We start from the raw sequence: 72089 nt of genomic DNA on the forward strand, positions 1-72089 counted from the left end.
TTAGTGAGGGTTGTCTCGTGCTTGCTGACTGAGCGGTTGCGTTTCGGCGTAGTTCTAACGCTTGCTGGGAACGAGCACAAAAATGGCAACTCTCCCGAAGTGACTTTACAGTGTCCTATGTGATCCTGAACCCGAGAACGAGGCCTTCTCTGTGCGCTGCGCTCAAGCAACGTCGAGGGACCACCGGTTTCGATTATGAGCATCATCGAGCGACATCCCTCTGGACAGCGGATGCAGTCCCCTGACCATCGGGATCTCCTTCTCCCGGCGGGGCGGTCTGTTACGTCTCGCCTACCTACGACGCGCGGTATAGCCGGCGCGGATGCAACGGACGCCGCGGCTTCGTTCATCGCTGCCGCAACGCCTCCCGCCAAGCGCGTCCAGGCATGTTTCAGTGCCACGTGTCGTCGTGCGTGCGTGTGTGTGTGTGCTTGTTTTGCCCACGCTTGTCAAAGCGCGGCAGCCGGGGAGAGGAGCTCCTCAACTGGGAGGCGAGGAGGTCTGACCGGCGCCGGCCTGGCGGACGCGCCCGTCACGCCTGAACATGTTCAAGCGTCGCCGTATCGGATGACTCTTCCCAAGCCGTTCCCTCTTGCCCTCGACTCCGTGGGTATAAAGGGGGCTGCCCCGGACGCCAACGAGAGCCTTCGATTTCTTCCTGCGAGTAACGTGGTCGCCCTGACCGGCTGCTCTTTTGCGATGCCAGAATAAACAAGTTGTTCTGTTGCCAGTCGACTCATCCTTTGCCGGGACCTTCGGATGTTTCCTGCTTTGCCCCAGGCCGCCAGGCCAACGCTACCTTTGGGGCTTGCAACCCAAATGCAACAACACGTAGCAGAGTTCCAGGAATATTGTTCGCTCGAGACGAATACTACGAAACGTCGAATGCTAATCATTCAGATCGAATCGAATACTTTACTATTCGACCGAATATTCGCACATTTGTAAGAAATAAGGCTGTGTGAATAGCATATTTTTTTCTCAAATGGAATACGTATAGCTTAGCTAAAAACCAACTCGAATATTGGAGAGGTTTAGCGTACTGTAGACGTACTAGCTGAGACGTATGCATACGTAAAACCGGTATACGTCTCCGCTAGTAGTCTCCGGTATGCTAAATCTCTCAATTTTTATGAATATTCGCCACTTGTACGAATATTCAGTGAACAATCACGAGAAACAGCGAAGCGCTGCTTTTTCAGTTTTAACTGTATCTGTTAAAAGACAGCCCTGATTTCCATTTGGGGGGTAGCAACACGAAGTCAGAGTCTTCGCTTTATTATTGTCATGTTATGCTCACAGGAAAAGTACCTTTAGCTGTTCATAACGGAAGATGATAAACCAGCGCCCCATCTCGGTGCATGAGACGGGTTCAAGAGAGCTACACATTTGGCATGGCCTCCGAGGTCTGGCTTAAAGGCCAGGTTTACTAAACCGCGGCCGGTCTCGAGGAGAGCGAGCCCCCCCCCCCCCCTCCCCCATCGAGACCGGCCGTGACTGTACCTGCCTGGGCCACGCCGCGTTGTCTAATCTCTGAGGCCATGTATGAGGATTATGAACACCGCCAAGCGAATGGGCCGCCCCGAGGCGACGAATCCCCCACCCTGCGCATACGGATAGCGGCAGCGTGAATGCGGCGTGTATAGTCCCTGTATTTGGGATAGTCTAATTGATTGTAAAACCTTTTATTAACCGGAAAGAGCTTGGTAAGATGTCGCGTTAAGTGGTCGAGAGTACATAGCCCTCTACAAGTTTGTCAGCCCACTCCACAGCCAGAACACACGTTCTGGGGCCAGAGCCAGCCAGCACGGCCTCCCATCGCTCAAGAGAAGGAGCGGTAACTATATAGATCACCCGGAGGTGGCTCTATTTTACAATCCCACAGGATGTGATCGTAGTTGGTTCGTTGGCCGCAGTGTTTACAGTTCGGGTTTTATACATCGGGATAAATGTGCGCGAGGAGTGATGGGTTGCGTATCGAGCTTGTCTGTAGACGACGCCACGCAACCTCCTGTTGTATATTCAGGCTTTTTTCTGGAGGGGGAAAAGTTCACCTATCTAGTTTAAAATTATTCGTGAGATGATATGTGATCATGGAGTCCTTCGCAAAATTAAGGGAGCCAGACTCATCCACTGCCCGGTCGACGAAGCCTCGGGCTTTATTGTGGGCTGCCTGGTTCCCCGGATTCCCCGAACAGGCTGGGACTCATATCAGTTCGGAATAATGTGGTGAGAATTTGGTGGCGTTAAGGATTCTAAGAGAATTGTTTGAAATTTGCCCTTTTTGCGAAATTATTGATAGCCAATTTGGGGTCGCTGAGAATAATGCTCTCTTGGGTATGCGATAGGGAGAGGGCTATGGCCTCCTATCCTGCCGTTTCAGAGGATTTCGTTTTGATTGTTGCCGATACGATGTGGTCATCATTCAAGTTCACAGCCACAATTGCAAAGACATTCGTATATTTGTATTCTGCCCCATCTACATAAATTGTTTCAGCTTACTGTCCGTATTTATTAGGTACGGCTTTGGCTCGTGTTTGTCTTCTACCCTCTTGCTGTATGGGGTGCATGTTTTCGGGAAGTGTTTTGATTAGTAGGACCGTCTTATACTCGCGGAGCAAGTCTACTTTAGCGTCTTTATTCGTAGTCTGAAAGTTAATTCCAAGCCTCGTAAGAATACTCCGGCCAGTTCTTGAATTGGCTAATCTCGCTGTTTGAGCCATTAAATGGGCTTTTTTCCGTTCATTGCAGAGGTTTTGCATTCCTAACCTCATAAGCCTTTCGGTTGAAGCATTTAGTGGGAGTCCTGAGGCAGCTTTGTAGGCCTGCCGGATCATGCTAGCCAATTTGTCCTTTCCTGGTTTCGTAAATTTGAGATAAGGCCAGGGGGGGGGGGGGGGCATAGGGTATCATCCTTAGCGCAAATGGCTGCACTAGTTTGCATAAATCTTTTTTCCTCACCTCTTGTCTTCGATTAGCGATGCGGCGGATTAATCGCGCTGTCGATTGTACCGTGCGTTTTAGCTCAGTGAGCGTGTAATTCTGCTTTCCATTTGTTCGTAAAAACAATCCCAGTATTCTCATGGTTTCTACCTCTTTGACGGATCCTCCATTGACATAGACGTTTATTTGCGGGGAAGTTGTAGTTCTCCTGCCTCTTTTTTTATGACGTGTCACGAAGAGTTCTAATCTTTGCTCTGAACAAGTGAGGCCGGATTCCCATGCGCATGCCTCAGTGATGTCCACTGCTTTTTGAAGTGTGTCTTCTATGTAGCCTTCGCATCCTTTTAGTTACCCAAAGCGTGATGTCATCTGCATAGAATGTGTGATGTAGGTCTGGTAATTGTGCCATTTTGGGGGGAATTTTAATGAGGCAGAGGTTAAAAAAGATAGGGTACAGGACGAGCCGTGTGGTGTTCCTTTGGTTCCTAGTGTGATTGGGGCAGACTCTACTGTTCCGACCGTTATCAGTGCTGCTCTGTCAGTGAGGAAGGATTGGATGTAGTTGCACGTCCTTTCTCCAGGGTTGATTTTTGACAACTTTGTCAAAATGGCTTTGTGGGTCAAGTTGTCGAATGCTTTATTAAGGTCTAAACCCTATATTGCTTTCGTTCCTGTTCCCTCGTCAGCTTCAATTAAGTCCTTGTTAAGCTTTAAGAGTATGTCCTGAGTAGATAGTTACGCCCTGAATCGTAACATTGTTTCATGTAGGAGGTTTATGTCCTCCGCATAGTTTTTTTGCCTGTTGAGTACTACATGCTCCTTTAGTTTGCCTAGTCATGATGCTAATGAAATTGGACGTAGATTCTCAGTGCTGAGTTTCTTACCCGCTTTAGGAATAAAAGTAATTTTCGCGCGTTTCCACTCTTGTGGTATGTTGCCTGCATGTAAGTATTTGTTCATAAGGTGTGTAACGGCCGCGATCGACGTTGTGTCTAAGTTCCTGGAGTCTTATTTGCTACTTTGTCTGGCCCTGCCACAGATGTCCGCAGTTTTCCAATGGCGTATCAGACCTCTGCGTCCGGGATGACTCCGTCTAAATTTGGATTAGGAGTCTCCCGTCAGTCTGGTTGTATGGTACCCTCTTTAGTGTTTAGATAGCGTTCTGTTAGGTCTTTGACTATGTTTTCAGTTGTGCCCTCATATGTATGAGTCTGTGCAGTTGACTTTATTGCACGGGATGTGTTTGTTCTGAGTCAAGCAGGTATCTCAGAAGTCTGAGCTGTTGTTTGAAGCTTTCACATATTTGGTTCCATTGTTGTGTTTGCAGTGTAAGTGTATGTTCCTCGATTCGCCTCTCGATATCGGCGATCTTTTTGCGGAGTCGCTAGTTCTGTTTTTCCTTATTCCAGCGTTTGTGAAGGTCTTATTGTGCCTGCCACAGGTGAAAGAGTTTTGAGTCTGCAATCTGCTCTGCTTTCTCAAATGTCACCAATATGCTGGTAGACCTGATATCATCATTAAGGAAGATAATCCAGTTGCTAAGGTTAGAGATCTCCTTTGGAGCTGTTCTGTTGCGAAGTTTCGTGAACTTGTCCTAGTCCGTGTTTCGTTTTTCTTTAGCTTTGTTTTTGAGTTTTGTCGCGTGGAAGGTGATGCTAAGGATGAAGTGATCACTACCAAGATTTTGCCCGGTGTTGACCCACTTTACGTCCTTGACGTTTTTAGAGAGGGATAAGTCTGGAGATGTGTCTGCACATACACTGTTACCAATGCGTCTGCGGTCGCTCGTGTTGTTTAGCAATATAAGCCCTAGTGATTGGATGGTTTGCCACAGCAGGTTCCTTTTCGGAGTGTCTTTGGTATATCCCCATGCTGGGTGTTGAGAGTTGATGTCCCCCGCAATTATTTTGTTCAGCTCTAGCAGTCAGCTTTATTGTGTTTATCAACAAGTGTGGGAGTCCGTTGCCTTTGTTTCTGGGCGGGTTGTATGCATTAAGAATAAAGAGATTTGTGTCTCGTTTTTGCCTTGGTACTTTCACAAGTAGGGTGTAAACTTCTTCTGATCCGTTTATAAAATATTGAATCGCGGTGGTCTTTCTATGCACGAGCGTGGCTGTGAAGGAGCCGGCTGCGGTACTAGTGTCAAAATCGGGTGGCATATATGTTTTATAGCTGGACAGTGTAGCCCTGCCACTAGCTTCTTGAAATGACCTCACATCTGAAACTAAAAAGGGCAGTTTTTTTTTGAATTCCACCGTGGTGATGTAACGTGACCAGAATCTAAACCTAAACAAGTAAAGTAAGGGAAGCAAATGGTGCACCGTCGAGAATGCTAGTTACATCTCACCCCAACCCCGGCCTGCAGAAAAAAAGTTTTCATTTTTTTCAGCCTGTATCTTTGGGTAGAAAAACTGATCGATGCGGAAGCCCGGGAAGCGCAAGGCGTATCGGGTAACCATGCGACGTCACTCGGTAGTTTCGGATTGCCGTGGGCAGTTCTACGAAACATTTCAATTGAAATAAAATTCTGTGAAATGAAGCGTGAGCTGCCCGTATGTCTGTTTAAAAATATGCTTGAGCACGATTAAAAAAAATTATTTAAAAAGTATGAAAATAAAAATAGGCGACGCAAGCTGGTGGTCTCTCGCGTGCCAACGGATAAAGCACGCGCAGGTGATTCTACCGCTTATTTTCGTTGTTGGACTCACGCTTCGGGATGTTATGTGTAAATTATTAGTTTGTGTATTGAAGGGTTGGTACCGAAAAAGCGAGAGAGGGCGCAGGAAAAACCCGTCCGCGCTTGAATAGGCGTGAGCAAGGTTCCCAGATCCTTCCCACCGAGGCCCCTACGGTCCAAACGCAGCGCAAAAATAACGAATTGTTGTAAAACATTTCACCGAGATGGAATTAGAACACAAACAAAATATTGAGCAGTAGTTTTTGGCAGTATGGTCAGAAAACCTGCATCGCCATAACCCTGCACTTTAACGACGGAACAATTCCGTAAGAATAGGGCGCCCACCTTTCTTACGTGTTTGTACTTTGAAGAGACTCTGAATACCCTACTATGCATTTTCGGGCGCAAACTTGATTGCAAAACAGCTCAGCCTACAAAGATGCATCGTGCTGCCGTGTTCACACGTGATTCAAGTTCGTACGCTCTAACCAGCGCCTCTAACCGGATTTACTGGTTAAATGTCTCTGCTGTTAGTGATCTTTCGACCGAAGTTCATTTCAGAGTATCACTGCAGTCCTTGTCAAGTCTGGATTGTCTTGCTTTGCGAGAGAAAAAAAAACGTGTCTGTGAACAATTATTTGCTGCCATGCACACCTAACTCTCAAACATTCGCATTATATACCAGCAATCATCTCGTGATAAATAGATGCAATTTTAAGTTTAATTAGAAATATCTTGATAATTCTAACTAAACCAACTTTGGTCGAGAAAGATATGCCATTTTACAAATCTCTTTCTTGCGTGTGTGGGTATTTTGACATAACTTTTTGTGCGTGATACGTTCCCGCACTTCTTTCTGCACTCTTTTCACCTCCTTGATTCATTTTCCACTTCTAGAGCCTGAGTTGGCGCATCTTTCCTTCCTTCATAACCTCTACACTAAAGTATCACCCGCCTCAAACACCCCGCGCCTCATAAATCCCTCACCAAACCACAGCAAGTTGCCTTGCGACAACTCCAAACTCAGACTTTCTTACACCCCTGCCTCCTCACTCGCATTTACCACACTCGATACCTTCCCTCAAGCCGGCTATGCCACTACCCGTCGGCCACACTATCCCACATTCATCATTCGTATCCCTCGGAAGCCACCGTATGGCGCTACAGCTCTTTTGATTCCGATGAGTGGCTGTCGGCACTGCTCAGCTCCGACCCGGATATGCAACTCCGCGTCGTGACAAGAGCCCTTGAGTTCGCCGGGCGCCATCAGCTCCCGGCCATCTAGTGCCCCAGGGTCACCCACAACACTTCAACAATTTGTCTACATAAATGTTTTATCCTCCTTCGCCTCCTCCGAGTATAGTTTACCATGGAGCGCCCATCGGCATCCTCCACGACAGCGGTGGCTTAGTGAAAGTTTTATTGAAATTGCTTTCCGTAAAAAGGCCGCCATTGGGAGCGAAGTGAGCGCGATTGGCGCTACACTTTCACAGATTTATCCGCTATTTCTTAGCCACTCGAAAAGCGTGATATTTGTCATTTGCTTGTTCTTCGTCTTCCTGCCGGCTCGTTCCACGAACATGCACCACCTGGGGGCGCCCCACTCGCGGAGGCGCCAGGATAAATGAAGTGAAGAGGAAGCGCACGGGGGCCACATATTCCATTCGGTGCCATTGCCTGGCGAACGTTCGGTCCTGGCCTCTCTGCAACGGCGCAGCTTCTTTGCGATGCTCAGGTCGCCCTCGGAGTCGATGTCCCTCTTCCTCAGCTCTGCGTCGAGTAGCAGCGCAGACGATCTGGCGGACGCCCACTCTCAGCCAGTCAGCCATGAGGCAGCCGATAGGGACAGCGGACACGACAACCTGGCCGAGCGAACGCCACAGGACGACCTCGCCGGAGATGGCGCGGATGGTTCCGTGGAACCTGATCGTGGTAGCGAAGGGTCAGACGACGCTGCCAGTACAAGTGCTCGCAGTAGCAGAAGCACTAGTAGCACCGGAACCAGTGCTTCATCGTCGAGCCACGCGCCGGCCCGCCGCGGCATATGGTGCTGCATCTGCCCGGACGAAGGGTTCGAGGTCCTGGAACAGCTCTACCGCAGTCCCTGCCGCTGCCCGAATGCATTCGCGCACCGATCCTGCTTGCAGGAGGTCCTGTACAGGGAAGCGGAGGACGCCGCGTGTCCGCTGTGCGGCGCGCGCTATCCGATGCAGCGACGCACTAAACCCATGTGGCGCTGGTTCTGGGAGGAGGAGTCTCGGGACGACGCCACTCTGTTTCTGGCTAACTTGGCTTTCAGCGTGGGCAACATGGGAGTGCTGAGCATGGCGTGGATGTACGTCCTGTTCGAGTACCACTCAAGCACATGGCTGTCTGCGGCGTCGCTGGCTTCGGCGCTTCTCATCTTTTCTGTGTTTTGGGTCGCCTTCGACTGCATCCGTTTCCGCCTGCTCTACATGACCTACCAACGCTGGCGTCGCGCAAACACCATACTCAAGCTCATGCTCACGGACAGGAGAGCCGTCCAGGCCTGACCACGCGTCATATCTGCAGGGGTCACGGGACTGCCAAGCTCTTGTGTGGATTTCCGCGAATGGTCCGCTCTTTTGTTTTTTTTATCTTCTGTGTGAAAGTCTTGTTATACCATCTGTGTGAAACTGGTGAAGAGAAAATAAAGGTACAACTTGTTGTGTTTATGGCACCCAAGAAATGTCTTTATGGCAAGAAACGATTCATGTGAATTGTGAATTACAGCACTATGGCCGCGAACGCAAGTGGACAAGGCGCAGTCATGCACGGCATAGGCGGTAGGTACAATCGCACTAGTTTCCAACGCACCGATGCATCAATTGTTTATTCAACATTCGCATCCCAGCGTCAGCGCAGGAGGCTGAAAGGAGAGGCTCGAGCAGTCGCCCGCTATCACTTGGCTACCCTGAAACCTGTACACGCTGTCCGCGCCTTATAATATACGCCCAGTACGCCACTGAAAGCAGCCCAGCGGTCGTGTTCGAAAGTTCGCCCAGGAGGGCAGTGGCTGCTGTTTTCGTCTGCTATGAGCACGATTATGAGGACAGTCGCGTGAGCGGCGCTGCCTTTATTTTTTTTCTTATCGGTTTCCTTTGGTTCTCTCGATTTGGCGTGCAGTAGAAAAGGCGCGACCTTAGGGAAAGCGAGTCCGTTCGTGACGGTGTAGCTATCGGGGAGAACCCAGTTCATGTAGGCGCCAGGTGCACCTCACAGACTAGAGTGAAACATCCAGCTACGATGTGGAGCGCAGATCTACTGAGTTAATTTGAGTGGATGGCTTATTATTCGCAGCCCGAATTCGGTGCTCTTTCGTTTCCTTTCATTCAGCCTCACCTCTGCCTTTTGAACGCCTTTTGATCTGCGCGTAATGTGGCGCTTCGACCCAGCGCGAACTCTTGAATGTTGCAATGGGACTGCTTTCTGATTTATCGATGGAATGCTCTGAACTTTTAATTTTGAATGCGTAGTTTTGACGGAAAACTCCTTTGGCACACGCAAGACGCTCTTTCGATATCGACTTCTTGCCGATGTCGCACATCGTCCGCGCGATGTGATGTGGCCATGAGGAACGCGTTCGAATCGTTCGGGCGCGCCTAACGACCGATGTCGTCCTGAAAGAGATTCAACTAAGCGTGGAGCAAAAGTGGATAAATGCGCGGTATAAAGGGCATTTTAACGAACTCCTACAGTAATATTTAGAAAAAAGAAAAAGTTTTGGTCTGCTTAACGAAATCTTAATGAAGGAGATGCGATAACATTTAGTTTCTAGGTTCTGGTAGTAATAACTTTTTTCTTAAAAAATATATGAGTAGACTCGGTGTAGAGCCACTCTTCACATATTTTCATCTGGTCTTTGGCTCTTGTGGCAGGGTTGGAGCCCCTAGTCCAGGGCCCCACTGAGTCTTGCCGCCAAGTAGGCTTTCCTGACCAGTCTTGCCTGGACCGCCGCATCCTCGCTGGAAAGCATCCTCTCCCACTGCTCCTCACTCAGGATTCTCTTTTTTGCAGCCGCATTTGTTCTCTTTCCATACCACGTTGCGTGTATTAACGTGGCTTTGTCCTCGCACCATGGGCATTTGCTGGTATATAGCACTGGGTGGATCTTGCTTAGAATGTTTAGATTCCGGAAAGTTCCCTTTTTTAGATGTCTCCAATAGGCCGGTGCCTGCTGGTGAAGATTTTTGTGAGGTGGGGGATATCTAATCCGGACCCCCTTATAGTAATTCAGAATTTCTGAGTATCCTAAGGGCACTGATTCCGCGTCAGGCTGCTCGAGACTGGTTTGCTTGGAGGCTCGGTTTGTAAGCTCTCGAGCTCTCCTATCCGCCTCGGCATTCTCCGCGATGCCTGTGTGTCCCGGCTCACACATTATTAGGTGTTGGAATTGTTTTTCCTTCGACGATAATGTAGCTATCTTTCGGATGTGGAGCGCTGCCCCCCCCCCCCCCCCCCCTATTTTGCCATTCATTTAGTTTCTGCAAGATGTTTGTGAGTCTGTTGGAATTATTAGGGACCTTTGAGCACGGTAGCCATCTACTGCCGCTAGGGCAATGGCAGCCTCTTGGGCCTCCTTAATCGTGCTATCCCTGATAGTTGCGCTGGCTATTTTTTTGAGTTCATGATTAATTGCCATTGCAACCGCTCTATTTCTGTTTAGTTGTCTAGTTCTTCCGTATGCAGCCGCATCCGTGTACGTAATGTTTTCTTTGTTGGCTAGGTTTTGTTGCACATACTGTGCCCCAGCCTCCCGTCGCTCTTTGTGCAGGTTCGGATCCATACTTTTGGGAATCAGTGCTACCCTAATTGTTTACAGCAGTTCATCGCGTATTCGTTTTGATCTTTTTTATCTCTGACAGTGCACCCTCGTAGCCGCATCGTTTGAGCAGCTCTGTCCCGGTTTTGGTCTTTTTTAGCCTCTGGAGCTGAGCTACGAGTTGGGCCTCCCTTAGCTCCTCAAAGGTGTTATGCACACCTAGGGCCATTAGCTTCTTCGTCGAGGTTGATTGCGGTAGGTGTAGCGCTGTTTTGTATGCTCTCCTAAGTATCCTGTCCCCTAGCTTTATTTCTGCTTTGTTGCAGTTGAAGTACGGTATGCGGTATGTAATTCGGCTAACCACTAGGCTCTTTACAAGCTTAAGCGTGTCGCTCTCGCGCATGCCGTGTTTTCCTAGAGACCCTGGCTATCTTGCGGGCGACCTGTGTCGCCGAGTTCTGTATTAGTCTGAGCGCCTGCGTGCACCTTTGGTTGGGTTGAATCCACATCCCTAATATTCTGATGGTTGTTCTTTCCGGCATCAGTTGCCCTTCTAGACAAACATTTAGTTTTAGTTCTTTTGTTTACGGTGCGGATCGGTTAAGTTTACCTCGCCAGATGACCCTTAGTAGTTCTGATTTCACCGTTGAACAAGCCAAGCCCCTGTCTCTAACATAATTTTCTACGCACGTTGCGAAGCCTGCAGTTTCGCTTCCTTTTCGCTGAGTGAGCCCTCCGTGACCCACACAGTGGTGTCGACCGCATACATTGCATGCCTTATGCCTTGTATAGTTTCTAGCTGTCTAGCCAGCTTAACCATTTCTATGTTAAATAGTATGGGCGAAATCACTGACCCTTTAGGCGTTTCCTTATTGGGTGTTTTAAAGCTCTTGAACCTGATTTTCCCGAGCCCTATTGTAGCCATTCTATTTGTGAGGAAAGCTCTTACCTATCCGTAGATTCTTTTCCTGCAGTTCAAATCGTCCAGGCCTGTTAGTATGGCTTCGTGCCTAGCGCTATCAAAAGCTCACTTTATGTCTAGGGCCATGATTATGTCTACGTTCTGATTCCAATGTCTTTTTTGGAAAGTACATGGCGTATTTTTCTTTCTGCTTGCGTCTGTGCGTGTTCGCACGATACTTCAGCTACACTCCCGAGCATTCCTCGACCACACGTTCCTTGTAGCTGGTCTAATTATTTTTATGGTGTAGCACAAAGCACATTTTTTTTCAGTTGATACATTCTTTTAATGTTCACAGTGCGCATGCCGTTCAGAAATTTTTATGCAAGTATTTGTTTCATAGCATACATTAGAGTATTGTTCTTGGTCGTCTCTGTCCGCAATATCCCGTTTGGTTTGCTGTAATTCAAGCAGGCCCCTCTCTCCGACCTGCGTTGCTCCGCTTCCGCGATAGTTGGCCTCAGATAAAGATGGCACATACCCACTGCTGGGAAGTAGCCAAGAAACAGGCAGTGAATTTCTGGAAATAGGAACTAGATAAACGCTGACGCTCAACTTCGCCCTGCTTGCCTTGACTTCGTCGTTCGATGCTCACGATCGGCGCCAATTTTGTCTTCTCGGTGTTCCGAGCCTTTCACGTAGTGTCTCCTATTAGTCGATGCATTCGGAGCCGCATCGCGGGCCTCGTCGGACACGCTGCCTCGCGGTGTACCACCGGCGGCGAGTCTTTCGACGGCTTGATGCTTCTTGGATCGGCCACGGCGCTTGGATGGCGGTGGAGTCTATTGTTGTTGCTCAGTAGAAATTCCAGTAAGCCCAGTTGGATTGCTGCCCATTCCAGTAGGCCTCTCTCTCCGCACTGAGCTTTCCCGATGAACCGCTGACGCTCCAACTTTCTCCTCCTAGCCTTGACTTACTCCTTTGGTCGGCAATGGCGCTCCGCACAATAGTTCGGTTTGTAAGCACGGTATAGGCCCGAGTCACCATCTTCTAGATTTTCGAGAACTCTCCAGCGGATTATCATACAGGATTATACTAATCGAAACCACTAGGCCACCTCCATTTTCGGGGTGGGCCGACTTTGAATTTTGGGTGGTGGGCCAACTTGCAAATTCTGACGGTCCTTCGTCGTTTGGTAGGCAGGTGGCGATGCCGTCACAAGTTCACGTGATGTCTATCGACTAAGCTGTGATATCAAATATGGCGGGGCTCTCAGATTGGTCATTTTATATTACGTGATCCTGAAGAGATCTTCAAGGAATTGACCAACCACATAATTCGTTAAGGAGAAGCAGAAAGGTTTTTGTGAGGCGACAGCCTAACACAGTCGCATTATCATGCACACACAATTTTGCTTTGGTGGATGGCAGCAAAAAGCAGCTGTATCCTGACGCAAGGTTTGGACAGATACTGTTAAAAGATGTGCTTGAGATGGGCTCTTGAGAAGTGCTTTCAAGGGGAGGATTTCAGAGGTGATTCTGAATCCTAAGAAACGTGAGTTGATGATATCATAGTCGAAATCAGGAGGAAGAAATGGGCAGAACATGTAATGCGAAGGAAACATATTCAGTGGTCCGTTTCGGTACCGGTATGGATTACAATGGAAAGGTAAACGTAGCAGGGGGCGGCTGGTAATCAGGTAGGCAGATGAGATTAGGAAATTTGGGGGGATAAGGTGACCACCGCTGGCACTGGGCAGGGTTAACGGGAAGAATATGAAAGCGGCCTTACGATGGACGGACGGACCTACGAATTTGTAACTGGGCGACGGCAGCCACCACTAGTTTCAGATTGCTTTGCTATTTATCTTCTCTTTCCAAACCTATTCTTTCCAATCTTAGAGGGACCCGACAACGTTTCAACGCTTCAAATCATCAAGCCCAATGCATAAAGAGGGCCGTTATGATCGTCTGCTAAATATTAAGAGCCATATGCGTCATCCGAAAGGAGGTGAAAATTCGTATCAAAGTCCCTTCAACCCGCCGTGATGGCTCAGAGGATTGGCGTTCGGCTGCTGGCCCTGTGTCGGAGGATCGATCTACGGCAGCGGCGGACGCAATTCGACGGAAGAGAAATACAAAAGTGCCCGTGCTAGCGCCCGTCAAACAATCCCCGGTGGCCTAAATTAATCCGAAGCCCTCCACTATACGGCATCCCTTGTATAGCCCATTAACCTCCGCAGTTTACAACTTACGTTCACAAAGCCCGTTCGCGCTCTTCGATACAGCCGATCTCCTCGTAAACTCCGGTGGCATCCAGGGCGCGCCTGCGACGACACAGCCACAAACAGCTCACTGTTCTAGCGTTCAGATTCACGGGCGAATGGCGGACGACGTGTGATCATCTGCTAACGGCTACCGCTATTACCGCCATAGCGTCAATTGTCCCGTTCAGCAGGAAACCCGGCGTCGTCGTCGGTGGTGGCGGCATGAGCGAAAACTCTCTAGAGAAGCAGGTATCCCACCGGCGACCTAGGTGACGCGACCCTGTGACGTCATCAAAACATGTTCACTGTGGCAGCTGGCAGGCAGCCTGCCCACCGGATTGTGAGCAGAGCGCTCGCCGTAGCAGATCACATTTAAATTAACAGTGGCCGTGAGAGTTCGCTCCGGAAGAGCAACCTATATGCAGGGTGTTTCACCTAAGACTTTACACAATTTTTAAAAGTTGTGTTTATGAGTTAGAAGAACGCTTTTTTTATATAACTAGCAGACCGGTAAACTAGTATTGAATATTTAACTTTTTAACTATTCTGAGGGGCAGCGTATGCAAGTTCATTTCTTTGAGATTACGTAAAAATCATTCTACATAACTGAAATGCGTGCTTGTTCACTATTGTTCTCTTCCCATGTTTTGTTATCTTTCACATGTTAAACGCATGAGCTTATATATAATTGATGTTAATCAGAGAAAATGTTGTACGACATGCCCACTTGCTTGGTCTCGTTGAGACGGCAGTATTTGTAAATAATAATAATAATAATAATAATAATAATAATAATAATAATAATAATAATAATAATAATAATAATAATAATAATAATAATAATAATAATAATAATAATAATAATAATAATAATAATAATAATAATAATAATAATTACCGTTAGGCTCCTTACTAATTGAGAGGAGTATATAGCCCAACGTATGTAATGTCTGTATCAGTTTTTAGAATTCCAAAAATGCGGTTACCCTCGGCGCAGTGGCCAATTATGGCTATTTCGACGAGTCAGTTGCACTGGAGGGGTTGCTTTGCCTGCAAGCTGGTCTATAGCCCATGCATTTTGGCGACATGAAGCGAAGATATGTTGGGCCACAGCTCCGACGGTGAACGCAATTCCGAAAATCTCAAAAGTACTTTAAAATGCAACATAGCATAGTGGGCGAGTTGGTATTGCATCTTAAGGAACGAAACAGCGCAACTAAAACGATGTAACAGAAAAGGGATACACGGACACGCGCTGACTTACAACTGACTCTTAATCGGAAAACCACATATAAATAATCTCTAATCACTGCGTCACATCCACACGCCATCATCAGAAACCTACTAACCGAAAAGGAAAGAAAAATAACAAGTGCTGAACCTTACGCACCTCAAGACTCCCACGTTCTTCCAACAGCCTTATCTCAGGCTTAGACAAGGCCATCGATATGCTGCTTACACGCAAGTCACCTTCTGTGACGATATGTTTTGCCCCTCCTACTTCGCGCACTAGTTGTTGTTTATTACGATACAGCAGAACAGTGTTCTGAAAGTACAGAGTGCACAGGCAAGATTTGCAATGTTCAGCCAACTTTGACGACCAGGAGCCTCCCAAAGAATTAGTGTGTTCCAACAGACGCTCATTCAGGCACCTGCCTGTTTGGCCCACATAGAAATGGCCACACGAGAACGGTATACTGAACACCACTCCAACTCTGCAATGCACAAATTGAGTGCCGTGACTAACGCCGGACCCATCTGTGGCGTTACCATTTTCTTTCTTGCATTTCACTAATGCCGGAATCTTGATCAATTTATTTTGCACAGCAAAGAGAACCCTGCCACAAAACTGCTCCGCTATCTTCTTCTATCTGTGGGATACCCGCTGAACATATGGGACAACCGCCCCTTTGTTCTTACTGCCAGCGCCATCTTCCGCTCCTATTTTTTCTTTTTGTTTTCATTTTCAGGAGTAGCCTACATACATGGTTCCTTTGAACCTTGAAGTTCAAATCCAACAACTGCAAGCGGTCTTCAGAAGGCATCTCATAAGTGAGCCTTAGTTCAAGCGCCGTGCTTGCAAATACTTTCATGATGTCATTCACCACATGAGGGCTGGCTTCCGTCGGTAGTGCCACAAGAAAGCCATCCACATATCTATGGATGATTAAAATACACTCCTTGGGCCCTTTTTCCAGTGCCCTCTCTACTGCGCTTAAATATATACTGCTCAGAACAGGTGCTACGCTTCAGCCGATAAATGTGTAAAAGTTAGATTGCGTAATTGCGTGATGAGATCTTGCTGTGGGAAAATATGGCTGATGAGTTGTAGTTATTTATTAATTAAACATGGAAATTGCACTTAAAAGTCACAGTAGCCATGGTCCAACGCGGAGTTACTCTAGCGCGTAGTTTCTCCAACGCCTAGTTTCTCCAATGCGGAGTTCGATGCATATGCCGGACCGTTGGACGTATGTGCCACCTCCACACGCCACCAACGTAATCTGCCGATACACGCTTAATAGCTTCAGGTCTGATTCTACTGAAATTCCGCAGTCCATCACAAAACGACCCCCGTCGTTGTCTCCTGTGGCACATTCCTTAACATCTTTCATGAAAGTCGAATGTGGTAGCGAGTACTATAGATCTTCTAAGTAGATGCTGAATGTGTATACAACGGGAAGTTCTGTATTCGATAACGTCCTGACAACCTTGACACCATTTTCCATCTGGAACGGGTCCTTTCTGTTCAAAGAAGACCGGCGCCTTTTAAGGAATCCTGATACCAAGTACTGCCATGTTCCGTGTTCATCCACTATTGCTCTGAATGGGACACCCACTTTGTGGCTATTTACAAAAAAAGCACTTCGAGCTGTTGGCCTTTTGTACTATGTACAGCTTTTTAAAGAGCCTCTAAGGCAGTCCTTGAGAAATTTTTTTGTCTCCAGAATTCAGCAGAAACAATTTCGCACATTCGCCTGATCTATCCTGAGGAAGATTTAAGATGTCCGCAGATTGTCTGGATGTCTGTTGGGTGGAGTGAACTTCGAGCATACCAAGACATAGTCCGGGATCTACACATGTAGCTTGCAGGACACCTCTGGCGGATGTGCAAAAGTATTGCTGCTGAACGCTGGAGACAAGCAAGATTTCTCGAGGACGGCCTCTGGGTACATTGCGGCATCAGGTAAGGGAAGAGTAGGCAAGTGCATGTGTACCAAGATTGGAGTGCGATGGTTGAACAGCTTAATGAATGCATTTGATAAAAATTCACATTGCGTAACCTGCCGAAGAAAGAGAAGAAGAGGACGAAAAAAAGGGATGTCCTGCTGCTGGGAGGTGCAAGATTGGGCAAAAGATATGAAAAGTTGCTTAGCCGTGGACCGAAGTTCTCAGTTGATCCAGGACTGAGCATAACAGAAAAAAAGCACTTACGAGAACTATCTCTCGACAAGCGAATGAAGAGATCGGTTCCGGTGGGCTCCGACTGTGTTGATGCAATTGACACATCAAAGGACTATAGGAGATAGACCTACTTCAAAGGTCGTCGAACACCTGCTAGCGAACAACCTTCGAGCAAGCCTGGCAGACAAAGAAAGCAAATTTGTAGTTTTACCCGATAGCTCATTTGGGGAAAAAGCAGAGGCAGCAGTTAACAAACACTTCAAGCGATTGCAAGTTAGCCCGAAGAAGAGCAAAAGACAGGCAGTCGATCTGTTTAAAAGCATAACTTTGAGGGTCATCAAAAAGCTTTACAGAGTACAAAAGGCCTAAGCTCCAAGTGTTTTTCTCCGCCAAAAAGCCACAAAGTGGGTGTCCCATTCTGAGGAATAGTGAATGAACACAACATGGCAGTACTTGGCGTCAGGATTCTTGAAAAGGCGTCTGTTTTCTTTGAACATAAAGACCCGTTCCTGGTGGAAAATTCTGTCAAGGTTGTCAAGACGTTATCGAATACAGAACTGGCCGTTGTATACAAGTTCAGCGTCGACATAGAAGATCTGTATTGCTCGCTACCACATCCGGCTCTCATGAAACATGTCAAGGAATGCGCCACAGGAGACAACGACGAGAGTCGTTTTGTGGTTGAATGCGCAATTTCAGTAGAATCATTCCTGGAACTATGAAGCGTTAATCTGCAGACAACGTTGGTGGCGTGGGGAGGTGGCACATACGTCCAGCAGTCCGGCACATGCATCAGCTCAAGCGTACCACCTGTTCTGAGCAGTATATATTTAAGCGCAGTAGACAGGGAACTGGAAAAAGGACTCAAGGATTGTACTTCAATCATGCTTAGATATGTGAATGACTATCTTGTGGCGCTACCGACGGCAGCTAGCCCTCAAGCGGTGAATGACATCATGAAAGTATTTTCAAGCACGGCGCCTGAACTAAGGTTCACTTATGTGATGCCTTCAGAAGACCGCTTGCAGTTGTTGGATTTGTACTTAAAGGTTCAGAGGAACCATGTATGTAGGCTACTCCTGATAATGAAAGGAAAAAAGAAAAAAATAGGAGCGTATGATGACACTGGCAGTAAAGACAAAGAAGCGGTGGTCTCATATGTTCATCGGCTATGCTACAGATGGGAGAAGATAGCGGAGAAGTTTGGTGGCAGGGTTCTGTTTTCTGCACCAAATAAATTGAGCAAGATTCCGGCGTCAGTGAAATGCAAGAAAGAAACTCGTAACGCCACAGATGGGTGTGGCGTTCGTCACGGCGCTCAATTTTTGCAGTGCAGACTTGGAGTGGTCTAGAGGATTCCGTTTTCGTGTGGCCATTTCTACGTGAGCCAAACAGGCAGGTGCCTCAATGAACGCCTGTTGGAACACGCTTATTCTTTGGGAGGCGCCTTTTCGTCAAAGTTGGTTACACATTGCAAATCTTGCCTGTGCACTCCTTTTTTGACAACACTGGTGTGCTATATCGTAATAAAGAGCAAATAGTACGGGAAGTAGTAGAGGTTTATCATATCTTCACAGAAGGTAACTCATGCGTGAGCAGCACTTCAACGGCCTTGTCTAAGCGTGAGTTCTGGCTGTTGGAACAACGTGGGAGCCTGTAGGTGCTTAAGATTCAGCAGTTGTTGTTATTTCCCTTTCTTTTTAGGTTAGTAAGTTTGTGATGATGACCTGAGGATGTGACGCAGTGATTAGAAATTATTTATATGTGATTTTGCGATGAAAACAGTCAGTTATAATTCAGCACGTGTCCGTGTATCATTTTCTCGTCCTTCGTTTTAGTTGCGGTGTTTCTTTCCTTAAGATAATATTTTAAAAATGACGCGGGTTCAATCCCGGCCGTGGCGGTCGAATTTCGGTGGAGGCGAAATTCTAGAGGCCGCTGTACTCTGCGATGTCAGTGCATGTTATAGAACCCCAGGTGGTCGAAATTTCCGGAGCCCTTCACTACAGCGTCTACCATAGCCTGAGTTGTCTTGGGACGTAAAACCCCCTTAAACCTATATTAAAATGAAATTGTAAAGTTTTTCGCGAAACCCGCTGTATGTGTTCCTGTATATCCCTGCACGATAATATACCTATATCAACACTATAGCAACCTGGGTCTCGCCGGGGCAGTGGCACCATGCTTAAAGAGACCCTGAAATGATTTCAATCGGCACATTCTAACACAATAGATATGTTGAGGTAAAATTTGTGGGCATTCGAGTCAAATTCGAAAGATCTGCATGGACCTTCTAATTTAGATATAATCTTTAAAATCGTTGCTTGCAGCCGCTCGCAACCGATTAGGGCGACACATCTCAACGCCCGTCCCTTGGCCCAATGACGTTAGTGGGGAGATAGGGCGATCTGGAAAGCCGGCCCTTCTGGATAGTGCACTGTACTTCTGCCCACTAACGTCATCGGGCTAGGGGACGCGCGGTGAGGTGCGTTGCCCTGATCGGTTGCGAGCTGCTGCGATCAGTGATTAAACAAATATTTCTAAATTGCAGGGTCCACGCAGAGCTTTCAAATTTGATTCAAATACCCACAAATACCCTCTCTACAGATCTGATGCACTACAATGCGCCCATCGAAGTCATTTCTCTGTCCCTTTGAAATCTGCACCAGTGAGCCAGGAGTGGTATGAAGATCATACCTCGATCTATGAATGTAAAGAAGAAAATGACCAATTCCGCACATATGGGCAATAATACTTTAAATCTATCTCGTCATACCCTTAAGGTGGAACTTAACTCCAGTTTTTTTCCTCCTTACGGCGTTTGTTTGGGGGCAAAAAAAAAGATACTGGCATTTTAGCCCCGATTCTTTCATATCTGTGCGTGGAGTGGGTACTGTGTTGTTTGTTTATTGTTCACCTCATTCCTTTTCTCGTATTTTACCGCGCTCGAGGGAGCACTGTCTTTGCAGAAAACTGGTCGCAAATATTCGTATCCTTCCCGTACAGTTTTCATAATCGAGTTTCACAGATATTACGCGATGCACCGCAATGCATTATTTCGAGGAGACAGGTGTTTGCTGGAAACGCCGCAAACCACAGAAGACCCTGGCAGAACGGGGATGTGACGCAGAATGGCTAATTTCGCCTCCGAAGCCTTGTCATCTGGATTACTGAGAAAAAGAGACTCGTAGATGGCGATGGCAGGGAGAAGCGTGACGAAAATGCTTGATTTTGATGCCTGTAATTTCACTGTTATTGAGCCTTTAAACAACAAAATTTGCTGTCCAGCATTCTTGGGATGGTGCCTGATAACCGCCGGAGTAATGAGAGCTTTCGACTGGAGTGTGGTCTCTAAAAATTTCCGACGAGCGACGGTGTTTTTTCCGGCGTCTGTAGAGTCATGCAGGATACCTGAACGAACATCATTCTGCGCAATTTTATTATGCTAGTACTTTTATTTTGCGATATATCTTCCCTTTTTTTGTTTGGCCTTAAGGTTGTTTACCGCCCCGCCGATAATCCCAGAGCTGTAATGTGTCTTTGCCCCTTGGAGGCGGTGATTCACTTAAAGGGTCCCTGAAAAGAATGTTTGAGGTTGACTATAAAATGTTCGCATTATGTAGAGTAGAGGCCAAAGAGCGTTCATGCCGCGAACAAGACCTCAAAAGCGAGTGGATAAATTACAGCACAATTTTAAAAACTCCAGCATCCACGCCTAGCGGCGACCTGCAGTGCAGAAGCGCTTTCGCCAGAACCCGCGATCGTTACACCAGCATCCGCGCTCATTACGCCATGTAGTGCTCGTTACGTCAGCAGCGGACTGCTAGCATTAGTTCGCGTGCGTCGGCAGCCGGCGGAGGAGCGCCGACATTTCAGCGTGCACAAAGTTACGAGAGGAGAGGGAAAGGCGCGAAGACGCGGGAATTCAAATTTTGACTACAGATAACTCGGCTCCTACGAAGCGCATCTAATAAATTCTTGCTAGTTGATATTTGTGAAGCGGCGCCCTTTAGCATCCTAGGCACATCGCATCTTTGTTGAGACCCCGTTTCACAGCCCCTTACCGTCTAGTCTTAATTCTTCTCTTTCTTCTTTGCTGCAACTGGGTGATTCATATTAGTGAAGCAGAAATTTTCCCGAGTTGGTACACGTTCATTTTTCTTCAAAGCACACTAAAGACGGGGCGAAACACAAAAATATGACAGCTCCCAAGTGTCTTTAAGATAACTTCCTGGTTGTGATAATTTCTTTCAAATCCTATATATGTGTTTCGTCCTTTAATAAACCCAGTTTATAGTCAGCGCTTGTTCGTGTCATACTTTCGTCTTTCGTCCCGTCTTTAGTGCGCTTTGAGCAAAAAATGAAAGATTCACATTAACGCTTGCAAAGCCTGCCCACCATATCCACAAGGACAACGGCAAACGAAATTGCAAAAATCAGTTTTGAAATAACCTTCTTGGTATTTTGACAGGATGAAAATAAGTGTTGGAACGCCGCCTAACAAAGGCCACAGGTGAGTGCTGAATTGCAGAAAATGTTCACTTTTATCCCTTCCCTTACGGCGCGGTTCAGGTGTCCAAAGATATATGAGACAGATACATCGCCATTTCCTTTCCCCCAAAACCCAATTATTATTATTATTATTATTATTATTATTTGGGCAGTGCAATACAAGAAATTACGTACGATCAAGTACCCCACTAAATGCATGCATAATGATAGAATGCAAATGTTGCAAACGCGGTATGCTCCAGGGAGGATATTCTATTTGGATTGGTGGAAATGTCCCATCATCGTTATTACAAAGCGACAGGTGCACCAGGCAGTGCCGGAAGGAAGATGAAGACGAGCGCAAAACGAGGCAAGTGCACGCGCCGTACCTAAACGGTTAACAAGCCCATTTTCATCGCCTTCTTTGGTGCAGCCGGCGCTGTAGCTTGGTCCTCCTTCGCTCCTGAGGTTGGGCATCCTGATGGCAGCTACCCCGACTAAGCCGACGACGCCCTGTGTGCCTTCGGAGGAGGAACTGGCTTTTTACTGGGACCCTCGGTACCACCGCTACTTCTACGCGGGAGTCATGACGCCTCCAACAGGACAGCTGTACGACTTCAAAGGCACCCCCATCACCCGCCCCACTGACACCCATACCTGGTCCGTTGTGCAGCTGGAGCAAGCAGCGGGCGCAGCGGCCTCCTCCGCGCCTTCATCGCGGTCCATCATCATCGAGCGAGACGAACACGTATGTACGGGGCTGTGCTTTAATTAATGGCCTGTTTGGATGAGAAGCGGCGGTGATCTCTCGCCTTCGTCCTGGTTCTCTCACAATGCGCATCATCACTGCCACCGAGGCTCAACCCGGAACCGGGCCGCTAACGAGATCACGGGCAAAGCGTGTTTGTCATCGTCGAAAAGCGTCCTTGCGGCAGGACGGGTAGGGAGCTATGCGCTGGCAGAAACGATGCTGGCAGAAACAATGCGCTGCATGTAGTTGGCACGACCATGTGGGCAAGTTGGTGGCTGACCGCGCAAAAGAAAAAAAAAACTTCGACAAAGGTGGGATGAAACGGGCGGGACAAGAGACATAGCCATCACGCTCCCCACTAAAGTGCACAAGTGGTCCGTGGGGCAGATGGTTCTCAGTACAAGTTAGCGCCTTGTCTCGCTATTTCTTCTCGACTATGTACAGGATTATTTGCGCAGCCGCAAAATTCATTGCACAGCATGCACTGAATCCGACAGACATATGCGCCGCATCATGTGGTCTGAACACATCCTCAGCCTGTTGCGAGAGCAGTGAGCATATCTGAAGGAACACAAACGGGTATACAAAACTGGAACATAACTTACATCTGTGTTAGACTGCTGGCAGTCACATATCTTTGTGAGGCGCCTGTTCAGAGTCCTCTCTCGGCGCTGTAATTTCATGATATATGACAATCAGATGTATGCCAACTTTCGATGGGCGTAGATACAAATTACTCTGGCCCATTATTTGTACTGCAGAACATAGATCTGATGTACGATGTTTCAAGAAAAGTGAGTAAATGTTTATTGAACGTTTACTCACTCACTCACTCTTATTTAAACATCGCACATCGGATCTATGTTCTGCAGTACTAATAATGGGCCAGAATAATTTGCTTTGTGTCTACGCCAATCGAAAGATGGTGCGTATACATCATGAGCCAATCTAAAGATGGTGCTTATGCATCATGAAATTACAGCGCCTAGGGAGGACTATGAGCATGCACCTCACAAGGTAATGTGACCGACAGCCGTTGTATACATATGGAAGCCAGTATTCTACTTTTTTATACCGCTTTATACTTTCCCATTATTAGTACTGCAAAACATAGACACGATGTATGATGTTTCAAGAAGACAACAAATAAATTCGGTTCATATTAGATATTAAGGGTGGTATTCATTTATAATCATAAAATAACCCGTGCATGGAATATGTAGCGTCTGTGGGTTTAAATTTATGGGCCACACTTTCCATTTAACCCTACCAAAGATGGATGAAGGTGGTTTGTACGCTTATTCTTCCGCTTTTATTGGCACTGACAAACTGGTCAAAGATACCAGTAACCTGCGTTATGCGTTTTTCACTTTTCATAAAGCTTCTTGGCGCCTTCACTTTTCTCGCTATGATGCTCTCCTCTTCACGTAGAGAAGACTTTGATGCTCCATTTGGTTCTCTAGCCAATGCGTGCGAACATGGATGCAGGGCCAGCGCAAACGACCTACCAAGGGACGCCGGGTTTCCTGGGGCGCCCTGGAAGTGCCGGATTTGGACACCAAAGCTTGCTCTGCCGAAGTGAAAGACCCAACCAGGAGGAAGCGGCTGGTCTTCAGCTGGTTGCGCCGCGTCCTGTGCGCCACTGTTTCCCTTCTGGTGGTGGTGTCGGCCGCGGCCCTCTTCTGGCTAGAGGGCTCCACGGACGAAACTGCACGCCGTACCACTTCCATCTCAACATTTGAGGAGGAGCTCGTTACCCAGCCGGGCCCGAAGTTCCAACGATTCTTCCCAAGGCCCACGCCGCTGTCTCCCGCTGTCTCTCTCAACACAGCCCGAGGGGAAGGCCGCTTCATGGGCGATGTTGACAACGATCCTGTCACCACAGCCGGGAGTCTGTACCTGGACGCCGCCTCCGAGTACAGCGTCTCGCGTGACACGGAAATTTTGAACCACATCTGTCTCGTATCGGGCGACCCACTAAAGCTGATAGAAATGGACTGCATCGATAACAGCAGCCTCCTAGAATGGCCACTGTGCCGTCAATGTGACGCCATCGTTCACTGCTGCTACTCACTTGGTAAGGGTCTTAAACTGCAAAACGGCAACCGAATGCGAGCTGTTGCAGAGAACGCCAGACAAGCGCGCCCCACGTCGGAAGGCCGCCGCGCGACGAGACAACTCCTTGGGGTGCTGGCGGACGACGCGGCCTGGCGGCGCCTTGCCACGCGCAGGAACAGAGCCAAGTTCGCTCGAGCTGTGATCCGCGCCCTGCAAGCAAGCAAGTTCGACGGCGTTCGTCTGTTGGCACCATGGCGTGAACGCTCTGCACGCGGCTTCTACGACTTTGTCGTAAGCCTGGCTGCAGATATGACCGCACGGCTTCAGAAGAAAAACTACAGCTTCGGCTTTTTCCTGCCGCAGGGGCTCTCGGAACCCGATCGTTTGACAACTCAGCTGAAGAAGATCCTTAACGCCCAACACAGCGTGCTGTTCTACCCAGATTTTTCGCTGTTCTGGAAGGCTCCGGCTGCTGTCAGGTGGCCACTACCGCAGGAAGCCCTCGGTCGCTCCTCGAACAGGACCACAGTGAACAAGACAGACTCGAAAAGTGACAGTTTCGCTTGTTACCTTCTCGGGCCGCCGGTGGCAGCATCTCTGAGACTTGGTGGGGGCTGCGATCCATTAAACTCGCAGATTGTAGCTCGTGAAGAGGCTTCCACCTTCCTGGCAGCCACTAGTCTGTGCCACCTGTGGAATGCTTCTTGGAACACCTCTGTGCAAAAGTACCACACGTACGCCTGCGATGGAAGGCAGGCAGTCTTCTACCAGAGCTCGTCTCAAGCGAGAAGTTTTTCCATCGATGTTCTGGCCCACACGCCCTCATCAACTTGCACAGGTTTCATCAGTTCATACTTAGAAGACCGGCTTCACGAGTGTGGAGAGAACTCTGCTGGGTCTAAGGAAGCATGACTGAAAACGGGATGCAGCGGCGAGTTTTTTTTCCTTAAATCTGAATACATTTTACATTTAAATGTATTTAGATGCAAAACGTGCGTTATGTCATAATACATTTCATGCGCTCCTCCCAGGTCGTTTCCCGTGGCCGATCGTTTTAAGTATTTGTTCACACATATGAAGCTGCACAATAGAAATAAAACAGGTCACAAACATTTTCCATTTAGCGTATTCCTCCGTGTGTGCGATATCGTGGAGTTTGATTCGTATCGTAATGTTGTTCCGACCCTGGTATCGTTCTATCGCAAGTGGAGTATATCCAGTTTTATCTTTTCAGCGGAGACTTAATTTGTGCCTGGCTACGCAAAACAAACTAAAAACTGCGAGAGAGTTCTAGGAGTATGTATATATATATATATATATATATATATATATATATATATATATATATATATATATATATATATATATATATATATATATATATATATATATATATATATATATATATATATATATATATATATATATATACACGTCGACCGCTATGAACGAGGGTGGCGCTGGTGAACACTCAAGGTTCGCTTACACGCAAAACAAATACCCGCGAAAAGCAGCAGATTGGACAGCCGTCGCCGTAGCTTACTTGGTAAGAGCACCGGACGCGATATTCGGAGGTCGTGGGTTCGGATCCCACCGGCGGCATGGTTGTTTTTTCTGCTGCTTTATAAGTAATTTTCTTTAACAAAAAAACTAATTGATTGGCACTAGATATTAAAAAAAGAAACATTTCCCTATGCACCTTGATTTCGGTGACTGTTGGCTTCCTTAATATGTTCGTCAAACTAGCCTCTCACTTCATTTGCCTCGTCTGCTATATATATATATATATATATATATATATATATATATATATATATATATATATATATCAGTTATAGCAAGTTGCGAGACAGTAAGAGCTTAAGATCTCTGTTTTCATCGATGACACGTTCTTCCTCGGTTGAAGAACGAACGCATTTGCTCGTGGCATTAAGCGTGGAAGGAAATCATCCTCCGACGGGCGTTAGCAGTACTCTCATTAGAATTCTTTGCCAATAGCTTGAAACCCTCGAGCGTGACTTTTCTCTCTTTTTTTATGCGACCAGTGAGCCGCTAGTATAAAGTTTAAGAAGGTGAAGTTTGGTATGCGGAATTTAACTCCATATAGATGCACATTGGCAAAGAGGAAGGAAGGCCTCTGTCGTTGCTGGCACTTAACCCACTACGGCGGAGTGGTCAAGACACAGGCGGTTAATTGCTGGATACAGGAATGTTTTGACAGGAAAAGGAGTGGTAATAGTATGTAGGTTTACAGATTGGAAGACGGAAGGACAGGGGTCCTGTTAACTTCGAGATCGAAGACGGGAGATTGGCTTAATGCGCATAATAGTATACAATGCCTGTAATTTTTCAATGTCGTACTGACTGAGAGCGGGAAAAAGAAATTAGAATGGGAGTCGCTTCGTTTCTTGAAGAAACTTTTGCACAGCAGAGCGCACACTCCTGTCGCTTAGTTTAAGCAAAGAAGTGCCAAAGAAAAGAACAACCGCGGAGGACACAGGCAAACCCAGTTGATGAAATGGAATTTGCAAAAGACTTCCTCAAATGAGAGAAGCGGCGGCAGAACAGCAGAGGAAGTGATCTATTGTCTCAGGTTCGGCACAAAAAGGGCACAGTGGGGAAGCCACCAGGCGAGATCTGTGAAGATAGAAATTTAGAAGGGGAACCCTGCAACACGAGCGCGTGAAAGAGACCTCTAGTCTGCGTGAGCGCCAGTCTTTGCTACTCCAAGGATGCAGAAGATGCTGATATTCGGGAGATGATGCAAGAGCCGAGGCAGCAAATTCCTGAAATATTGTTTAGCTGCGAAATCTCACCGCAGCTGTAAATACACACGTTGGCAGGACAGCAACAATTGGGCCGCAGAGAGAGGCTCTTGCTAAGGAATCTGCAACCTCATTTAGGTGATATATATATATATATATATAAATATATATATATATATATATATATATATATATATATATATATATATATATATATATATATATATATATATATATATATATATATATATATATATATATATATATATATAGCAGACAAGGCAAATGAAGTGAGGGGCTCGTTTGACAAACATATTAAGGAAGCCAACAGTCACCGAAATCAAGGTGCATAGGGGAATGTTTCTTTTTTTTTTAATATTTAGTGCCAATCAATTAGTTTTTTTTGTTATAGAAAATTACTTATAAAGCAGCAGAACAAACAGCCATGCCGCCGGTGGGATCCGAACCCACGACCTCCGAATATCGCGTCCGGTGCTCTTACCAACTGAGCTACGGTGACGGCTGTCCAATCTGCTGCTTTTCGCGGGTATTTATGTTTTGCGTGTAAGCGAACCTTGAGAGTGTTCACCAGCGCCACACTTGTTCATAGCGGTCGACGTAGCACGTCCTGTAATACCGCAAGTGTGACGTAGAACGTCATCTAACGGCGAGGGCGGAAACTGTGCGAGAGCCCTCTTATGCTACCTATGGCATCAAGACTGCCAGAACCGAGACCCCCGTTAAGCTATTAGCAGACAAGGCAAATGAAGTGACGGGCTCGTTTGACAAACATATTAAGGAAGCCAACAGTCACCGAAATCAAGGTGCCTAGGGGAATGTTTCTTTTTTTTAATATCTAGTGCCAATCAATTAGTTTTTTTTTGTTGAAGAAAATTACCTATAAAGCAGCAGAAAAAACAACCATGCCGCCGGTGGGATCCCAACCCACGACCTCCGAATATAGCGTCCGGTGCTCTTACCAACTGAGCTACGGCGACGGCTATCCAATCTGCTGCTTTTCGCGGGTATTTATGTTTTTCGTGTAAGCGAACCTTGAGAGTGTTCACAAGCGCCACCCTCGTTCATAGCGGTCGACGTAGCACGTCCTGTAATACCGCAAGTGTGACGTATTATAACGTCATCTAACAGCGAGGGCGGAAACTATGCGATTGCCTTCTTATGCCTCCTATGGCATCAAGACTGCCAGAACCGAGACCCCCGTTAAGCTATTAGCAGACAAGGGAAATGAAGTGAGGGGCTCGTTTGACAAATATATTAAGGAAGCCAACAGTCACCGAAATCAAAGTGCATAGCGGAATGTTTCTTTTTTTTGATATCTAGTGCCAATCGATGAGTTTTTTTTGTTAAAGAAAATTGCTTATAAAGCAGCAGAAAAAACAACCATGCCACCGGTGGGATCCGAACCCACGACCTCCGAATATCGCGTCCGGTTCTCTTACCAACTGAGCTACGGCGACGGCTGTCCAATCTGCTGCTTTTCGCGGGTATTAAGCGAACCTTGAGAGTGTTCACCAGCGCCACCCTCGTTCATAGCGGTCGACGTATATATATGTATATATATATATATATATATATATATATATATATATATATATATATATATATATATATATATATATATATATATATATATATATATATATATATATATATATATATATATATATATATATATATATACACACACTCCTAGAACTCCCTCGCAGTTTTTAGTGTGTTTTGCGTAGCCAGGCACAAATGAAGTCTCCGCAAAAAAGATAAAACTGGATATACTCCACTTGGGATAGAACGATACCAGGGTCGGGACAACGTTGCGATACGAGTCAAATTCCATGATATCGCACACACGGAGGAATACGCTAAATGGAAAATGTTTGTGACGTGTTTTATTTCCATTGTGCAGCTTCATATGTGTGAACAAAGACTTAAAATGATCGGCCCCGGGAAACTACCTGGGAGGAGCGCATGAAATGTATTTTGACATAACCCACGTTTTGCGTCTAAATACATTTGAATGTAAAATGTATTCAGATTTAAGGAAAAAAAAACTCGCCGCTGCATCCCGTTTTCAGTCATGCTTCCTTAGACCCATCAGAGTTCTCTCCACACTCGTGAAGCCAGTCTTCTAAGTATGAACTTATGAAACCTGTGCAAGTTGATGAGGGCGTATGGGCCAGAACATCGATGGCAAATCTTCTCGCTTGAGACGAGCTCTGGTAGAAGACTGCCTGCCTTCCATCGCAGGCGTACGTGTGGTACTTTTGCACAGAGGTGTTCCAAGAAGCATTCCACAGGTGGCACAGACTAGTGGCTGTCAGGAAGGTGGAAGCCACTTTACGAGCTACACTGTGCAATTTCCATGGATCGCAGCCCCCACCAAGTCTCAGAGATGCTGCCACCGGCGGCGCGAGAAGGTAACAAGCGAAACTGTCGCTTTTCGAGTCTGTCTCGTTCACTGTGGTCCTGTTCGAGGAGCGAACGAGGGCTTCCTGCGGTAGTGGCCACCTGACAGCAGCCGGAGCCTTCCAGAACAGCGAAAAATCTGGGTAGAACAGCACGCTGTGTTGGGCGTTCAGGATCTTCTTCAGCTGAGTTGTCAAACGATCGGGTTCCGAGAGCCCCTGCGGCAGGAAGAAGCCGAAGCTGTAGTTTTTCTTCTGAAGCCGTGCGGTCATATCTGCAGCCAGGCTTACGGCAAAGTCGTAGAAGCCGCGTGCAGAGCGTTCACGCCATGGTGCCAACAGACGAACGCCGTCGAACTTGCTTGCTTGCACGGCGCGGATCACAGCTCGAGCGAACTTGGCTCTGTTCCTGCGCGTGGCAAGGCGCCGCCAGGCCGCGTCGTCCGCCAGCACCCCAAGGAGTTGTCTCGTCGCGCGGCGGCCTTCCGACGTCGCGCGCGCTTGTGTGGCGTTCTCTGCAACAGCTCGCATTCGGTTGCCGTTTTGCAGTTTAAGACCCTTACCAAGTGAGTAGCAGCAGTGAACGATGGCGTCACATTGACGGCACAGTGGCCATTCTAGGAGGCTGCTGTTATCGATGCAGTCCATTTCTATCAGCTTTAGTGGGTCGCCCGATACGAGACAGATGTGGTTCAAAATTTCCGTGCCACGCGAGACGCTGAACTCGGAGGCAGCGTCCAGGTGCAGACTCCCGGTTGTGGTGACAGGATTGTTGTCAACATCGCCCATGAAGCGGCCTTCCCCTCGGGCTGTGTTTAGAGAGACAGCGGGAGACGACGGCGTGGGCCTTGCGAAGAATCGTTCGAACTTCGGGCCCGGCTGGTTAACGAGCTCCCCCTCGAATTTCGAGCTGGAAGTGGTACGGCGTGCAGTTTCGTCCGTGGAGCCCTCTAGCCAGAAGAGAGCCGCGGCCGACACCACCACCAGAAGGCAGACAGTGGCGCACAGGACGCGGCGCAACCAGCTCCAGACCAGCCGCTTCCTCCAGGTTGGGTCTTTCACTTCGGCAGAGCTAGCTTTGGTGTCCAAATCCGGCACTTCCAGGGCACCCCAGGAAACCCGGCGTCCCTTGGTAGGTCGTTTGCGCTGACCCTGCATCCATGTTCGCACGCATTGGCTAGAGAACCAAATGGAGCATCAAAGTATTCTCTACGTGAGGAGGAGAGCATCAAAGCGAGAAAAGTGAAGGCGCCAAGAAGCTTTATAAAAGTGAAAAACGCATAACGCAGGTTACTGTTATCTTTGGCCAGTTTGTGAGTGTCAATAAAAGCGGAAGAATAAGCGTAGCAAACCACCTTCATCCAACTTTGGTATGGTTAAATGTAAAGTGTGGCCCATAACATTAAATCCACAAACGCTACAAATTCCATGCATGGGTTATTTTATGATCATAAAAGAATACCACCCTTAATGTCTAATAAGAACCGAATTTATGTGTTGTCTTATTGAAACATCATACAACGTATCCATGTTTTGCCGTACTAATAATGGGAAAGTATAAAGCGGTATACAAAAGTAGAACACTGGCTTCCATATGTGTACAACGGCTGTCAGTCACATTACCTTGTGAGGTGCATGCTCATAGTCCACCCTAGGCGCTGTAATTTCATGATGTACAAGCACCATCTTTAGATTGGCTCATGATGTATACGCACCATCTTTCGATTGGCGTAGACACAAAGCAAATTACTCTGGCCCATTATTAGTACTGCAGAACATAGATCCGATGTGCGATGTTTAAATACGAGTGAGTAAGTAAACGTTCAATAAACATTTACTCACTCTTCTTGAAACATCGTACATCAGATCTATGTTCTGCAGTACTAATAATGGGCCAGAGTATTTTGTATCTACGCCCATCGAAAGATGGCATACATCTGATTGTCATATATCAGGAAATTACAGTGCTGAGAGGACTCTGAACAGGCGCCTCACAAAGATATGTGACTGCCAGCAGTCTAACACAGATGTAAGTTATGTTCCAGTTTTGTATACCCGTTTGTGTTCCTTCAGATATGCTCACTGCTCTCGCAACAGGCTGAGGATGTGTTCAGACCACATGATGCGGCGCATATGTCTGTCGGATTCAGTGCATGGTGTGCAATGAATTTTGCGGCTGCGCAAATAATCCTGTACATAGTCGAGAAGAAATAGCGAGACAAGGCGCTAACTTGTACTGAGAACCATCTGCCCCACGGACCACTTGTGCACTTTAGTGGGGAGCGTGATGGCTATGTCTCTTGTCCCGCCCGTTTCATCCCACCTTTGTCGGAGTTTTTTTTTTCTTTTGCGCGGTCAGCCATCAACTTGCCCACATGGTCGTGCCAACTACATGCAGCGCATTGTTTCTGCCAGCATCGTTTCTGCCAGCGCATAGCTCCCTAGCCGTCCTGCCGCAAGGACGCTTTTCGACGATGACAAACACGCTTTGCCCGTGATCTCGTTAGCGGCCCGGTTCCGGGTTGAGCCTCGGTGGCAGTGATGATGCGCACCGTGAGAGAACCAGGACGAATGCGAGAGATCACCGCCGCTTCTCACCCAAACAGGCCATTAATTAAAGCACAGCCCCGTACATACGTGTTCGTCTCGCTCGATGATGATGGACCGCGATGAAGGCGCGGAGGAGGGCGCTGCGCCCTCTGCTTGCTCCAGCTGCACAACGGACCACGTATGGGTGTCAGTGGGGCGAGTGATGGGGGTGCCTTTGAAGTCGTACAGCTGTCCTGTTGGAGGCGTCATGACTCCCGCGTAGAAGTAGCGGTGGTACCGAGGGTCCCAGTAAAAAGCCAGTTCCTCCTCCGAAGGCACAGAGGGCGTCGTCGGCTTAGTCGGGGTAGCTGCCATCAGGATGCCAAACCTCAGGAGCGAAGGAAGACCAAGCTACAGCGCCGGCTGCACCAAGGAAGGCGATGAAAATGGGCTTGTTGACCGTTTAGGTACGGCGCGTGCACTTGCCTCGTTTTGCGATCGTCTTCATCTTTCTTCCGGCACTGCCGGGTGCACCTGTCGCTTTGTAATAACGATGATGGGACATTTCCACCAATCCAAATAGAATATCCTCCCTGGAGCATACCGCGTTTGCAACATTTGCATTCTATTGTTATGCATGCATTTAGTGGGGTACTTGATCGTACGTAATTTCTTGTATTGCACTGCCCAAATAATGCAGAGTGAACATTTTCTGCAATTCAGCACTCACCTGTGGCCTTTGTTTGGCGGCGTTCCAACACTTATTTTCATCCTGTTATTTCAAAACTGATTTTTGCAATTTCGTTTGCCGTTGTCCTTGTGGATATGGTGGGCAGGCTTTGCAAGCGTTAATGTGAATCTCATTTTTTGCTCAAAGCGCACTAAAGACGGGACGAAAGACGAAAGTATGACACGAACAAGCGCTGACTATAAACTGGGTTTATTAAAGGACGAAACACATATATAGGATTTGAAAGAAATTATCACAACCAGGAAGTTATCTTAAAGACACTTGGGAGCTGTCATATTTTTGTGTTTCGCCCCGTCTTCAGTGTGCTTTGAAGAAAAATGAACGTGTACCAACTCGGGAAAATTTCTGCTTCACTAATATGAATCACCCAGTTGCAGCAAAGAAGAAAGAGAAGAATTAAGACTAGACGGTAAGGGGCTGTGAAACGGGGTCTCAACAAAGATGCGATGTGCCTAGGATGCTAAAGGGCGCCGCTTCACAAATATCAACTAGCAAGAATTTATTAGATGCGCTTCGTAGGAGCCGAGTTATCTGTAGTCAAAATTTGAATTCCCGCGTCTTCGCGCCTTTCTCTCTCCTCTCGTAACTTTGTGCACGCTGAAATGTCGGCGCTCCTCCGCCGGCTGCCGACGCACGCGAACTAATGCTAGCAGTCCGCTGCTGACGTAACGAGCACTACATGGCGTAATGAGCGCGGATGCTGGTGTAACGATCGCGGGTTCGGGCGAAAGCGCTTCTGCACTGCAGGTCGCCGCTAGGCGTGGATGATGGAGTTTTTAAAATTGTGCTGTAATTTATCCACTCGCTTTTGAGGTCTTGTTCGCGGCATGAACGCTCTTTGGCCTGTACTCTACATAATGCGAGCATTTTATAGTCAACCTCAAACATTCTTTTCAGGGACCCTTTAGGTGAATCACCGGCTCCAAGGGGCAAATACACATTACAGCTCTGGGTTTATCGGCGGGGCGGTAAACAACCTGGAGGCCAAACAAGAAAAGGGAAGATATATCGAAAAATAAACGTACTAGCATAATAAAATCGCGCAGAATGATGTTCGTTCAGGTATCCTGCATGACTCTCCATACGCCGGACAAAACACCGTCGCTCGTCGGAATTTTTTAGAGACCACACTCCAGTCAAAAGTTCTCATTACTCCGGCGGTTATCAGGCACCATCCCAAGAATGCTGGACAGCAAATTTTGTTGTTTAAAGGCTCAATAACAGTGAAGTTACAGGCATCAAAATCAAGCATTTTCGTCACGCTTCTCTCTGCCATCACCATCTACGAGTCTCTTTTTCTCAGTAATCCAGATGACAAGGCTTCGGAGGCGAAATTAGCCATTCTGCGTCTCATCCCCGTTCTGCCAGGGTCTTCAGTGGGTTTGCGGCGTTTCCAGCAAACACCTGTCTCATCGAAATAATGCATTGCGGTGCATCGCGTAACATCTGTGAAAATCGATAATGAAAAATGTACGGGAAGGATACGAATATTTTCGACCAGTTTTCTGCAAAGACAGTGCTCCGTCGAGCGCGGTAAAATACGAGAAAAGGAATGAGGCGAACAATAAACAAACAACACAGTACCCACTCCACGCACAGATATGAAAGGATCGGGGCTAAAATGCCAGTATCTTTTTTTTTGTGCCCCAAAACAAACGCCGTAAGGAGGAGAAAAACTGGAGTTAAGTTCCATCTTAAGGGTATGACGAGATAGATTTAAAGTATTATTGCCCATATGTGCGGAATTGGTCATTTTCTTCTTTACAATCATAGATCGAGGTATGATCTTCATACCACTCCTGGCTCACTGGTGCAGATTTGAAAGGGACACAGAAATGATTTCGATAGGCGCATTGTAGTGCATCAGATCTGTAGAGAGGGTATTTGTGGGTATTTGAATCAAAATTGAAAGCTCTGCGTGGACCCTGCAATTTAGAAATATTTGTTTAATCACTGATCGCAGCAGCTCGCAACCGATCAGGGCAACGCACCTCACCGCGCGTCCCCTAGCCCGATGACGTTAGTGGGCAGAAGTACAGTGCACTATCCAGAAGGGCCGGCTTTCCAGATCGCCCTATCTCCCCACTAACGTCATTGGGCCAAGGGACGCGCGTTGAGATGTGTCGCCCTAATCGGTTGCGAGCGGCTGCAAGCAACGATTTTAAAGATTACATCTAAATTAGGAGGTCCATGCAGATCTTTCGAATTTGACTCGAATGCCCACAAATTTTACCTCAACATATCTCTTGTGCTACAATGTGCCGATTGAAATCATTTCAGGGTCTCTTTAAGCATTGTGCTACTGCCCCTGCGAGACCCAGGTTGCTATAGTGTTGATATAGGTATATTATCCTGCAGGGATATACAGGAACACATACAGCGTGTTTCACCAAAAACTTTACAATTTCATTTTAATATTGGTTTAAGGTGGTTTTGCGTCCCAAGACAACTCAGGCTATGGTAGACGCTGTAGTGAAGGGCTCCGGAAATTTCGACCACCTGGGGTTTTTTAACATGCACTGACATCGCAGAGTACAGCGGCCTCTAGAATTTCGCCTCCACCGAAATTCGACCGCCACGGCCGGGATTGAACCCGCGTCATTTTTAAAATATTATCTTAAGGAAAGAAACACCGCAACTAAAACGAAGGACGAGAAAATGATACACGGACACGTGCTGAATTATAACTGACTGTTTTCATCGCAAAATCACATATAAATAATTTCTAATCACTGCGTCACATTCTCAGGTCATCATCACAAACTTACTAACCTAAAAAGAAAGGGAAATAAGAACAACTGCTGAATCTTAAGCACCTACAGGCTCCCACGTTGTTCCAACAGCCAGAACTCACGCTTAGACAAGGCCGTTGAAGTGCTGCTCACACATGAGTTACCTTCTGTGAAGATATGAAAAACCTCTACTACTTCCCGTACTATTTGCTCTTTATTACGATATAGCACAACAGTGTTGTCAAAAAAGGAGTGCACAGGCAAGATTTGCAATGTGCAACCAACTTTGACGAACAGGCGCCTCCCAAAGATTTAGCGTGTTCCAACAGGCGTTCATTGAGGCACCTGCCTGTTTGGCTCACGTAGAAATGGCCACACGAAAACGGAATCCTCTAGACCACTCCAAGTCTGCACTGCAAAAATTGAGTGCCGTGACGAACGCCACACCCATCTGTGGCGTTACGAGTTTCTTTCTTGCGTTTCACTGACGCCGGAATCTTGCTCAATTTATTTGGTGCAGAAAACAGAACCCTGCCACCAAACTTCTCCGCTATCTTCTCCCATCTGTAGCATAGCCGATGAACATATGAGACCACCGCCCCTTTGTCTTTACTGCCAGTGTCATCATACGCTCCTATTTTTTTCTTTTTTCCTTTCATTGTCAGGAGTAGCCTACATACATGGTTCCTCTGGACCTTTAAGTTCAAATCCAACAACTGCAAGCGGTCTTCTGAAGGCATCACATAAGTGAACCTTAGTTCAGGCGCCGTGCTTGAAAATACTTTCATGATGTCATTCACCGCTTGAGGGCTGGCTGCCGTCGGTAGCGCCACAAGATAGTCATTCACATATCTAAGCATGCTTGAAGTACAATCCTTGAGTCCTTTTTCCAGTTCCCTGTCTACTGCGCTTAAATATATACTGCTCAGAACAGGTGGTACGCTTGAGCTGATGCATGTGCCGGACTGCTGGACGTATGTGCCACCTCCCCACGCCACCAACGTTGTCTGCAGATTAACGCTTCATAGTTCCAGGAATGATTCTACTGAAATTGCGCATTCAACCACAAAACGACTCTCGTCGTTGTCTCCTGTGGCGCATTCCTTGACATGTTTTATGAGAGCCGGATGTGGTAGCGAGCAATACAGATCTTCTATGTCGACGCTGAACTTGTATACAACGGCCAGTTCTGTATTCGATAACGTCTTGACAACCTTGACAGAATTTTCCACCAGGAACGGGTCTTTATGTTCAAAGAAGACAGACGACTTTTCAGGAATCCTGACGCCAAGTACTGCCATGTTGTGTTCATTCACTATTGCTCTGAATGGGACACCCACTTTGTGGCTTTTTGGCGGAGAAAAACACTTGGAGCTTAGGCCTTTTGTACTCTGTAAAGCTTTTTGATGACCCTCTAAGTTATGCTTTTAAACAGGTCGACTGCCTGTCTTTTGCTCTTCTTCGGGCTAACTTGCAATCGCTTGAAGTGTTTGTTAACTGCTGCCTCTGCTTTTTCCCCAAATGAGCTATCAGGTAAAACTACAAATTTGCTTTCTTTGTCAGCCAGGCTTGCTCGAAGGTTGTTCGCTAGCAGGTGTCGACGACCTTTGAAGTAGGTCTATGCCTCCTATAGTCCTTTGATGTGTCAATTGCATCAACACAGTCGGAGCCCACCGGTACCGATCTCTTCATTCGCTTGTCGAGAGATAGTTCTCGTAAGAGCTTTTTTTTCTGTTATGCTCAGTCCTGGATCAACTGAGAACTTCGGTCCACGGCTAAGCAACTTTTCATATCTTTTGCCCAATCTTGCACCTCCCAGCAGCAGGACATCCCTTTTTTTCGTGCTCTTCTTCTCTTTCTTCGGCAGGTTCCGCAATGTGAATTTTCATCAAATGCATTCAGTAAGCTGTTCAACCATCGCACTCCAATCTTGGTACACATGCACTTGCCTACTCTTCCCTTACCTGATGCCGCAATGTACCCAGAGGCCGTCCTCGAGAAATCTTGCTTGTCTCCAGCGTTCAGCAGCAATAATTTTGCACATCCGCCAGAGGTGTCCTGCGAGCTACATGTGTAGAGCCCGGACTATGTCTTGGTATGCTCGAAGTTCACTCCGCCCAGCAGACATCCAGACTATCTGCGGACATCTTAAATCTTCCTCAGGATCGATCAGGCGAATGTGCGAAATTGTTTCTGCTGAATTCTGGAGACCAAAAAATTTCTCAAGGACTGCCTTAGAGGCTCTTTAAAAAGCTGTACATAGTACAAAAGGCCAACAGCTCGAAGTGTTTTTTTTGTAAAAAGCCACAAAGTGGGTGTCCCATTCAGAGCAATAGTGGATGAACACGGAACATGGCAGTACTTGGTATCAGGATTTCTTAAAAGGCGCCGGTCTTCTTTGAACATAAAGGACCCGTTCATGGTGGAAAATTCTGTCAAGGTTGTCAGGACGTTATCGAATACAGAACTTGTCGTTGTATACACATTCAGCATCGACTTAGAAGATCTATAGTACTCGCTACCACATTCGACTTTCATTAAAGATGTCAAGGAATGTGCCACAGGAGACAACGACGGGGGTCGTTTTGTGATAGAATGAGGAATTTCAGTAGAATGAGACCTGAAGCTATTAAGCGTGTATCGGCAGATTACGTTGGTGGCGTGTGGAGGTGGCACATACGTCCAGCGGTCCGGCATATGCATCGGCTGAAGCGTAGCACCTGTTCTGAGCAGTATATATTTAAGCGCAGTAGAGAGGGCACTGGAAAAAGGACCCAAGGAGTGTACTTCAATCATCCATAGATATGTGGATGACTTTCTTGAGGCACTACCGATGGAAGCCAGTCCTCATGTGGTGAATGACATCATGAAAGTATTTGCATGCACGGCGCTTGAACTAAGGCTCACTTATGAGATGCCTTCTGAAGACCGCTTGCAGTTGTTGGATTTTAATTTCAAGGTTCAAAGGAACCATGTATGTAGGCTACTCCTGAAAATGAAAACAAAAAAAAATAGGAGCGGAAGATGACGCTGGCAGTAAGAACAAAGGGGCGGTTGTCCCATATGTTCAGCGGCTATCCCACAGATAGAAGAAGATAGCGGAGCAGTTTTGTGGCAGGGTTCTCTTTGCTGTGCAAAATAAATTGATCAAGATTCCGGCATCAGTGAAATGGAAGAAACAAAATGGTAACGCCACAGATGGGTCCGGCGTTAGTCACGGCACTCAATTTGTGCATTGCAGAGTTGGAGTGGTGTTCAGTATTCCGTTCTCGTGTGGCCATTTCTACGTGGGCCAAACAGGCAGGTGCCTGAATGAGCGTCTGTTGGAACACACTAATTCTTTGGGAGGCTCCTGGTCGTCAAAGGTGGCTGCACATTGCAAATCTTGCCTGTGCCCTCTGTACTTTCAGAACACTGTTGTGCTGTATCGTAATAAACAACAACTAGTGCGCGAAGTAGGAGGGGCTAAACATATCGTCACAGAAGGTGACTCGTGTGTAAGCAGCATATCGATGGCCTTGTCTAAGCCTGAGATAAGGCTGTTGGAAGAACGTGGGAGTCTTGAGGTGCTTAAGGTTCAGCACTTGTTATTTTTCTTTCCTTTTTGGTTAGTAGGTTTGTTATGATGGCGTGTGATGTGACGCAGTGATGAGAGATTATTTATATGTGGTTTTCCGATTAAGAGTCAGTTGTAAGCCAGCGCGTGTCCGTGTATCCCTTTTCCGTTACATCGTTTTAGTTGCGCTGTTTCGTTCCTTAAGATGCAATACCAACTCGCCCAATATGCTGTGTTGGATTTTAAAGTACTTGTGAGAATTTCGGAATTGCGTTCACCGTCGGAGCTGTGGCCCAACATATCTTCGCTGCATGACGCCAAAATACATGCGCTATAGAGCAGCTTGCAGGCAAAGCAACCCCTCCAGTGCAACTGACTCGTCGAAATAGCCATAATTGGCCACTGCGCCGAGGCTTATCGCATTTTTGGAATTCTAAAAACTGATATAGACATTACATACGTTGGCCTATATACTCCTCTCAATAATTAAGGAGCCTAACAGTAAATATTATTATTAGTATTATTAATATTATTATTGATATTATTAATATCATCATCATCATTATTATTATTATTATTATTTACAAATACTGCCGTCTCAACGAGACCAAGCAGGTGGGCATGTCGTGCAACATTTTCTCCCGATTAACATCAATTATATATAAGCTCAAGCGTTTAACATGTGGAAGATAACAAAACATGGGAAGAGAACAAAAGTGAACAAGCACGCATTTCAGTTATGTAGAATGATTTTTACGTAATCTCACAGAAATGAACTTGCATACGCTGCCCCTCAGAATAGTTAAAAAGTTAAATATTCAATACTAGTTAACCGGTCTGCTAGTTATACACGTACGTCTTAGCCTTATTTCGATGTACTACATCAAATACAATGCTATGCCGAAAAAAGCGTTCTTCTAACTCAAAAGCACAACTTTTAAAAATTGTGTAAAGTCTTAGGTGAAACACCCTGCATATAGGTTGCTCTTCGCGAGCGAACTCTCGCGGCCACTGTTAATTTAAATGTGATCTGCTACGGCGAGCGCTCTGCTCACAATCCGGTGGGCAGGCTGCCTGCCAGCTGCCACAGTGAACATGTTTTGATGACGTCACAGGGTCGCGTCCCTTAGGTCGCAGGTGGGCCACCTGCTTCTCTAGAGAGTTTTCGCTCATGCCGCCACCACCGACGACGACGCCGGGTTTTCTGCTGAACGGGACCATTGACGCTATGACAGCAATAGCGGTAGCCGTTAGCAGATGATCACACGTCGTCCGCCATTCGCCAGTGAATCTGAACGATAGAACAGTGAGCTGTTTGTGACTGTGTCGTCGCAGGCGCGCTTTGGATGCCAGCGGAGTTTACGAGGAGATCGGCTGTATCGAAGAGCGCGAAGGGGCTTTGTGAACGTAAGTTGTAAACTGCGGAGTTTAATGGGCTATACAAGGGATGCCGTGTAGTGGAGGGCTTCGGATTAATTTAGGCCACCGGGGATTGTTTGACGGGCGCTGGCACGGGCACTTTTGTATTTCTCTTCCGTCGAATTGCGTCCACCGCTGCCGGAGATCGATCCTCCTACAGAGTGCCAGCAACCGAACGCCAATCCTTTGAGCCATCACGGCGGGTTGAAGGGACTTTGATCCGAATTTTCATCTCCTTTCGGATGACGCATATGGCTCTTAATATTGAAGCGTTCAAACATTGTCGGGGCCCTCTAAGATTGGAAAGAATAGGTTTGGAAAGAGAAGATAGATAGCAAAGCAATCTGAATCTAGTGGTGGCTGCCGTCGCCCAGTTACAAATTCGTAGGTCCGTCCGTCCATCGTAAGGCCGCTTTCATATTCTTCCCGTTAACCCTGCCCAGTGCCAGCGGTGGCCACCTTATCCCCCCAAATTTCCTAATCTCATCTGCCTACCTGATTATCAGCCGCCCCCTGCTACGTTTACCTTTCCATTGTAATCCATACCGGTACTGAAAGGGACCACTGAATACGTTTCCTTCGCTTTACATGTTCCGCCCATTTCTTCCTCCTGATTTCGACTATGATATCATCAACTCACGTTTCTTAGGATTCAGAATCACCTCTGAAATCCTCCCCTTGAAAGCACTTCTCAAGAGCCCATCTCAAGCACATCTTTTAACAGTATCTGTCCAAACCTTGCGTCAGGATACAGCTGCTTTCTGCTGCCATCCACCCAAGCACAATTGTGTGTGCATGTTAATGCGACTGTGTTAGGCTGTCGCCTCACAAAAACCTTTCTGCTTCTCCTTAACGAATTATCTGGTTGGTCAATTCCTTGAAGATCTCTTCAGGATCACGTAATCCAATATGACCAATCTGAGAGCCCCGCCATATTTGATATCACAGCTTAGTCGATAGACATCACGTGAACTTGTGACGGCATCGCCACCTGCCTACCAAACGACGAAGGACCGTCAGAATTTGCAAGCTGGCCCAACACCCAAAATTCAAAGTCGGCCCACCCCGAAAATGGAAGTGGCCTAGTGGATTCGATTAGTATAATCCTGTATGATAATCCGCTGGAGAGTTCTCGAACATCTAGAAGGTGGTGACTCGGGCCTATACCGTGCTTACAAACCGAAATATTGTGCGGAGCGCCATTGCCGACAAAAGGAATAAGTCAAGGCTAGGAGGAGAAAGTTGGAGCGTCAGCGGTTCATCGCGAAAGCTCAGTGCGGAGAGAGAGGCCTACTGGAATGGGCAGCAATCCAACTGGGCTTACTGGAATTTCTACTGAGCAACAACAATAGACTCCACCGCCATCCAAGCGCAGTGGCCGATCCAAGAAGCATCAAGCCGTCGAAAGAGTCACCGCCGGTGGTACACCGCGAGGCAGCGTTCCCGACGAGGCCCGTGATGCGGCTCCGAATGCATCGACTAATAGGAGACACTACGTGAAAGGCTCGGAACACCGAGAAGACAAAATTGGCGCCGATCGTGAGCATCGAACGACGAAGTCAAGGCAAGCAGGGCGAAGTTGAGCGTCAGCGTTTATCTAGTTCCTGTTTACAGTAATTCACTGCCTGTGTCTTGGCTACTTCCCAGCAGTGGGTATGTGCCATCTTTATCTGAGGCCAACTATCTCGGAAGCGGAGCAACGCAGGTCGGAGAGAGGGGCCTGCTTGAATTACAGCAAACCAAACGGGATATTGCGGACAGAGACGACCAAGAACAATACTCTAATGTATGCTATGAAAGAAATACTTTCATAAGAATTTCTGAACGGCATGAGCACTGTGAACATTAAAAAAATGTATCAATTGAAAAAAAAATGTGGTTTGTGCTACACCATAAAAATAATTAGACCAGCTAGAAGGAACGGGTGGTCGAGGAATGCTCGGGAGTGTAGCTGAAGTATCGTGCGAACACGCACAAACGCAAGCAGAAAGAAAAATACGCCATGTACTTTCCAAAAAAGACATTGGAATCAGAACGTAGACATAATCATGGCCCTAGACATAAAGGGAGCTTTTGATAACGTTAGGCACGAAGCCATACTAACAGGCCTGGACGATTTGAACTGCAGGAAAAGAATCGACGGATACGTAAGAGCTTTCCTCACAAATAGAACGGCTACAATAGGGCTCGGGAAAATCAGGTTCAAGAGCTTTCAAACACCCAATAAGGAAACGCTGGAAGGGTCAGTGATTTCACCCATACTATTTAACTAGAAATGGTTAAGCTGGCTAGGCAGCAAGAAACTATACAAGGCATAAGGCATGCAATGTATGCGGACGACACCACTGTGTGGGTCACGGAGGGCTCACTCAGCGAAAAGGAAGCGAAACTGCAGGCTGCCGCAATGTGCGTAGAAAATTATGTTAGAGACAGGGGCTTGGCTTGTTCGACGGAAAAATCAGAACTATTAAGGGCCATCTGGCGAGGTAAACTCAACCGATCCGCACCGGAAACAAAAGAACTAAAACTAAATGTTTGTCTAGAAGGGCAACTGATGCCGGAAAGAACAACCATCAGAATATTAGGGAGGTGGATTCAACCCAACCAAAAATGCACGCAGGCGCTCAGACTAATACAGAACTCGGCGACACAGGTCGCCCGCATGACAGCCAGGGTCTCTAGGAAAACACGGCATGCGGGAGAGTGACACACTTAAGCTTGTAAAGAGCCTAGTGCTTAGCCGAATTACATACAGCATGGCGTACTTCAACTGCAACAAAGCAGAAATAAAGCTAGGGGACAGGATACTTAGGAGAGCATACAAAACAGCGCTACACCTACCGCAATCAACCTCGACGAAGAAGCTAATGGCCCTAGGTGTGCATAACACCTTTGAGGAGATAAGGGAGGCCCAACTCGTAGCTCAGCTCCAGAGGCTAAAAAAAGACCAAAACAGGGACAGAGCTGCTCAAACGATGCGGCTACGAGGGTGCACTGTCAGAGATAAAAAAGATCAAAACGCAAACCCGATGAACTGCGGTAAACAATTAGGGTAGCACCGATTCCCAAAATTATGGATCCGAACCTGCACAAAGAGCGACGGGAGGCTAGGGTACAGTATGTGCAACAGAACCTAAGCAACAAAGAAAACATTACGTACACGGATGCGGCTGCATAGGGAAGAACTAGACAACATAACAGAAATAGAGTGGTTGCAACGGCAATTAATCATGAACTCAAAGAAATACCCAGCGCAACTATCAGGGATTGCACGATTAAGGAGGCCGAAGAGGCTGCCATTGCCCTAGCGGCAGTAGATGGCTACCGTGCTGAAAGGTCCCTAATAATTCTAACAGACTCACAAACATCTTGCAGAAACTAAATGAATGGCAAAAGAGGGGGGGGGGGGCAGCGCTCCACATCCTAAAGATAGCTAAATTATCGTCGAAGGAAAAACAATTCCAACACCTAATAATGTGTGAGCCGGGACACACAGGCATCGCGGGGAATGCCGAGGCGGATAGGAGAGCTCGAGAGCTTACAAACCGAGCCTCCAAGCAAACCAGTCTCGAGCAGCCTGACGCGGAACCAGTGCCCTTAGGATACTCAGAAATTCTGAATTACTTTATATAAGGGGGTCCGGATTAGATATTCCCCACCTCACAAAATCTTCACCAGCAGGCAGCGGCCTATTGGAGACAGCTACAAAAGAGAACTTTCCGGAATCTAAACATTCTAAGCAAGATCCAAACAGTGCTATATAGCAGCAAATGCCCATGGTGCGAGGACAAAGCCATGTTAATACACACAACGTGGTGTGGAAAGAGAACAAATTCGGCTGCAAAAAACAGAATCCTGAGTGAGGAGCAGTGGGAGAGGATGCTTTCCAGCGAGGATGCGGCGGTCCAGGCAGGACTGGTCAGGAAAGCCTACTTGGCGGCAAGACTCAGTGGGGCCCTGGACTAGGGGCTCCAACCCTGCCACAAGAGCCAAAGACCACATGAAAAGATGTGAAGAGTGGCTCTACACCGAGTCTACCCATATATTTATATGAAAAAAGTTATTACTACCAGAACCTAGAAACTAAATGTTATCGCATCTCCTTCATTAAGATTTCGTTAAGCAGACCAAAACTTTTTCTTTTTTCTAAATATTACTGTAGGAGTTAGTTCAAATGCCCTTTGTACCGCGCATTTTTTTTAATTTTTTTATTTATTTATTTATTCATACTGTTAACCCTCTGCATGAGGGTCATTACAGGGAGGGAAACATATACAGACACAAGTGCAATTCTCTTCGCTAAAAAAAGAAACACTCAAATGCACAGAATTACAGATTTGCACAGCAATCTTCCAGGAACGCGTTCACACCGATCACAAATTTTTCTACATCTGTTTGGTCCACAACGTCACTTGGTAGTTGATTCCAAATTTCTACAGCATCAGGAAAAAAGGAGTAGCGATAGACATCAGTACGTGTAATAATAGGTTGTAATACCTTACTGTGATTTTTCCGAGGGCAACGCTTCAGGGGAGGTGTAACATAGTGATGTTTATTAACTTTGACTTTATCATTCATTATCAGAAAAAAAAGTTTCAATTTCTGCTTTGTTCTTCTTACTTCTAGTGATTCTAACTGACACTCTTTTAGCATTGCTGTGACTGAATCAGTGCGGCGGTATTTAGAGCATATAAAACGTGCTGACATCCTTTGCAATCTTTCCAGTTGCCGTTTTAAACCCTTTTGATGAGGACTCCACACTGCACTTGCGTACTCTATGATTGGCCGCACGAACGTCTTGTACGCAATCAATTTAATTTCTCTAGTCGCATTCGGCAACTTCCTCCTCAGGAAACAGACCTTCTGGTAGGCTTTTAAATAGACATTTTCAATATGGGTGCGCCAGTCAAGATTATTTGTTAATGTCACTCCCAAGTACTTGAGACTCTTTACTTGATCTAAGGAATTTTCACCGATATTGTATCGTAACGTCATAACATTCTGCTTCCTTGTTACTTGCATGTAATTAGATTTTTGGTAGTTTATTTCCATACCCCATTTCAGGCACCACGAGTTTAACGACTGAAGACACCTATTTATGTTCATCTGATCTGCCGGGGAAGCCACAGGAGAGTAAATTAAACAATCATCGGCACAAAAAGTTTCATTCTGACAGGCGATTCGACGATAGCAGAAATATCATTTATATACAATAAAAACAAAAGCGGACCTAAAACGGAGCCCTGTGGCACCCCCGACAGAACTTCACGCCTATCCGATACTGCACTTTCTATTTTGACGACTTGACAGCGGTTACTTAGATAGGCCTGAATCCATAGTACTATATTTTCAGCGATTCCTAATCTGCGTAGTTTAAAAAGAAGCTTATGATGCGGAACTTTATCGAAAGCCTTCGAGAAGTCTACACAGACCACATCTACCTGCTGACGTTCATCTATAGCCTTGCAAAAGTCGTTCACTGTTTCAATTAACTGCGTTACTGTCGAAAGGCCGGTCCGAAAACCATGCTGAAATGGACACAATAGGTCATTTATTTCCAAAAAATGAAGGATGTGTTTAGCTATTATGTGTTCAAAAACCTTGCAACATACGGAAGTGAGTGAAACTGGCCTGTAGTTTTTTACAAGAAGTCGATTACCGCCTTTAAATACCGGAACTACTATTGCGCTGCGCCAGTCACGAGGTAAAGAATGATCCCGCAATGACTTTTCAAATAAAATTTGCAAATAATATGATAACCACTCAGCATACCGTTTAAGGAATTCCGTCGCTATTTCTTCGGGACCGCTCGATTTCTTCGGGTCCAGAGACAGCAGCTGCTCACAGATGCCCTCCCTATTGATGCGAATCTCGTGCATTGAGTATGGCAACGGGTAAATTGTTGTATGATCACTCTCAATATCATTGTCATCCCTACTAAAGACCGACTGGAAGAAATCATTAAACAGATTTGCAATATCGTTTTTATCAGTCACCTCATCGTCCCCATCTATTACCTGTGTGATTGCGTTCTTTTTCGCTGAAAAATATCGCCAGAACTTTTGTGGTGAGCTTCTGAGAAAATTAGTCAGTGTTGTATTGAAGCAAGTTTTTTCGATTCTAATAACACTGTTTTGAGCTTCTTTTTGATGTTTGAAAGTTCTGTCGCTCTATTTTTTTGCTTTCGTAGCCTTTTTACCTTGCGCTTTAACTTAATGATCTCTCTAGTGATCCAAGGAATGAGCTGCTTCGATTTCTTTGATCGAGTGGGAACAAACCTATCAATGCAATATTTTAGTGTGCCTTTAAAACGTTGCCACAATTCCTCGACACTTTCATGGTGTGATGCAGTTGCAAACTGATTCAAGTTTTCTTCTAAGACGTCTAAGATAGACGTATCGTCTGCCCGGCTGTAATCTTTGACCCGTATTAAAACATGCGATTTTTTGCGAACTTGTGTGTTCAACCGCACATTCAAACAGATCATCTTGTGGTCAGATAATCCCGGCTTGACAGATATAGTGTGGTCTGCGACTTTAGGGGATAAGAAAACCAAGTCCAACAATGACTGGGACCCCGATGTAACCCTTGTAAAATCCTTTACTATTTGCTTAAGGTTATGAGCAAACATAATTTCCATTACTTTATTCGCACTGCTTATTTCTACATTACCTGTTGACAAAGTTTCCCAATTAATATGTGGCAAATTAAAGTCGCCAGCCATTATCAGTCTGGTGTTCTTATTTACATGAGAGTTAAGGAACAAAAGCAATTCATCCAAAAATTCAGGAGATGTAGAAGGCGGCCTGTACACAACACCTACTAAATGCACAAGGTTCCCACAAGAAACCTTGCACCACACCATTTCAGAAAGGCTGCAGTTAAGAGCGACTGCAGATACTGTGATTTTCATAACAATAGCCACCCCCCCCCCCCCTTCTTTAGAATTTCTATCCCATCTAAAAACATGGTAGCCTGGTGGAAAAATGCTATCGTTACTAATTCCCTCATGTAACCAGGTCTCGGTTATTAACAATAAGTCAGGGTTCTCGAAAATTAGCAAATGTTCTAAATCATTTGTTTTGTTTGCTACACTGCGGGCGTTTAACAGAATAATTCTAAGCTATATTTGCGAGCAATCGCTATGATCATCAGAATCTGCAGTTGATTTGGTCGGGGATAGCGAACTATGACCAGCAGACTCACTGTTAACTTTGGGTCGTCCTATCTTATCTTGGTGGGTTCCGTACAGACAACGCTCTTGTCGTTCGTGATCCCATGCGTAAATGGTGTTGTTAATCTTAAGTTTATCATGTATCAGTTTGACCTTTGTTCCGTTATCTCTTTCTGCTTTACTACTTTGCCACAGTTTTTTTCGTACTGCTACTGTTTCCTTCGCATAGTCTAGGCTTACACTTATCTGGCCGCCTTTCAACTTCCCGCAATTCTTAAATACCAACTCTCTAACTCTAGAGTCGAAAAAGTGCATAATGACAGGTCTATGGCTACCAGTTTTTTTCTTGCCTATACGATGAATTCTGTCTATAGTTTTCGCCTGAACGCCCAATTTTTCATTAAATATCTTCTGAACCACAGCTTCCCTCAGATCGGAATCTGATTCGTCTTTTGCTTCTTTGACACCAAAAACCAAAAGATTATTACTTCTGCTCCTGTTCTCGTATTCAGTCAACTTATCTGCCAGCTGACGAACAAGGGTCTCTAAAGTTTGCACTCGTTTGTTCATTTCTTCGATAATATCAAGAAATCCAGTCATCCTATCGCATTTTGCATTAAGTTCGGTCATTTCTGTTCTCAGTTTATCTATTTTAGCATCCGACGTGGCCTGGTTTTCTAGAATTAACTGCAACATTTCAGCAGTGTTTGGCCCCGGGTTTTCCTCAATATCACCAGAAACCAACAAAGACAATAACATAGACCAAGTGTCACTCAAAACAGTCAAAGCAGTCAACAATCTTCCAGGGCAAGGCAGAACTAACAGAAAGCGGTTGTCACTCCTAACACTTCCAATATTAGTCAGATAACGAACCTGTAACAGCAGGATCGGAGGCTTAGACATGTTGCCGATTGTCCAGGTGCCGTGCCCTCTGAATGCTCCGGCGTCGCGCAGTTCCTTTTGTAGGCTAGCCACTGGTGACGTCACTGTCATCGACGGAAGACGCCCCTTGAACAGGTTATCGCTGATATCGCTGTCGTGATGGGTCGCGTAGAAAAATGGTGGTTCATCCGTTCCACAGGTGGAAATGCTTGCGGCAACAATCCACGGCAGGACCTGTAACAGCAGGATCGGAGGCTTAGACATGTTGCCGATTGTCCAGGTGCCGTGCCCTGGACTTTTGCTTCACGCTTAGTTGAATCTCTTTCAGGACGACATCGGTCGTTAGGCGCGCCCGAACGATTCGAACGCGTTCCTCATGGCCACATCACATCGCGCGGACAATGTGCGACATCGGCAAGAAGTCGATATCGAAAGAGCGTCTTGCGTGTGCCAAAGGAGTTTTCCGTCAAAACTACGCATTCAAAAATAAAAGTTCAGAGCATTCCATCGATAAATCAGAAAGCAGTCCCATTGCGACATTAAGGAGTTCGCGCGGGGTCGAAGCGCCACATTACGCGCAGATCAAAAGGCGTTCAAAAAGCAGAGGTGAGGCTGAATGAAAGGAAACGAAAGATCACCGAATTCGGGCTGCGAATAATAAGCCATCCACTCAAATTAACTCAGTAGATCTGCGCTCCACATCGTAGCTGGATGTTTCACTCTAGTCTGTGAGGTGCACCTGGCGCCTACATGAACTGGGTTCTCCCCGATAGCTACACCGTCACGAACGGACTCGCTTTCCCTAAGGTCGCGCCTTTTCTACTGCACGCCAAATCGAGAGAACCAAAGGAAACCGATAAGAAAAAAAATAAAGGCAGCGCCGCTCACGCGACTATCCTCATAATCGTGCTCATAGCAGACGAAAACAGCAGCCACTGCCCTCCTGGGCGAACTTTCGAACACGACCGCTGGGCTGCTTTCAGTGGCGTACTGGGCGTATATTATAAGGCGCGGACAGCGTGTACAGGTTTCAGGGTAGCCAAGTGATAGCGGGCGACTGCTCGAGCCTCTCCTTTCAGCCTCCTCCGCTGACGCTGGGATGCGAATGTTGAATAAACAATTGATGCATCGGTGCGTTGGAAACTAGTGCGATTGTACCTACCGCCTATGCCGTGCATGACTGCGCCTTGTCCACTTGCGTTCGCGGCCATAGTGCTGTAATTCACAATACACATGAATCGTTTCTTGCCATAAAGACATTTCTTGGGTGCCATAAACACAACAAGTTGTACCTTTATTTTCTCTTCACCAGTTTCACACAGATGGTATAACAAGACTTTCACACAGAAGATAAAAAAAAAGCGGACCATTCGCGGAAATCCACACAAGAGCTTGGCAGTCCCGTGACCCCAGCAGATATGACGCGTGGTCAGGCCTGGACGGCTCTCCTGTCCGTGAGCATGAGCTTGAGTGTGGTGTTTGCGCGACGCCAGCGTTGGTAGGTCATGTAGAGCAGGCGGAAACGGATGCAGTCGAAGGCGACCCAAAACACAGAGAAGATGAGAAGCGCCAAAGCCAGCGACGCCGCAGACAGCCATGTGCTTGAGTGGTACTCGAACAGGACGTACATCCACGCCATGCTCAGCACTCCCATGTTGCCCACGCTGAAAGCCAAGTTAGCCAGGAACACGGTGGCGTCGTCCCGAGACTCCTCCTCCCAGAACCAGCGCCACATGGGCTTAGTGCGTCGCTGCATCGGATAGCGCGCGCCGCACAGCGGACACGCGGCGTCCTCCGCTTCCCTGTACAGGACCTCCTGCAAGCAGGACCGGTGAGCGAATGCATTCGGGCAGCGGCAGGGACTGCGGTAGAGCTGTTCCAGGACCTCGAACCCTTCGTCCGGGCAGATGCAGCACCATATGCCGCGGCGGGCCGGCGCCTGGCTCGACGATGAAGCACAGGTTCCGGTGCTACTAGTGCTTCTGCTACTGCGAGCACTTGTACTGGCATCGTCGTCTGACCCTTCGCTACCACGATCAGGTTCCACGGAACCATCCGCGCCATCTGCGGTGAGGTCGTACTGTGGTGTTCGCTCTGCCAGGTTGTCGTGTCCGCTGTCCGTATCGGCTGCCTCAGGGATGACTGGGTGAGAGTGGGCGTCCGCCAGATCGTCTGCGCTGCTACTCGACGCAGAGCTGAGGAAGAGGGACATCGACTCCGAGGGCGACCTGAGCATCGCGAAGAAGCTGCGCCGTTGCAGAGAGGCCAGGACCGAACGTTCGCCAGGCAATGGCACCGAATGGAATATGTGGCCCGCGTGCGCTTCCTCTTCACTTCATTTATCCTGGCGCCTCCGCGAGTGGGGCGCCCCCAGGTGGTGCATGTTCGTGGAACGAGCCGGCAGGAAGACGAAGAACAACCAAATGACAAATATCACGCTTTTCGAGTGGCTAAGAAATAGCGGATAAATCTGTGAAAGTGTAGCGCCAATCGCGCTCACTTCGCTCCCAATGGCGGCCTTTTTACGGAAGCCAATTTCACTAGAACTTTCACTAAGCCACCGCTGTCGTGGAGGATGCCGATGGGCGCTCCATGGTAAACTATACTCGGAGGAGGCGAAGGAGGATAAAACATTTATGTAGACAAATTGGTTGAAGCGTTGTAGGTGACCCTGGGGCACTAGATGGCCGGGAGCTGATGGCGCCCGGCGAACTCAAGGGCTCTCGTCACGACGCGGAGTTGCATATCCGGGTCGGAGCTGAGCAGTGCCGACCGCCACTCATCGGAATCAAAAGAGCTGTAGCGCCATACGGTGGCTTCCGAGGGATACGAATGATGAATGTGGGATAGTGTGGCCGACGGGTAGTGGCATAGCCGGCATGAGGGAAGGTATCGAGTGTGGTAAATGCGAGTGAGGAGGCAGGGGTGTAAGAAAGTCTGAGTTTGGAGTTGTCGCAAGGCAACTTGCTGTGGTTTGGTGAGGCATTTATGAGGCGCGGGGTGTTTGAGGCGGGTGCTACTTTAGTGTAGAGGTTATGAAGGAAGGAAAGATGCGCCAGCTCAGGCTCTAGAAGTGGAAAATGAATCAAGGAGGTGAAAAGAGTGCAGAAAGAAGTGCGGGAACGTATCACACACAAAAAGTTATGTCAAAATACCCACACACGCAAGAAAGAGATTTGTAAAATGGCATATCTTTCTCGATCAAAGTTGGTTTAGTTAGAATTATCAAGACATTTCTAATTAAACTTAAAATTGCGTCTATATATCACGAGATGATTGCTGGTATGTAATGCGAATGTTTGAGAGTTAGGTGTGCGTGGCAGCAAATAATTGTTCACAGACACGTTTTCTTTTTCTCTCGCAAAGCAAGACAATCCAGACTTGACAAGGACTGCAGTGATACTCTGAAATGAACTTCGTTCGAAAGATCACTAACAGCAGAGACATTTAACCCGTAAATCCGGTTAGAGGCGCTGGTTAGAGCGTACGAACTTGAATCACGTGTGAACACGGCAGCACGATCCATCTTTGTAGGCTGAGCTGTTTTGCAATCAAGTTTGCGCCCGAAAATGCATAGTAGGGTATTCAGAGTCTCTTCAAAGTACAAACACGTAAGAAAGGTGGGCGCCCTATTCTTACGGAATTGTTCCGTCGTTTAAAGTGCAGGGTTATGGCGATGCAGGTTTTCTGACCAAACTGCCAAAAACTACTGCTAAATATTTTGTATGTGTTCTAATTCCATCTCGGTGAAATGTTTTACAACAAATCGTTATTTTTGCGCTGCGTTTGGATCGTAGGGGCCTCGGTGGGAAGGATCTGGGAACCTTGCGCACGCCTATTCAAGCGCGGACGGGTTTTTCCTGCGCCCTCTCTCGCTTTTTCGGTACCAACCCTCCGATATACAAACTAATAATTTACACATAACATCCCGAAGCGTGAGTCCAACAACGAAAATAAGCGGTAGAATCACCTGCGCGGGCTTTATCCGTTGGCACGCGGGAGACCACCAGCTTGCGTCGCCTATTTTCATTTTCATACTTTTTAAATAATTTTTTTTAATCGTGCTCAAGCATATTTTTATACAGACATACAGGCAGCTCACGCTTCATTTCACAGAATTTTATTTCAAATGAAATGCTTCGTAGAACTGCCCACGGCAATCCGAAACTACCGAGTGACGTCGCATGGTTACTCGAAACGCCTTGCGCTTCCCGGGCTTCCGCATTGATCAGTTTTTCTACCCAAAGATACACGCTGAAAAAATGAAAACTTTTTTCTGCAGGCCGGGGTTGGGGTGAGATGTAACTAGCATTCTCGACGGTGCACCATTTGCTTCCCTTACTTTACTTGTTTAGGTTTAGATTCTGGTCACGTTACATCACCACGGTGGAATTAAAAAAAAAACTGCCCTTTTTAGTTTCAGATGTGAGTGCATTTCAAGAAGCTAGTGGCAGGGCTACACTGTCCAGCTATAAAACATATCTGTCACCCGATTTTTACACTAGTACCGCAGCCGGCTCCTTCACAGCCACGCTCGTGCATAGAAAGACCACCGCGATTCAATACTTTATAAACGGATCAGAAGAAGTTTACACCCTACTTGAGGAAGTACCAAGGCAAAAACGAGACACAAATCTCTTTATTCTTAATGCATACAACCCGCCCAGAAACAAAGGCAACGGACTCCCACACTTGTTGATAAACACAATAAAGCTGACTGCTAGAGCTGAACAAAATAATTGCGGGGGACATCAACACTCAACACCCAGCATGGGGATATACTAAAGACACTCTGAAAAGGAACCTGCTGTGGCAAACCATCCAATCACTAGGGCTTATATTGCTAAACAACACGAGCGACCGCAGACGCATTGGTACCAGTGTATGTGCAGACACATCTCCAGACTTATCCCTCTCTAAAAACGTCAAGGACGTAAAGTGGGTCAACACCGGGCAAAATCTTGGTAGTGATCACTTCATCCTTAGCATCACCTTCCACGCGACAAAACTAAAAAACGAAGCTAAAGAAAAACGAAACACGGACTGGGACAAGTTCACGAAACTTCGCAACAGAACAGCTCCAAAGGAGATCTCTAACCTTAGCAACTGGATTATCTTCCTTAATGATGATATCAGGTCTACCAGCATATTGGTGACATTTGAGAAAGCAGAGCAGATTGCAGACTCAAAACTCTTTCACCTGTGGCAGGCACAATAAGACCTTCACAAACGCTGGAATAAGGAAAAACAGAACAAGCGACTCCGCAAAAAGATCGCCGATATCGAGAGGCGAATCGAGGAACATACACTTACACTGCAAACACAACAATGGAACCAAATATGTGAAAGCTTCAAACAACAGCTCGGACTTCTGAGATACCTGCTTGACTCAGAACAAACACATCCCGTGCAATAAAGTCAACTGCACAGACTCATACATATGAGGGCACAACTGAAAACATAGTCAAAGACCTAACAGAACGCTATCTAAACACTAAAGAGGGTACCATACAACCAGACTGACGGGAGACTCCTAATCCAAATTTAGACGGAGTCATCCCGGACGCAGAGGTCTGATACGCAATTGGAAAACTGCGGACATCTGCGGCAGGGCCAGACAAAGTAGCACAAAGGACTCCCAGGATCTTAGACACAACGTCGATCGCGCCGTTACAGACCTTATGAACAAATACTGGCATGCAAGCAACATACCACAAGAGTGGAAACGCGCGAAAATTACTTTTATTCCTAAAGCGGGTAAGAAACTCAGCACAGAGAATCTACGTCCAATTTCATTAACATCATGACTAGGCAAACTAGTGGAGCATGTCCTACTCAACAGGCAAAAAAACTATGCGGAGGACATAAACCTCCTACCTGAAACAATGTTACGATTCAGGGCGTAACTATCTACTCAGGACATACTCTTGAAGCTTAACAAGGACTTAATTGAAGCTGACGAGGGAACAGGAACGAAAGCAATATAGGGTTTAGACCTTAATAAAGCATTCGACAACTTGACCCACAAAGCCATTTTCACAAAGTTGTCAAAAATCAACCCTGGAGAAAGGACGTGCAACTACATCCAATCCTTCCTCACTGACAGAGCAGCACTGATAAAGGTCGGAACAGTAGAGTCTGAACCAATCACACTAGGAACCAAAGGAACACCACACGGCTCGTCCTGTACCCCCTCTTTTTTAACCTCTGCCTCATTAAAATTCCCCCCAAAATGGCACAATTACCAGACCTACATCACACATTCTATGCAGATGACATCACGCTTTGGGTAACTAAAAGGATGCGAAGGCTACATAGAAGACACACTTCAAAAAGCAGTGGACATCACTGAGGCATGCGCATGGGAATTCGGCCTCACTTGTTCAGAGCAAAGATTAGAACTCTTCGTGACACGTCATAAAAAAAGAGGCAGGAGAACTACAACTTCCCCGCAAATAAACGTCTATGCCATTGGATGATCCGTCAAAGAGGTAGAAACCATGAGAATACTGGGGTTGTATTTACGAAGAAATGGAAAGCAGAATGATACGCTCACTGAGCTAAAACGCACGGTACAATCGACAGCGCGATTAATGCGCCGCATCGCTAATCGAAGACAAGAGGTGAGGAAAAAAGATTTATGCAGACTAGTGCAGGCCTTTGCGCTAAGGATGATACCCTATGCCCCCCCCCCCCCCCCCCCGCCTTATCTCAAATTTACGAAACCAGAAAAGGACAAATCGGCTAGCATGATCCAGCAGGCCTACAAAGCTGCCTCAGGACTTCCACTAAATGCTTCAACCGAAAGGCTTATGAGGTCACGAATGCACAACCTCTACAATGAACGGAAAAAAGCCCATTTAATGGCTCAAACAGCGAGATTAGCCAATTCAAGAACTGGCCGGAGTATTCTTACGAGGCTTGGAATGAACTTTCACCCTACGAATAAAGACGCTAAAGTAGACTTGCTCCGCGAGTATAAGACGGTCCTACTAATCAAAACACTTCCCGAAAACATGCACCCCATACAGCAAGAGGGTAGAAGACAAACACGAGTCAAAGCCGTACCTAATAAATACGGACAGTAAGCTGAAACAATTTCTGTAGATGTGGCAGAATACAAATATACGAATGTCTTTGCAATTGTGGCTGTGAACTTGAATGATGACCACATCGTATCGGCAACAATCAAAACGAAATCCTCTGACACGGCAGTATATTAGGCCATAGCCCTCTACCTATCGCATAGCCAAGAGAGCATTATTCTCAGCGACCCCAAATTGGCTATCAATAATTTCGCAAAAAGGGCGAATTCCAAACAATTCTCTTATAATCCTTAACGCCACCAAATTCTCACCACATTATTCCGAACTGATATGAGTCCCAGCCTGTTCGGGGAATCCGGGGAACGAGGCAGCCCACAATAAAGCCCGAGGCTTCGTCGACCGGGCAGTGGATGAGTCTGGCTCCCTTAATTTGGCGAAGGACTCCATGATCACATATCATCTCACGAATAATTTTAAACTAGATAGGTGAACCTTTCCCCCTCCAGAAAAAAGCCTGAATATACAACAGGAGGTTGCGTGGCGTCGTCTACAGACAAGATCGATACGCACCCCATCACTCCTCGCGCACATTTATCCCGATGTATAAAACCCGAACTGTAAACACTGCGGCCAACGAACCAACTACGATCACATCCTGTGGGATTGTAAAATAGAGCCACCTCCGGGTGATCTATATAGTTACCGCTCCTTCTCTTGAGCGATGGGAGGCCGTGCTGGCTGGCTCTGGCCCCAGAACGTGTGTTCTGGCTGTGGAGTGGGCTGACAAACTTGTAGAGGGCTATGTACTCTCGACCACTTAACGCGACCTCTTACCAAGCTCTTTCCGGTTAATAAAAGGTTTTACAATCAATTAGACCATTCCAAATACAGGGACCATACACGCCGCATTCACGCTGCCGCTATCCGTATGCGCAGGATGGGGGATTCATCGCCTCGGGGCGGCCCATTCGCTTGGCGGTGTTCATAATCCTCATACATGGCCTCAGAGATTAGACAACGCGGCGTGGCCCAGGCTGGTACAGTCACGGCCGGTCTCGACGGGGGGGGGGGGGGGGGGGGGGGCGCTTTACGGCAGACCTCGGAGGCCATGCCAAATGTGCAGCTCTCTTGAACCCGTCTCATGCACCGAGATGGGGCGCTGGTTTATCATCTTCCGTTATGAACAGCTAAAGGTACTTTTCCTGTGAGCATAACATGACAATAATAAAGCGAAGACTCTGACTTCGTGTTGCTACCCCCCAAATGGAAATCAGGGCTGTCTTTTAACAGATACAGTTAAAACTGCAAAAGCAGCGCTTCGCTGTTTCTCGTGACTGTTCACTGAATATTCGTACAAGTGGCGAATATTCATAAAAATTGAGAGATTTAGCGTACCGGAGACTACTAGCGGAGACGTATACCGGTTTCACGTATGCATACGTCTCAGCTAGTACGTCTACAGTACGCTAAACCTCTCCAATATTCGAGTTGGTTTTTAGCTAAACTATACGTATTCCATTTGAGAAAAAAATATGCTATTCGCCCAGCCTTACGTCTTACAAATGTGCGAATATTCGGTCGAATAGTAAAGTATTCGATTCGATCTGAATGATTAGCATTCGACGTTTCGTAGTATTCGTCTCGAGCGAACAATATTCCTGGAACTCTGCTAGGTGTGGTTGCGGTTCAGCGACCACCTCTGGGATGGTACCACGGCGCTCACGCTCAACTAAAGCCCCAGCTCCCCGCCCCGCGCGTATGCAGGAGCCGGTCTGCGCATGCTCGCGGCAACACATTTTAAGGTTTAAAAAACTGCAGATTCGGTGTTTACATTAACAAAAAAAAGGAAACTAGCAGATTGGTGACTAAAGATATGAACAAGGCTATACGGGCACTGTTTGGGATGTTTTGATCACAGATGCAATTTGATCATAACTAGCCAATAGATGGAATTTAGAAAGATTTTTGGATGGCAGCCGTTTCGTGTCTAAAAGGAAACTTTGAACGGTGGAGAGCCCATTCCTGTTACTGTGTCCAAGGGTAGTAGCATCAAGAGACAGAGCAACAGTAGAAGACAAATTTAGACCTAGCTGACGTTATGGGTGTTCTCAATCCGTCTCCCCGACTTCACCCTTATTCATTTGGTGGAATTTTCGTCGGTTGTCATGGCTTAAATTTGAGCAAGTTAAACACCTCTTTTTCTTCGGTCATAAATATGACGGATTCATTATCCCTCTGTTCCTCTCTTACCGCGCCGACAGAATCACAGGCACTCCGGCTACTCAAATTTTTGGTGCAACCACACGTGTGCTCATTACGGTTGGTGTGGGTGTCGGCACAGAGGAATTCATTTAAATGAGGTTGCTGATACCCTGGCGAGGACATCTCTTCAAGGCCCTGTCATGACTCCCATTAAACCTTGCGAATATATTACAGCGGCCAATTTCCGCAGGTATCTGCTATTAAAAGAATTTGCAGCCTAGGCGCTCACTCCCTCTCCCGACTACCAGCATCTTGCCTTCACGTGGCGCAATAAAGAGTGGCGATGGCGCAAGCTTGAGGTTTCTTGCACGCGTCTAAGTTGTCGCTTACCTCATTTAAATTTCTGCCTACACATATATTGTTCTCGTTTGGCGTTCTCACCTGCCCGTTATGCGGGGAACGCGAAACGATAGACCATTTCTTGTTTTCCTGTGTTTGTTGTTGTCAACCTCTCAAAAGACAGCACATAACCGCACTGAGGGATCGGCCACGAACCGGGAGGAAGACGTTGCTATTCACCTGTACTCAGTAAAGGCAACCGCAAAGCACGCGGGAAAGCAACACTGGTGGATTCTAATTCAATAAGGGCATGAAAAGAAAAGAGATAAGAGTTTTGATAAAAAATTACGAGAGAGATTAAGAATAGAATGATTAAGTCAAAATGTAATAATGCATAGAAAAAAATATTGTAACCTTTAGCAAGGCAGTCAAAGATTCTAGCAAGAAATTTTGAGCAATTTTTTTTTTTCAAAAAGAAGTTCTATTGTCTTGCTGTCATCTCCTATCTTCTTGTTTACCTCAGCCAACATGGCACATACCCACGCAGGTGAATGGTCGAGGTGCGGTGGTGAATGCCAAGGAAGTATTTCTGTGGGTGAAAACAGACGTGAGGCGGCGACGGGAAATAGTGGAATGACTGAAACTAGAAATTTTTTTTTATTTTAGTTGTTGAAAAATTCAACCAAGTTAAAGAAAGTACCAGAAGTACAATAAAATACGCTTTTTAGAGACGCGACCGAATTTATGTACAGTTAACAAGGTAACCGACAAGTTGCGATAATGTAATCATGAAGGCAGCCGCAAACACTACTTAACGGGAATCCCTTCGCGCTCGAACGGAACGAGAGAAGAACTGGAAGAGACACAGTGAGTCCTATATGTTCTTATCTACCGCATGGTTTAACAACAAGTTTACTAGTAATGTTGACCGATAAATGTGATGTAGCACATACCTCTTCAACGGGGCGGATGTGGAGTTTGTTGAGAATCACGCGTCCCACAACAGTGCGCGACAAGCGGGTCACTTGTGCCGTCTTATCGGCTTCGATTAGCTCAGCGAGCGTATTAAAAATTCCCACCTGCAGCAGTCGATCTGAGTTGGTGTGAGCCGGCAGGCCAAGGGCCGCCTTATATGCTGTTCTAATGATAATAAGTGCCTCTTCGTCCTTGCGAAGCAGATGATAGGACCTATGCAGAATCGGTGCACACCCGAACCACGCCGTAAGGGAAGGGATAAAGAAGCGAGTGAAAGAAGAAAGAGGTGCCGCAGTGGAGAGCCGGTGTGATCGATGCACGGTAATTAAATATCAGATTTTTTTCGAAATGAGCCAAGCCCATCTAATCAGGAACTGAGAAAAATGCGTAACTTTGTTATCAGCATAAACCGTAGCTATATCCAAGCCGGTATATGTTATGCGTTACACGTAAGTTGGAGCAACTTTACATCACCATGTACTAAAAAAAATATGCCAATAATTTGGTCAATATAAGTATGTAAACTTCGGACAGTGTTTTTTTCTATGTGAAACTGTAGATCTGACAAGTTTTTTTCCAGAAACTTTATATCTGCAGTATTAATTTAAGCTCTGTATATGGAAATATTGATTAAAATGATTATGCTGTCCATTCAGCGACAATAAAAACAATTAGAACGTTCATTGTGTGCAATCATGGGCAATACAGCGCTTCACCAACACAAGCATGTAACTACGAATATGGCAGTCTTCCCTCACAAGAGCTGTCGTGATAGCCTCGTTTTCTTATGTTCTCACTTCGGTAGCGGAAAAGTAAACTTGCTAGAACGTATGGGATATAGAAGTTATGATATTTAAACAAATAATTTTAAATTCGTTATTATAGGGAAGTAGAGCTGACGCAGACAGGACAAAGAAGGACAGGAAAACCGCTAGTCCTATAGTTTCCTGCCTGTATCTGCTATTCCGCTAGTAACAGTGAATTTTGCAAGACAATAGCAACTAGCCTGACTAAGAAATTTAAAGTTCAAAACAGCAGAGGCGCAGCCTTACTTCCTCGGCAACGAGCTAGTGATCCTTTCCTTGTGGTCTTCTGTGTGTTCTGTGTGTCTGCCGCCGATCTCTTCATCCTACGCAGTCAGCCGTAAAGTAGCGCTGGAGAAGGAATACAAACCACGCTCAAAGCAGTCCAGACATGCTGAAGCTGACGTTTTTGTCCGTACATCAGCAGGATGTGGCTCATTTTTTTATTTGAAATAGTATTTGCGTACATGTTTTCTAGGCGTTTCAGTTCCCTGTATGGATTTGCTTGGTATAACAGTATAATTTGACTTGTTCTTGGATTTGGCTCACTTCGAAAAAAAGAAAAAACTCGTATAGGCTCTACCGTGTTACGTACAACGTAGCGTAACAATGCCGTTTTCGTGTAATGACCGCATCCCGCCCAAATCTTAAAAAATTTAAGGCATGGCTCTTACACGAGTGTTTACGTTAAATTGTAATTGAATTTTTCTCTCATGCTGTTTTGATTACAACAGCCGAAGGGGGGTTGTGATGTCAAAGTTTAGCACAGGGAACGTGAGACAAAAAGCTGCGATATAATCGCTTCCTCTTCATTATTTGTCATTCTGACTCAAGAAGCAGGTTTGACATCTGAATTGCAGTGAATTATCGACGAAGCAGGAATCATAAGACAGTTTTTAATGCCTCACGTGGCCTATACCAAACTTTGACATGACAGCCATCATTCAGCTGATGAAGCTGAAATCGAAACAGCACGAGAGAAAAAATCAAACTATGTAGCGGTCGTATGCGAATGCGAAGTTGTGATCCATATATACTAATGTCGAACGCGTCTTTGCAAAGAAGAAAACAGGCATCCGAAAATTTGGTGTCTATACTCCTTTTAATGTGCCGCCGCGGTGGCTGAGTGTTTATGGCGCTCGGCTGCTGGCCTGAAGGACGTGGGTTCTATTCCGACCGCGGTGGTCGAATTTCGATGGAGGCCAAATTCTAGAGGCCCGTGCACTGTGCGATGTCAGTGCACGTTAAAGAACCGCAGGTGGTCGAAATTTCCGGAGCCCTTCACTACAGCGTCTCTCATAGCCTGAGTCGCTTCGGGACGTTAAACACACAGAAACAAAACCAAACCATCCTTTTAAAGTGATAGTCAAACAGCGCAGCAGCACACAGACAGAGAAGAGGTGCCGAAGTGTTGCGTCCTTTCTTCTCTACTACTGAGGAAAATATCATCGTCATCATCATCATCAGGTTCGTGTACCGTCGCGCTGTTCGACCATAATACAAAACCAACTCGTCCATCAGTTCATGCGTGCTGTCACTGCCCGATGCCGAAGAAGTTCGTGCCTTCTTTCAGACCACTGCAGGAGGGATAAGTGTAATGTGACATTTGCGATAGTTCGTGTACTTCCTTTTACTGGTTGCTGCCACGCCCCCTCCCCCCTTACCCCACCACATTTTTTCCCCTTGTGCGCAGAGTCGGAAACTAAGTGACATATGTGCGAGCTTAAGCTTGAACCACTGCCATACTAACGGAAAGAGAAAAAAACCCCCTCCTTTTGTCTTTCTTGCAGCTGGCTCTGACCCATCATTGCCGACCGGCGACAGAGTTGGCGCGCCCTCCTCGCCTTTCTTGGGCAGCGGTGACGCGAGTACCCAGCAGACCGTTTTCCAACAGCAGATACTCAACAACACGCTCAGCCTGCACGAGCTACTGCGCCGGCTCTTTCCGACAGCGCAGCCGCCGCCTACAAGGCCGCCTTTGCGGGCCGGTCCTTTTACCGCCCGCCGACGCCAGCTGCGATGAGCTGCGCGCAGCAATGTGAGGCAGCATTGCATCAGCATGTAGGCAACCAAACTTTACTGTATGACAAGTGATAAAAAGCGGTGACTCTCACAGGGCCCCATATTTTCATTGTAATCACATATGTGCCCCTCGCAGCGAAGGCTTGCACTGGCCTCTGACTCATCGCGTCACATCGAGACTTCACTACGTAAACGTGTTGCTGGGCAGTCGCGGACGAAAAGGCTCGAAGAGAGGTAGCATTGCGGAAATTTACCCGACGTTTCGACAACGCCCCACTATAGTAGCGACATATATAGAGTGTAAAAAAAAACAACTCTCTACTTCTCACAAACCCTGACTGCCTGCTATTGCTTGCTCTCTGTTTACTGAAATCATGAGAGGGAGCTAGTAAAATTGTACATTTGCCGAGTAACGTTTCCCTAACTACTTATTGCTACTAGCCTATTTCATAACTGTTTGCTACGCTGCTTGTAAAACGGCTATCCGCGTAACCGCTCTGGGAATTGATATAGCTTTCTTATAAAGGATGTTTGCAACCTTGTTCCGTTTATTGTTCCTGCCGTCACTGATCATAATAGAAAATACAAATGTATCTTAGCTCAAGATGTAAGCGCCACAGACTTTAGGAGGGGCCAGAGGCAGTATTGTACAAGAATCCATTATCCACTTTCTGCTTCATTTAGCCTGACTTCAGCGTGACGGAGGGATCGTAAAGTGGTGAGCGCTGCAATGTGCGCTCCAAAGACGGGTGATTTTTGAAACACGCGTGTGACGGCCAAAATTTGTTGAGCCACAGCACCGAGAGAAATCGCATTTTCTAAATTCCAGAAAATGATGTGGCTGTTACAAACGACCGGCTGCAAATCTATGTATAATTGCAACTATAGGCGCCTAACTGTAATAGTTAATAAGTTAACTGTTAGGAATTTGTTAACCAGCTCACTATATACAGTGAACACTATACTCTTCTTTTATGGTTTCCGCCAACAGTCGTATTACAAAGCCGCAGAAGCCACCTCTATATTTCAAAAAGCTTAGTTTAGAAAATTCCGGTTAACCTTCGCTGAAACGAATGAGATGCTCCACTGGGAGTAAGCACTCGTTCTGTGTCTTTCTTCATCTAATACCAAGTTTTTTACGCTGTTCTTTTAAATGTGAACTGGCAGAATCAACTCGTCCACCTAAACTTATCAGAGAGGAGGAGAAAAGGTTTCACTTGCGGAGGCTATAGTCCCCCCCTTTCCCCTTCCCCCGCGAGCGACAGAAACCTTCTTGGAGAGGGCACGGGTGAGAAAAGTGGCGAAACTGCTTGCCTGCGGCGGTTTAAACTTCGCTTTATATCAGACTGCAGGAGAGCGTTCGTGGGACTATGCCTAAAACCACCGGGGCGTCAAAACTGCGTCGTCTTCAAAATGAATCAGTTAAGTTTGCTGTCTCTTTCTTGAACCGTGGGTACTCGGTGAATATTTAACGGGGACGATACAGCATGGTCTGCTTCGCCAGCGAGCATGCTTTTGGTGGAGCTTGAGCCAAATATTTCAACAAAGAGAGCTATTTGGTTTGGGGTAGTTAAGGCGCGATCTTACAACCGAACGCATAGTACGCCGGAAGCCTAATGGATAAGGCGACCAGGTCACTCTCTCACACATACGTGCTCACACAGGCACTTAAATTCTTTTCGAAGACAGACTCTCCATCAGCACGACTGAGGATAAGGAAACTGGTCATCGCGGTCATTTCTTACTTAATACTAAATTTTACAAAATTGACTATATATATATATATATATATATATATATATATATATATATATATATATATATATATATATATATATATATATATATATATATATATATATATATATATATATATATATATATATTACATTTTCTTTATTGTGTAATGGGTATGAATACTTCGATTAATTTATTGCTTAAAGAAAATTGCTTAGGAAGGAACAGAAAAACTAACATGCCGCCGGTGGGATCCGAACCCACGACCTCCGAATATCGCGTCCGGTGCTCTACCAACTGAGCTACGGCGACGGCTGTCCATTCTGCTGCTCTCGTGGGTATTTATGTTTATTGGGTGTAAGCGAACCTTGAGAGTGTTCACCAGCGCCACCCTTGTCCACAGCGGCGGACGTAGCATGTCCTGTATTACCGCGAGTGTGACGTGGAACGTCATTTAACGGTGAGAGCGGAAACTGTGCGAGAGCCCTCCTATGCTACCTATGGCATCAAGACGGCCCGAACCGAGACCCCCGTTAAGCTATTAGCAGACAAAGTTAAGGAAATGCGGGGCTCGTTTGATAAAGTTTTGAAGGGAGCCAACAGTCACCGAAATCATGGTGCATAGGTGAATGTTTAATTATTTTTATTAATGTGTAGTGCTGATCTGTGGGATAATAATACTTAGATTAATCTATCGCTTAAAGAAAACTACTTGCAAAGCAGCAGAAAAAAACAACCATCCCGCCAATGGGATCCGAACCCACGACCTCCGAATATCGTATCAGTGCTCTCTCTCTCTCTCTCTTTATATATATATATATATATATATATATATATATATATATATATATATATATATATATATATATATATATATATATATATATATATATATATATATATATATATATATATATATATATATATATATATATATATATAAATTCGTTACGAATTAAAGGGTGCCACCAGAAAAAGAAAGAGGTGTGTAGAGAAATCATTGGTCCTAGCGAATAAATGCGTACACTCTAGAGCGCACCGGCTGTTTATTCTTGTCTGCCACTATTGTTCCATCGCTTACAGCCGTGCCCGCTCAGCCCAGCGAGCTCTTGCAAGGACACGGCCTTATTGGCGACGCTTGTTGTGAATAAGCGCATTTGTGTCTTCATATCTGGCGCCCCTGTTTATTATCGTGGCTGGTCGACCAGCGAAGCGGGGGACTGGTTTGTGCGTAATGCCGTCGAGGCTCGGTTGGAACGCGCACAGAGAGGTCATTCGGCAGAACCTGTGTTATTTGACTATATAGTCCGGTACAACTCAAGAAAGAAACGGCTCCCCCCCCCCGGTCATAGAGCCCCCTTCCAGCCAATGGCGTCGGCCGGTTCTCGCGGGCCTGCTGGCTTGACAATACAGGGAGTGACGGATGAAAGGGGTAGTCCCCTCCCTGCATTGTCACGTTGGCAGGTTCGTGAGGATCGGCCGGCGCCATTGGCTGGAAGGGGGTCATTTGGCGGGAGAAAAGCCGCTTCTTTCTTGAGTTGTATCGGGGCTACAGTGGTAAGGGCCAGCTGCAACGAAATTTTAGTTGGGCTAGAATGTCACTTAACGGGCCGGGAATACATATGTGCCCGCGTGTGTGGTTTCCCGAATGGACGTCACCTAACAGCGCAAATCCAAGACGGTACATGAAGCGATGACTGGACGAACACGAGCGCGACCATGGACAGACACATCCGGGGGGCAAAAGTTATTTCGCCGTCGGTGGGCGTATGTCCTGGCCCTGTGCATGTTGCGCTGTCTAACTTCTAGCTCTGTGATAAGGAGATAATGAGCGTTTGGCATGTGACCATGGCGTAGCGGAAATATGTTCAGCGGTCGCGCGTGGCTGGAAGGCGTCTTCTGACGAGAGTGGTGACTACGCCGGGAGGTACGAGCTCGCGCATGCGCAGCAGGGAATGTGGATCGCCTTTGTCGCACGCGGGTCGAGCCGGTCTTGTTTTCCTGACGTTGTTTTTCCGGGCTGTGGTTCAGGACATGCGCGGAGCGCTTTGTCCTTTGTGGTCTTTTTGTGCAAATTCCGGTTGCCCGTATCCGTGTCCGCTGGGAAAGGAAATTAGAATGGGGCGTAGGTGTTTCTCATTGGCCCCTAGATACCACCTCTAAACTGTCCCGCAGACTTTGTAAATTGGCTGTTCGCAATGCTCTGATCCCATGCATTGTAACGCTGAACGTTTTCGCGGCCCAGAGTGGCGCATATTGGCTGTAGGCTACACCTGAAGATTCTGTAGAAAGAGTGAGGGAGAGAGGAATTGAAGAATGAAGTAGCGCGCAAATAGCGCGCGTCTTCTCGCAGCCGTGCGGCCACGAAGAGAACTTGGCCACCTTTTTGAGATCAAGATGCAGACGCGCATATAGCGGTCCAGTCCATGGCCTTCCACGGTTGCAATTAAAGGGCTGCACTGCATGGAAAGCGAAAGGCATTGACCGAGTCTTTCGAAAGTCGATTAAGCAGTCGAGGAAATGACCCAGGCAGTGTGGCGGTAGGCTTGTGCGAACTTTTCAACGTACTGCGGGGCGGATTGCGCTTGTAAAGTGGGCGCTGGTTGCCCGAGCTGGAAATGCAAGCAGCGACGCCAAGAAAAGTCTTGGCAGAAGGAGGTAGCGAGGCAGCCGCACGGCGTTCAGTGACACTGCACAAAGGACTGTCCGGACTGATATGCGGCAGCGGTTTGAGCGGAAGCTGTCTTGCCCTGCGCTGTGTTTCGCCTAAAGGAGTGCAGCGTTGAGGTTAGTAGTTGGGCGCGGAGCGCAAGGTGTGTACAGCTCACGGATTTTTCTCCTAATCCGTGCTGCGGGGCTCACGAGGACTTGACTTCCTCTCATATTCTAGAGAGTTGAATGAAACGCTGGTGATTAGGGAGAAGACTCGCTGCATGTCCGCGAAGTATAAACACCGTGGCTCACAAGGACTGCACATGTGCCGATAATCAACTATCCTCAGTTGTATACGCTGCACCTCTTTGAAGTTGATGAAGCGATATGACCTCGCACTGCGCTTTTTCAGCGTTGATCTAGATGCTATCGTTCCGCAGAGCGTACGACGGGCGCGTCTCTGAGGTGCGCGCTGCGGAGGGTCACTTTGTTGCGGTACACCTCCGGCAGACAACGCGTTACACCTGGAACAAGACTTGATTTGTTTTTGTTTGTTTCCATGTGCGTGCGTGCGTGCGCGCGCGCGCGCGGCTCTGTTGTGTGTGTGCGTGTGCGTGTGTGCGCGTGTGCGCGTGTGCGCGCGTGTGCGCGTGTGCGCGTGTGCGCGCGTGTGTGTGTGTGTGTGTGTGTGTGTGTGTGTGTGTGCGTGTGCGTGTGCGTGTGCGTGTGCGTGTGCGTGTGCGTGTGCGTGTGCGTGTGTGTGTGTGTGTGTGTGTGTGTGTGTGTGTGTGTGTGTGTGTGTGTGTGTGTGTGTGTGTGTGTGTGTGTGTGTGTGTGTGAATCCAACCCACCACGGCCCTATTAAGCTACCGATTCCCCAGAGTGTGTTGCAGTATAACAGGAGAGCGAAACATACCTGCCATTCCGATTGGCGGTGATGGGGAGGTTGAGCTGACAGTAGGCGGGTTACTAGGGGCTGTACAGCGAGTGTTATCAGAAAAGGCTTTTACAATGAGGGTGACCACGTGTGCAAGAGATGTGAAATAAGCGGATCTGTTTTTGACGTTCAAGACAAGCGTCCGAGCTTGACAGGAGGTCTGAAGAAAAAGAAATAAATTTTGAATGAACGGAGCTGAAGAAACATCTCCTCTCCTAATGAAACTTTTATTCAATTCAAGTTGAATAGACATCCGGGGTTTTATTCTGCGGATGTCACCTTTTTAGACGTGTGTTCTTCGGTCTGCGTGGATTGGCTCGAGCCCGTAACTTCTGAGGCTCCAGCCAATGGACGCGGACGTGTAGACGTATCTAAAAAGACTACATCCATAGAATACCCCCCCCCCCCCCTGAAGGTCACGATGTTCAGTGGAAACTATAGCAAAGCTTTGAAAAATGATAGGTTCAAGCTGCATTGTTAGCGGCTGCCTCGTATGCCAGATAGTATTCGCTATTTTTACCCTCAGAAATAAAATGAGTAGTTAGTACTACATAGAGTAGCCAACCAAGACACCCTTCTGGTTAGCATCCCTGCCTTCTCTCTTCGTATTTATCTCTCTCTATCTCCAGGATTAAATAAAACCTCAACCGTCAGAAAAAAACGTCAAGTTTCCTCTATGAAGTTAATAATTAAGCACATCCCAACAATCCTCGATGGAGACGTTTTTTTACTACCAGAGCCGAGTCTCTCTGGGCACGGGGACAAAAATAAGCTCTCGAAAAATCTGTGCTGAAAAAACTACAGGCACAGTTTGTGGGCCTAAAGTGTGCATGGCGAAAGCCGTCCTGAATACTGTGTCACCTCGACTGCCTGTTGCTATACACAACTGTGTGTGCGCCGCGCGTCACAGATGCCACTGGAAGGAGTGGCGCAACTGACGTCACTGCTTGGGGTGCGAGGAGGACGCGGGCCAGTGAGGGGGAGGGTAGCAGCTGGCACTGCACCAAGATGAGCCGGACGGACACCGTCCCCGCGAGTATGAGCGCTTAAAGGCTTTCGCCCTAATAGACTCTACAGCGCCGTATCATAGGGGCTGCCATCTTTGATCACGTGATTACGCGCAATTACACGCCTCCTGAAGCCTCTTTTATACTCCTGACTGCTCGGCGCGCACTTGTCGCGACGGCTGCTGCGTCTGATGGTTCTGTCCCGACAGGAAGTGTATCGGCTGATACGGTTGTAAATGAGTGAGAAGACGACACTTGGTTGGGCCAAAGCTTCGAAGGACATGTTAGAACCCTAATTTGATCACTTGAGGCGCGAAAACGTGATCGGGCTTCATGTCGCGGACAGCCGCTCAGCTGTCCTTCTTCGAGTCAATGGGTGGATCGCCTGAATGCCTGTTTTTGCATCCGCTGAATGCTTTGCTGAATGTTTTTTATTGTTATTATCTAAAACGACAAGGTGTAATGCTCCTGCGGCAGCGCAGGTCGTCGACGCGTAGTGTGTACATGCATGCAAATACCGCTCTAAAACGCTCACATGCGCATCGTACGCATTTGTTTGCAACGTATTCGGTGCTTAGAGAACCTAAAATATTTTCTACTGGTTTGTTAAACACAGAAAGGCGACAAAAATAAATAGACACACAAATGGTAACTATCATGACAGCAGTACCATGCGTCAAGCAGCCTTCACAAGCTGGCGTGCAATCGTTTCGAAGGATTCCGCGACATAATTGTTATAACACACGCATGACAACGCGTTAATACTACACGAAGTTCACAATTATGTCAGCCTAACAAATAAAGTTTGGGTGCGCTCCACGCTCGATATGCGGACACGAAAATGCTCGAGGTCTCATTGGTGGAAAGCAATTAGCGTTATTCGCTCTGAGCTTTGGCCGGCGGATTTACTCTTAGTGATGGTCTCGCATGAACCGCGAGGAAGTGGCAACCACCCAGCACAGCAGCCGTAACGCAAATGCTTTATTCCGAGTACGGTCCACGAAAACCGGGGTACTTGGAGCGAAGTTCAACAGTAGCACCAAGACATCAAGTAATACGCGGACTGACGGTAAGCGTTGGCCGCTCGCAAGGCTGTGCACTGCATAATCTACAGTAGAGGTATGTAGGAGCATAAGTTGTCCTTTCCCGTTCCTATTTCGGCCTCGGACTGTCCTGTTAGTAATGGCCGCACGCCTGAACTTACGAGCAATGAGGTCTCGCTACACACGCAGACCCAACTGCACAGCAACTGAAAGCACGAAGTCACGGTTTCCGTGGCGAAACAGCTTGTTCATGCGGCTATGTTGTGCAGTTACCATTGCAGATTTCCCCAGATCAAAACTTTTCTTTCTATATTTGCTATCTAGCGCTGGCGAAGGTGTTTGTTGCGTTCGCCCGCTCGGAAAGGGTACATGACGAACGCAGTTCGGTTCCGTGAAGATCGCAAATGATCGTATCCCACACCTTTAACTCTCTGCCGCAATTCTTGTAACCCACAACACAGCACGTATTCACTCTGCCTTTACAGATCATCGTAGAAAGAACACATTCGGCAGCCACCCGCGATATTTCCACTGCTGCGTCGATGCGTACACGCCGGCGACTACCAGCGACTTAAGAGGCCCGTAATGGCACAGTGTTCCGATCGCGCCTGTGCTGCCATCTGGTTTCAAACAGAAGAGTGAGCGCTGTAAATGGTCTATAGGCACCTGCAGCGCGAGCACGTTTCCTTAAATAAAGTTTAAAGGCGGCAATATACGACCACTTCTAATACATAACGCCACCATCCTTGGGCTACGCACCGCATGGTATCTGTTTCCTCCGCCATGGCCGGACTGGAGCGCTGTCGGCGGCGCGCGCTTCTGTCTTCGCCGCTTAAGTCCGGCCGTGCCTCCTCTAGCACGGCTACGACTCTGCCTCCAACTCTGCGAATGCCGACCGAAAGCGCGGCTACTGCCGGGGACTCGAGCACGGGATGCCAACGAGCGCAGGCGGAGAGCACAGCGGGCGGTACCTACTCCCGCGTGCCCGGCATGTCAAGCGCGTGATGGATCCTTCCCTCTGTTCTCTTTTGGTCACAACTGCACCGTTCGGCCGTACCGCACCGATAAGTCACCCGTACAAAACTATTCCTGCAGGAGCGCTTTTTCACTTCATGCCACACATGCCGATAATCGTGTGCGTCGTGTATAGCTGAAAACTGAGGACCGATTTACATCCGCCAAAACCGGCGCTCAGAAGTGCGCCGCACAAAAGCAGTCCATAAAAAATGCGTCGATATGGCCGTTAAAAGGCACCTTGGGAACCAATCCATCCAGTTTAGTTTCTTGAGCAGAAATTGATTCCCCAGTGCTTTCTGGATTTCCCGAAGTCTGTTCGGCAGCAAGAGACGCATTTCTCGCCGAGAAAATTGAATTAAAAATCTTCCCGCCAGTCGATTAAAACTCGTGATGTTCTCACCGATAAAAAGGACCGGTAGCCACCGTTTTGAAGTTAATGATGGTGTAGCGTAGCCTCCATGATGCGAGCAAAAAAGTCGGGATTGACGCACGCATTGAAATGGGCAGGTGATGGATGGCGACTCCTGTCTTTATCTTTTTTCCATTTTCTACCTTATAAAATCTCAGTTTCCTGTTAGAATGGCCCGTTTGTCTTTAAAACGTGATTCCCCATACCGAGAGAGGCAAGCTTCAATTTGTCCTCACTGTCCTTTTAAGAGCCTGCCTATATCCAGCGCCCGTATCACTTACTCAGTACAAGCTGCGGCAGTGTTCCTCGTCGGATCTTGAAGCTTGCGCAGCTGCATTTCTTATCAGGGTACGTTAGCGGCTGCGATTTCAGGGTCGAAAAGGAAGTTACCCAGTAAAGGCACAGTCTGTGCTCAGCATGACCGGCAGAACACAATATGTGGTATAGGAGCTCACCTAGTTTATTTCAAGGATAGCACGCAATGAACACGCCGGAACAAGCTTCCTATCCTCAGAGGAAACCAATTAGACAACCGCCACGGACGTGCTCTCTCGCTTGGCCAACAGGCGATGGCCGCTCCATATTGCGCTGCTCTAACGAGCTTGGCGGTTCCGGAGCGAGGCAAGAACGTAAAGGAGTGGTGTGGGGGAGGGGGGTGGGGTGGCGGCGTATGAGGGAGTCTGGCCAATCTGGGTTTGACCCTGGCAACACTGGGAATTGTGTAGTCTGGCAACACTATAACCTGGCAAAATTGGAATAGCGGACGACGGGTAAAATTCGCGAAACCCTGCCGGCAATGGCAAACTCAAACTCTGAGGTACGATCGCCAGCAGTGAACTTCGCTGAACAGAAGGGCTTTGCGCGCGTGATGAGTGAATGACACGATAAGTGTTCACGTGGCCCAGCAACAAACTCCAGGAATGCGTCAGGCTTCTCGAAGAGACATCCATGTGCACTGGCGCACTATGGTCACAGCGGTGTCATCAAGACAGCGCAAACGTCTGTCGGGAAAGGTACAACGTGACGCCTCCAGCATCACTGAGGAGATTCAAACGAAAGCTATAGCGGTGACAGCTTGTGCAGCATCGTTCTCATTCCTTTAGCATGCAGGCTGAAATTGACTTCAAAGCAGGCAAATGAGTATATGTGCAGCACAAAGTCGTTTAAGTGTGAAAAAAATGCGTGAAAGCTTAAAAGAATACTATAACCCGGCTAAAACATTACTAATGAGGCACATAAAGGTGATTTCGCTACTCAAGCTGAAGTTTTCATAGCAGTGTTACAGCATCAGTTATATAGCACAGTAATGCACGTTGCTGGGCTAGTTGATTTAGCAATTTTTGAAGCTTGGAAAAAATCCACCTTGGCGCAAATAAGTTCACACAGACAAAACA

Source organism: Amblyomma americanum, chromosome 1, assembly GCF_052857255.1.
Source record: "Amblyomma americanum isolate KBUSLIRL-KWMA chromosome 1, ASM5285725v1, whole genome shotgun sequence".
Classification (NCBI taxonomy): Eukaryota; Metazoa; Arthropoda; class Arachnida; order Ixodida; family Ixodidae; genus Amblyomma; species Amblyomma americanum.